Raw genomic sequence first — 72,089 nt, 5'->3', positions numbered from 1 at the left:
CCCTTAGTGGTGGAATCCGCAATGCGACTCTGGGAGGAGTTCTTCAGCCACAGGGAGGCTGCGATTCAGGAGGATTCTTGCGATGACTTTCCCGGTGGTCGACAGTAGGGAGATTCCTCTGTAGTTACCGCAGTCGGACGTCACCTTTCTTGAAGATGGTCATGATTACAGCGTCTGAGATCTCCTCCTTCCAGATAAGCGAGATGAGGTCATGGATCCACACCAGCAGTGCTTCTCTGCCATGTTTTAGTGCTTCGGCAGGGATTCCTTCTATTCCTGATGACTGAAGTACAGAGGCAGCAGCTATCGACACCCTTCCATATCCAGAGAGATGCGGTTTAGCAGTCAGTGCATGGTTGATTTTAAGTGAGGTTCTCTTGTGTGGAATGAGGATGCATTATGTTCTTTAAAAATAAATTAGTTACATGAAATTAAAACACACTCATCTCACTCCTGTAATGTTAGCACATCGATTAAAAGATATATTACTGTTCTGCCCTCTTGATGGTTCAGTTGGTGGGTGAACTGAGGCATAAACACACACAAACAGCAGGAAGGCCCCAGATTCAGTCCCTTGGTTTGTGTTGAGTTAGTTGATCTCAACTGAGCGGGTGTTAGAGATGCTGCAAAATGCATCAGTATCCTGCACTAATGAGGTTTAGTGAGCTTACGTACCCACTCTACAGCCCCAATTTTAACGTAGCCCACCTTGTGCGGACAGGTAGTTAAAATGGTGGTTGGAAGGGAGGGATTTGGGCTGTTTTTCCTGCCCAATGCCATTTTAACTCAGCATAAAACTTGCCTGGGAGGGCAGCCTGCCCCAGCAGACAGGGGCCTACTTTACATGCAAAGGTCGTGGCCCAATGATATCATCAATGCAGTGATGACGATTTCTATTTCAAATTCATGTGGCCAGCATCATGCTAAACCCACCAGTCAAACCTGGCGGGAGGCAGCAGCATTACCAGAAGAGGCCCAGAAGTCCTATGTTTAAATTGCTCAGGATTCCATGAACTGTAGGAATTGACTGAAGGCGCACGAAATGTATTTCTACTTGAGATTCAATGCAACAAAAGTGTAATACTGCAACTGTGGTTAAGAGATCAAAATTAGTTTGACAGCATAACGATTTTGATAAGTTTCAGCATGTGATCCATTTCATTCTGGGTAAAGGAGCTTTCCCTATGAGTGATCATAAATTACACATGTTTTTAATATATAAAAAATATTTTTGCATGACTTAGAAGTATATGAAAATGTATTCTTAATAAAATGCACCACTGATGAACTTTATACTTTCATTCAACCAAACACAACTTTGTCAAGCTGGTTGTGATGTTGAGTAATAATTTTCAGACTAATGCTTTTATATTGCAGATTTGCTAACTGCTTACCTAATGTTCAGAGATGTTTGCCATATTTCAACACTTGTTTCCTTTAATGCACCATTTCAGTGTAAGCAAGGTACATGAAATGCCAGGGCCACTGGAATTAAAAAGCCTTACAAAAAAAAAATCACTATAGTGCTTTGTTCTTATCTAACTATGCCTTCCTGATTTTATCTTTGCAGTTAAAATTAAATTTTGCAGGAAACTAATTCAGCGCTAGAAAACCAGAACCAATGATAAAAGTAAATAATAAATACAATCTTAACACTGTCTGGCCCCCATTGCCTTCCAACCAGCAGTCTTCTTATTGATAATGGGACAGATAGGGAATGGTCTTCCTCATCACTGCTGTTCCAGGATCAGCCAGTAGAAGGTGCACCTCAATGCAAAATGAGCCAACAATGACAGCCCACCTCAGAGTGGATTTGCATCAAATACAGACATTATTGTAATTTAAGTACCTTGTCTTTAAAAAAATCAAAGTGCCAGACCCTTAAACTGCTTAAAATATGTTGGAAAGAATTATGGTTTCATGAAAAATAAACCACTAGTAATATTAAGAAACATAATTTTGCTTAAGCCTGTCTAGCTCATCAATCCTGCCTTCTTACACTCAGCGCAAATTAAATGTAGTAATTTGCTGTGCTCCCAGCATGATTTCTAATCTCACCCACCAGCCCCGATGCAATTCCCACCCCCGGTTATGGCGAGAGCCACAAGTAGCATGTTCCTCTATGGAGGCACTGGGGCCCTGATTGTGGGGAGTCCTGGCAAGAGTGCACCTTTGCACATGCACATGATGTTTAATTACATTGGGTGCTGAACACAGAGACCACTCGGGGATTTTTAGGGGATCACGATGTATAGAGGGGAGAGTGTATCCAGAATCAGGAACCTTCAGATCTCTGGTGCTGTTTTGCAAGTGGAGGGAGTTGTTGGAGACAAGCTTAAGCATAAGTATGCGATCTTTTAGGATTTCTTTTTTGTGCACATTTGTTCTGTAATAAATGTTATTTTTAAGAGCTATATCATAAAATGGATGAAGAAAGGTTGTAGCAGCTATAGCTCACAAAATCTTTCCTGGAATGTGTTTGGGTAGAATTTATTTTAGTTGGTGTGACTGAGGGTAAACATTTAAATGGGGGGGGGTTTGCATAATACAATTGATGAACAAAGTAGAAAGTAACAAATTAGAAAAGAAAAAATGACTTAAACTCTTGGGGAGGAAGAAAACTGGTCATGAAATAGATGAAAGACTCCACATACACAACAGACAGAAGAAACTTTATAATCAACAGAAATTTAGCAGAAGTGTGAAGTGATTCATTTTGGTAGGAAGAATGAGGAGAGGCAATATGTACTAAATGGTACAATTTTGAAGGGGATGCAGGAACAGAGAGACCTGGGGGTTCACATATACAAAGGGTGACAAGACAATTTGAGAAGGCTGTTAAAATGATATAAGGGCTCCTTGGCTTCATAAATAGACACAGAGTGAAAGAGTGAAGAAGTTATACTAAACCTTTATAAAACATTGGTTAGGCTCCAGCTGGAGTACTGTATCTAATTCTGGCCACCAAAATTTAGGAAGGATGTCAAGGCCTTAGAAAGGGTGCAGAGGAGATTTACTAGCATGGTACCAGGGATGAAAGACTTTAGTTACATGGAAAGACAAGAGAAACTGAGGTTGTTCTCTTTAGCGCAGAGAAGATTAAAGGGAGATTTGATAGGTGTTCAAAATTTTGAATCATTTTGATAGCATAAATAAGGAGAAACTTTTTCCAGTGGCAGAAGGGTCATTAATCAGAGGACACAGATTTAAGGTAATTGGCAAAAGAACCAGAGGCAAGGTGAGGAAAATGTTTTTACACAGCCTTTAATCTGGAATGCACTACCTGAAAGGGTGGTGGAAGCAGATTTAATAGTAACTTTCAATGGGGAACTGGATATAAACTTGAAAAGGAGAAATCTGCAGGGCTATGGGGAAAAAGCAGGGAAGTGGGAATAATTGGACAGCTCTTTCAAAGAGCTGGCAGAGGCACAAAAGACCAAATGGCATCCTTTTGTATAATTCTATAACTAAGTGGTTAATGAAACACAGCCAAATATTCAAAAGGAAAAATGGCAGACAGGTAGACACTGAGACAGACAGTGCGAGAGCACAGTGGGCTCTCATATTGATCCTTCACACTTGGGGTCTGTATTTGAATCTAGTTCAAATGCAATAAAACTATTCTGCAGCTATAAGGAGTCACCCTCGAGTCTCAACTCATTTTCTCAAGGATCAGAATTCATAGCACAAGAACTATGAGCCCAAAATTCTAATATGGTCAACTCTTCTGCCAGTGGAAGAGTGGCAGAGAACACATCATGTGAAGGGTCCCAGACCTCATCTCAAATTATGAGGATGGGGTAATGCATCTGTGAGATCGCAGCAACAGCACCCACCCTGAACTGATTTTTGTTGCCAACCGAACACCATGCCACTCCAATAGAGCAAGATCTAAATCAAAGACAGCGTTTTTTTTAAATCCTCAGCTCTTAGTGGAGTTAGCAGAGCAGTCTCTGAAGGCAATCGATTCTTTCTAGGATCTTTGGCTGCAATACTTCTGAGGCCCATCATGAAGAGTCAGCCAGACTCACACGGCTCAGGCCCCCCCAGGAATTCCTCCAGAGAAGTCCCACTGAACTTCAGGAGGTGGGAAAAACCTCCTCTGCCCCCATCCACACCCCCCCCAAAAAAAAAAACTGGAATTGGCTCAGCTGTAGAAATGTGGCAGAGTCTGAGTGGAACCAGGATCTGCCCCATTTTCCAACCCATCTGCTGGATTTTTTTTCCCCTCCAAGGCCCTATCAGATTTTAGGGTCATATGGGTTTTCCTCAGAAAAGCTGCAAGAATGGATGTTTTAGAAAATGAAAAATCTCATGGTGGTAAAATGGAGGCTATTTTGAGGTTGAAAGCAAGAAACATTGCTGGAGCAAAGCAGAGGAAGCTTCATTCTGCATCTGGCACACAACATACCTGATCTAGACTGAGTGACCAAAGTTGAAAAAAGTATTGTATTTTCCATTCTCGACATCCTTCACTTACCGGGGTCAAAGCTCACTCCCTAAAAAGGGAGGGAGGTATGTATATGGTAGCTGAATTGAACTGAAACGTTTTTAATTAAAGAAAACACACCGGTGCCTCTACATTTTCCTTACCAGCAGTGTGTAAATTCACCAGTCTACAAACACCAGGTAATGCTCCACATCACACTTGTGTGAAAAGATAAATTGACATTTCCTCAATGTTTGGTGTATCCCATTGACTTTCAGCCAGAAAGTAATTGCCCCAGTCAGAATGGCCACAAAATGTGGGCAGTGATATATAATGCTAGACAGTCAATCAATGGAAGCTACCAAGTAATCAATTCTTGTACAATTCCAATGATAATGGGAAAAATGCATAATAAAAGATTTGCAGCACAGTACTACTAGTGCCAATATGAATCTATTGGTCACAGTTGATCTATTCTGTCATTACTAATTTATAATATTGTTCCCGTCATTACTAATTTATAATATTATTCCCATCTCTTAATAGCACATTTTAACTGAACAACATACACAGCATAGATGCAATGAACAACAATGCATGTATTGATCTATCCCCTTTATTGTTTACACTGGACTAACACAGTTTAATGGGGAATTAAAGATGTTTAGCACGAATAAAATGTAGCTTCCATTGCAAAAATAATTTAAAAAGAATTTTTTTTTTTTAAATGAGTATGTGGAAAATTTCAGAGCAATCCATCAAAGTAGGCAAGGGAATCTGAGTGAAAGCAGACTCCTACCTTTGTAGCAAGCTGTGAAACAGAACTTGTAGCCTCTTCTGGAAGCAATGGGTCCTTGCTCTGAAACAAGTCATGAAACAGACATTCCAAATATGTTACTGTTCACGGAGAAGGCAATACAATCTCAACAGCACGAAGCACGAGAACTAAAAAAACCTCTGAAGTCAGACCTTAAAAGGCAATGCAATATCGTACCAATGCATCAAACCTTTATTCTGTTTTGATGTTGGGCGACATGTTGAAGCAACGTAAAAGTCCAGATGCCATTATTAATCTGTGTGACAACTGAAAGATTAGCCGTTACGTGCCTTGTAGATATGTCCTGATCCCTCAAGAAATTTAAACGTTTAAAAACTTTTGCACCTTCTAATCTACAATGGGATTCATTTAAAAAAAAAACATTTCTTCAATTCCTCCCTGCTTCAATGTTAATCGCCACCCCTGTTACTACCGATACCATCCCAGTCTGAGAGTGGGAAAAGCTGTAACCTGCTATCACTGCCACTGGCACTCTGCTGGGTCAGCTCGCTAGGAGATGCACTTGAGCATTACAGCACAGGGATCGTTCTCCGAAAGCCCCAGCAGGCACCCCCGGCAGACGAGTGGAGCTTGAGCCCAGAGTGCGGACATCCAAGAGACCGCCGTGTTCCTGTGAGCTGCAGGCTGAGAGGGTTCATCTCTTCTTGGCTGAATTCGGCTTTAAATCAAGTTTTTTTTTTAAAAAGTAACTCCGCCTCATACTCATACACGATTTTATATACAAACACAAAATAAAAACCTATTTGAGAAGGCCAGGCTGCGTGAAGTTAACGGGCACTTGCACCGCACACACCCTTTTAACTGCACATAACGGGCTTCAGTCCTGTGCCTCGGAGAAGCTGCGGATGCAGCAAGACATTTGCAGCCTTCCAGCAGACACCAAAAGATAATCTGTTCAGAATTAACGGGGAGGCGGGCTGGGGTGGTAAAGCTCGTACCTTCGACACTTCCTGCGGCTTGTCATCCTCAGAGTCAGAATCTTTTAGTCCTTTATGCTTAATTTTCCACATTTCTCGGGTTTTTTATTTGGAGCAAACGCAGAATAATGGGTAGGTTTCTTCTATGTTTTTTTTGTATTATTCTTCTCTCTCTCTCTCTCGCTTGCTCTCCCAAACGCCGGAGGCTACATGGAGTTCAAACTCCTGAGCACTGCATGAGGGCAGCAGCAATACATCGAGGCACCAACACAAGCCGCGCACAATAAGAAGCAACCCAGCCGGGAACTGGCGCCTGTCCAGCACAACCCTTCTAATCTGTTCACATGATGAGCCGATGACAGTGCTCAGAAGGATTACTTCGACCAATCGCCGCAAGATCAAGGAATATCGTGCTTCCAGCCGACTGAGAAGTAAAGATCAAAGAGGCCAAGCTTGCAGTCGCAGAGAGCTTTCTTTACTTTCTCTCTCTTCCTCTCCCCCCCCCACCCTCACCTGTGTTACTTACTGACACACTCAACACCAGCAGAAAGAAGTCTCGGCCACTGCCACCTCAATGGGGTGCATTTATTGGCTTGCTTGTTACCATGGTATCCCAGAGCTTGTTTCTCATTGCTCGAGAGTTTGGCCAAATGCAAAAGAGGATCATTTTAAAGCAAAAGTGCTCATGCTGGTGTAAACGAGCAAATCTTTAATCTTACTTCATGAAACTCCAGCTGTGTGACAGCATTACTGTATTGGAACTGGGACATTCAGTCTCACCGTGCTAACTAAACATGTGTACTTTTTTTTCGTTGTCAAATTCTGTGTTGAAATTTGAGAATTTGCATTAACTTACCAAGCATGAAAGTCTGAACAGTTTATACTGACCTTACAGTTGAGTAGAATTTTGCAGTAAAGTGCTCAGACCAGAGTTCATCCATAAAACTTGTTTTGATAGCCTGTGTGCTAGGAAGGGGTGTGTGTGTGTGTGTGGTGGAGGGGTGGGGGGGGGGTGTTGCTATAGTAACTGACGCTTAATCTCGATCATTTCCACATCAACCATTTAGAAAATAGCTTGAGTATACAGTTAGCAGCTTCAGGATATGCGAACAGGATGAAGATAAGATCAGAGAACTATGGAGATAGGTCAGGTGATCGGAATCTACCTTTTACCCACAGACTGCGTTTAATGAGAGCTGTACTGTCATTCTTAAAAAAAATAGTGTTCGGCAACTTACCTCCCCCACACACATGCACCACACACACATTTTAGGATTCGATTTTACTTTAACGTGACGCACATACCAAAAATGCATTTTGAATTCAAAAACTGTGCTTGGAAAGAGCATATAGAGTAAATCTGCCCACATCCAAAAATCATATTGATTTGTTTTCATACAATTGAATTACAAATAGACTCAGGTTTTTTTTCTGTTGTTTGAGTGGCTTTCTAACGCAAGAATTGCACTGCCTCTGAACAAAAATCTAATAAAAAGATCCATTATGTTACCAGTGGCTCACACAGGCTGTATTTCAAAATGAATGAACCTGTCAACTGAGCAAGATAGGCATTTTAACTTAATGTAGCTTCCTATAAAAGTCCACTCTAATATTTATTTAGTTACATATAATGTTTAGCTGACCCACTGGAAAATGCTGCAGTTACTTCCCCCACAACATTGGTTAACAAGAATATTTAGAGAAAGTTTGGACATTCCAAAAAAAATAGTGCATGAACTGTTATTATCAATCATTTAAAACAGATTCCCGGTGTTCTCTGAGGAATCTGCATTGATTTTCAGAAGACAAGTCAAGATAAAAGTATCAGGTCAGTATTTCTATCCCACTTTGCTGGAATTAGCTTAGCTGACAGCTTGGAAACCCAGTCTGTTAGAATTTTTCAAAAGCCTTTCAGATAGAAATTCAGTATCGCCCCGTTTGGGGGCGATAACAGTCGGGAAGCACAAGACTTAGCGCCAGGTGCTACAGTCTCGCCCCTCTCAAAAATTTGGGTTACCGCCCCCCGGAAGGAAGTGGAGTGCTATATCAAGCTCTCCACTTCCTTCCTGGGGTGCTAACACTGGACCGTGCAGTGCTGCCATGTCCGAGGGGCCCTTTAAGAGAGGGAAGGGCCCACACTGCCGACTCTGCAAAGTAACGAGGGACTAACCTGAACCACCATGGAGTGGGGGTGCCACGCCATCAACCCGGCACTCAAGCAGAGCCATTGCAGCCAGAACCCCGCAAAGAAACTGGATCAGCAGCATCAACAAGAAGGTCCGTTTTTTTTATTTTTCACTCGGCCACCTGGCCTTTAATTTTCACCCCGGTAGCAGCTGGTCTCCTGCAGCTGCTGGTGTTTTCGCCCGGCGCTGCTGCAGGGGGCGAAAGTGAATTTTGGGGTCCGGGGCGCTAATGGGGCGATGCGAAGGGCGATGATTTCATGATCTCCGGGCGCAGGAGATCGGGACGCAAAGCCGTAGCGCCACCGCTAAACTCCCGCCCAATATGGCAGGAGTCACTTATAGCACCGCACCTGGTCGGTAACTCATTTGTGTCCCATTAGTGACCCCCGGGAGTGACAACGGGAGGTGCAAATGAGTTGAATTTCTAGCCCAGATGCAAACCATTTTTTAACTACCCCTGTTCATGCTCCCCGAACATTAATATCCATACCAATAAACCTGGTACACCACATTGAGCCACAAATACACCGTAGCATTTCCCTCTGCACATCATTAACCTTTCTTCCTCCAATCTAATATCCATTGGAAAACCTATTGCAAAATGCCCCTTGATGACACTTTCTGCTCTCTTGATGATGATATACAGTTGCTCTAGGCTTCAGTATTGCAGCAGAGTTCCCTTATTAGATGTTTCTGCCTCCCTAGTTCAGGCTTCACTCATCGGACGCTTGAATAAGTGAACATTCTGGACTCTTAGATCCAATCAACCAGCTAAAAGCTCCCAAATAGGGCACAACAAATTCCTGCAACAATAATTAAGGCGCCTGAGGGCATTATATAATTATTGGAATGAATGTTTCCCTTAATCACTAGAACTCAAATTGTTTCTCTCAGCAGACAATTCAACACCTGGACAACACATTTAGATGTTTCATAATCCAAATACTACTCTAAAACCTATTCAATTATAACGTTTCGTATGAAAGTTGAAATTGGTTCAGTTAATATCATCACCCGACAAGATATCTGCGTTCCTCAAATTCTGCCCTCTTGAATATCCCTCATTATAACCGCTCAACCATTGGTGGACATGCCTTGAGCTGTTTTGGCCCTAAACTCTGGAACTCCCTCCCTAAATCTCGCCGCTGCTCTACCTCTCTTTCCTCCTTTAAGACGCTCCTTAAAATCTACTCTTTAAACAAGCTTTTGGTCATATTCCTTCATTTCTTCTTTTGGGGCTCAGTGTCAAATTTATCTATTTTGTCTTGTAACACTGGTGTGAAGTACCTTGAGACATTTTACAATGTTAAAGATGCTACATAAATGAAGGTTATTATTATTATCACTTCACTAATATAACCTTTCAAAAGGTTTAGTTTTGGCCCAACTGTACCAGCCAAATTCAGGCAGAATGTGTTTCTAGACTGAACCTACAATGAATATCAATAGCCTCTATTAATAAATAACAACATCCAATCCAACAGTATAGACTAGTTTTTTCTATGAATATCACCTACATCTTGGGAACTGGGGCTAGGATCTGTTCTCTTGAGCTACTGCATCTGCAACTTTACCCTATGCAGGCATCTGAGGGGAGGCTGGGAGAGGAGATTCATGTTCTGCTACACTGACAGATAGTAGCATCATCTGAGTAGTCTTGCCATGCCCCGATTACCAGACACTGACCTTACATGGCTACCGATTTACGTGGAAGCAGTTTTAATAGTACCAGTATGATCAGTGAATCCCCATGAGATATTTGTCTGTATCTCAGCTGCAATCAGAAGAGACAGCTCTCTCCAACCTGGCACCAGAATTCCACAGCAGCATTCTGAGCATCCATGGCAAAAGCACAGACAGCCCTTTAAGGCATCTGTCCCAGACAGCCTGACTGCAGATGTCTCTGGAGCTGCCAATTGCTCCAGAGTAACCTGCATTACTCCAAACCAGTGCACCAGGTTACCGCAGATGCGGCTGGTGGGCTCACAATGTCAGGCACCATCCCCTGTGCCTACACATATTATCTTTCCTCCAATTAAATATTGGGAAGATCGAAGCCATTGGGACCGAAATGCAGGGTCCTGATAAGGCCCGTTGCAGTGGCCATGCAGCGGAATCGAGTGGCCGCCACGTTCCAGTCGATTGGCCCCCGCGACCCATTTTCAGAGCGGGAGTTTTCTGGGCACTGTCCACTTCTGTCCCAAACCTTCGGTTGCGGTATATTCGGTATAAAAATGCCGGCTTTTTTGTTGACAAGTGCCCATGTCAGCTTTTTGGGTCGGTGCACTTCGCTGGGCTGCTCTAAACCACCAGAGGAGGAGAACCAAGGTTATGTGCGATCGGGTATTTTTGGTTCAAACTTTTTCTGATATCGCAGTGGGGATTTTTTATACATGCAGCAGAGTTTTCAGAACTTTTTGTGAATTTAGAAAACTTTTCCACTCTCACTGATTAGTGGAGGCCTGTGAACCTCATTCTTTGCTCCACAGAGACCTGCTTGTGAGGGACCAGCATTCAAACAGTGAGAAACAAAAATCCTAAGAAAAGGATGAACCATCCCTGGCTAACAAAGGAAGTAAAGGATGGTATCAAATTGAAAACAAAGGCCTACAATATTTCAAAGAACAGTGGAACGCCAGAGGATTGGGAAATTTTTAGAAACCAGCAAAGGATGACTAAAAAAATGATAAAGGCAGAGAAGATAGCATATGAACGTAAACTAGCAAGAAACATAAAAACAGACAGTAAGAGCTCCTACAGGTATGTAAAAAGGAAACGAGTAGCTAAAGTAAACTTTGGTCCCTTAGAGGATGAGACTGGGGAATTAATAATGCATAACAGGGACATGGCAGAGACTTTGAACAAATATTTTGTATCGGTCTTCATGGTAGAAGACACCAAGAACATCCCAAAAACTGGTAATCAAGGTTCTAGTGGGGACGGGGGGGTGGGGGCCAGTGAACTTAAAACAATCACTATCACTAGAAATAAAGTACTAGGCAAACTAATGGGACTAAAGGTGGACAAGTCCCCTGGACCTGTTGGCCTGCATTGTAGGCTGTGAGCTGTGGAGATTGGGTCATTGAATATATTTAAGGCGGAGATAGACAGATTTTTGAGCAATAAGGGAGTAAAAGGTTATGGGGAGTGGGCAGGGAAGTGGAGCTGAGTCCATGATAAGATCCCCCGTGATCTTATTAAATGGTGGAGCAGGCTCGAGGGGTCCTATTTCTTATGTTCTTATGTTCTTATATCTCCTTCCCCATGACTAGGGAGAAGCAGGTGGAGCAGCAGGCTTAATTTGTAAGGATTGCATGGTTCCCCAGGGTGCAGAGGGCCATCGACTGCACACACGTTGGCCTGAGGGCGCCACTCAACCATGCTGAACTGTTCATGAACAGAAAGGGATTCCACTCTCTGCATGTGCAGCTGGTGTGCGATCACCAGCATAGGATCTTAGCAGTTGGTGCCAGGGATCCAGGCAGCAGCCACGGTTCGTTCATCCTGCACCAGAGCAGTGTGCCCAACCTCTTTGTTGTGTCCTTAGATGCTCCAGTAATGACTCCACGAGGCAATGTGTTGTACTTGAACTGTAGTGACCTTAGTCCTTTATTTGTTAACTCCAGAGTGAGGATCATACCTGGTGGCCTGCCTTATATACTAGGCTAGGCACACCTGTACAGGTAACCTACAAGTCTCCCACTGCTGTGCCCTCTGGGGCACACCTTGTGATAGTACCAACAGTAGCCATGTAGGATACATGACATCATTTTCCCCTGAGCCTTTAGTGCAAATCACCTCTGCATTGACTGTGCTCTGGGCTTTGCACTATGTGGGCTCTATCTGGTTGCCCCTTAGCAGGTCGTTTCAATCTTGGGTGAGTGGTTGGTGCAGTAGATTGCTGTTTGTGTGTGTCCCTGACCACTCCATTCTCTCTGCCCCCCCCTCCACCCCCAGATATGGATTATGCCGGAGGCTCATTGCATTCATATTCATTCAAGTTCAGGAAAACAGGTTTGCATTACATTTGTAGTTCAGTTGTGAGACAAGTACGTTAGACTGGTGCAATACCTTGTCGATGCAGTGACCGGTGCGTGAGGACAAACTAGTGCCAGAGCTGCTGGATGGTATCCCTGCAGTCTGGTGGCAGCACAGTGCCCAGTGCTGGCGGTGGGAACCCGGTTGGCTCGAGTTGTCTGCTCTTGGGGCTGTTGCCGTGGTCCCTAGCGTCGGGCCGGTTCACAGATGTCTGTGACCTCCCTGTCCTTTCTTTGCACCCTGGGTCGCTGCTGCTCCCTGAGGAGCTGTTGCCTATCGGTGCACAGGGGACTGCTGAATCGCTGGCTTGGGCGTTGTTTGGTTTGGGATCCTGAATGGTCCCAGTCCCTTTTGGGGGAACTGTGGCAGGTGACCCTTCGTTTACGGGTATGGTCTTGGTGGCGATGGGGTCTGGGGACTGCGCCTTAGCACAGTCTGCTCTTTCAGGCTCGTGGCAGTTGGTGCCATTGGGTGCCTGAGAGGTGGAGCTGATCAGGGGCAGGGTATCGATACGGGTGCCGTTGCCCTGCTGAGGTCACTTGTTCTGCAGCTCGTGTGTGTTGGCTGCTTGTGGCCACACTCCATGGTGCATGACTCTGGTCCCCGGAATGCAGGCTACAGCATTGGGTAGCTCGCTGGATCTGTGTGCTCCCGATGGATGTCTGCCCGCTGCATTGGCTGCATGCAGTTGAAATTCTGCATCGCACAACTTTTCATTATTTATGATGGACACACTGTGGGTCCAATCACGATCGCGTGACTTTTCCTCGCTGGTTGCATGTGCACACTTCAGATCATCAATTACACATTTTACATAATCGCGTGACTTCTCGCTGGTTGCATGTACACAATTCAGATTATCAATTACACATTTTACATCATCGCGCGAATTTTCCTTGCTCATTGCATATACAACTCTGATCATCACTTACACATTTTGTCTCTGACTTACAGTTGCTATTACATTGCTTGAGTGTATGGAACTGTCCCTTTAATTGTAGTGGGTTGCAGGCCTCCTTTAAGGGAGCCTTGCTTGCTTTACCCCAATCCTCCTCTCCGTTTGGTACCACGTGTTGCTCTATCAGCGCTGCACCTCGTGGTCTGGCCGCGGCCATCTTTTTCTTCAGTGCCTCACCTCGTGGTTTGGACGCCATCTTTCCTCCATCCCGATGTCGACTGCGGTGAACCTCTTCTTCCAAGGTTCTGCCACCGATGCTGGGAAGTCGCCTTTGGATACGATTTTCTTCCTCCGGAGTCCTGCCACTGGAGCCTGGAAGGTGTGTTCGGGTCGTCTCAGCTGGATCATCTCCACGCAGTCATGCTGAGCGGTCTGTGCCTCAGGTGGTGTGCTGGTCTGCTCTCGGGTGCTGGGTCCACCCTCAAGTGAGGGCTTGCTTTGCCTCTGAGTGCAGAGGACGTCGATCGCTGGAGGGGTGAAGTCTTCCCTCTTCCAATGGATCTACTCCATCCACCTTCTGCCGAGCAACGTTGGTCCATCACCTGCAACAATCCACAGAGGTAACTTGTGCACCGCGCCATCATGGAGTACCTTTACATTCGCACTACCAATGACTGGGATAATTTCATCGGTGAAGGTGCACAGCTTTGCCTGAACCAGGACCAACTTGGGTCGTTCAGCTTGATTGTCCCATAGACTCTCAAAGGCTTCTTGATTCATCACTTACTGGCTCGCCCCCTTGTCTACTTCTATGAAGACTGGAACGCCATCTATCTCAACTCCCATCTTCAGCGGGGAACACTCGGTGGTGCAGGTAACCATGCCATATACCTCATCGTGGGGCTGAGCTGCCTCTCTGCCTATTGTTTCATAATCCGCGCTGGATTCATGGCCATCTGCAGACTTTTCATCAACACAGTGAGTCATATTTCTCTTACACATTCACTGGAGGTGGTTCTTTGTGCTGCAGCCTTTGCATACGTAGTCTTTAAAGCGGCACTGGTGAGCCCTGTGATTCCCTCCACAACGCTAGCAGGGAGCTACTTGAGCAGCCCCCCTCGGCGGACTTTGAGTTCAGGGACTCATGGGCCTGTTCTTTCTTCCCTGAGAGGATTCATGTTCTACAGTCCAGCCTCTAAACAGTGCCACTCTGTGCACAGTACCTGCCGGGTTTGAGTCCTCAGGGTAAGTCATCTGCCTCGAGCCGCAGGTCAAGTTCATGAATGCCTGGCTCACAGAGATGGCCTTCTGCAGTGTGACTGTGGTATCCGCTGACAGTAGCTTGTGAAGAAGGCCCTCATGGCCAATTCCAATGACAAAAATGTCCCGCAGCGCTTCATTGAGGTGGTTGCCAAACTCGCACGGTGCCGCCAGCCTCCTGAGGTCTGCGGCGTATTTCGCGATTTCCTGGCCTTTGGGCCGTCGGTGGGTATAGAACCAGTGTCTGGCTGTGAGGATGCTTTCCTTGGGCGTGAGTTGCTCATGGATCAGTGTTACGAGCTCCTCGTACGTCTTGGTCATTGTCTTCACTGGTGTCAGCAAGTCCCTGACGAAGCCATAGACGGTGGGCCCACAACTGGTTAGCAAGATAGCTCTGCGCTTATCAGCCAGTGTGGCCGGGTCGTCTCCAGCCAGGTCATTTGCTGTGAAGAAATGTTCGAGCCTCTCCACAAAGGTGTCCCAATCATCACCATCGGCGAACTACTGCAACGTACCAAGGGTAGCCATTTTCGCATGAAAGTTCGTAATCTCGTCGCCAATTGTTGTGTCCTTAGATGCTCTAGTAATGACTCCACGAGGCAATGTGTTGTACTTGAACTGTAGTGACCTTAGTACTTTATTTGTTAATTCCAGAGTGAGGATCACACCTGGTGGCCTACCATTTATACTAGGCCAGGCACACCTGTACAGGTAACCTACAAGTCTCCCACTGCTGTGCCCTCTGGTGGCACACCTTGTGATAGTACCAACAGTAGCCATGTAGGATACATGACACTCTTCATCCACCAAATCAGGATTGTGAATGGCTGCTTGGCGACAAGGGATATCCCCATTCCACTTGGCTGCTGACTCCACTTCGGAACCGCAGGACAGCGGCCAAGCATGCCTACAACAATGCTCATTCTGGCACCAGGTGCATCATCGAGCACTTCATCGAGATCCTCAAACAAAGGTTTCGATGCCTGGACCACTCTGGTGGCACTTTGCAGTACTCTCCTGAACGGGTCTCTATATTCGTGGTGGTCTGCTGCATGCTGCACAACCTGGTTATCATGAGGGGCCAGCCACTGGAGGTTGAGCCAGCAATACCATCTGAGGAGGAGGAGGCGCAGGATGAGGAGAAGGAGGAGGAGGCACAGGAGGAGGAGGAGGAGGATCAGGATCCCCGTCGCCACCCAGCCAGGAGGCGGCGTCGCCATCGCAACCCTGCAAGGGAGGGGCAGAGACGTCTGATTGCAGCTCGATTCACATAATCTCATCCCCTTATAACCCTTCAGCTTCTATTTTCCATGGCCATCCCAATGAATGATTTCACACATTATTGCCCACTCTCAAATGATACACCTGGGCAGATATAGATGCAAAAAATAAAGATTTATGACATGATCCAAATCAGTGCAAAAAGCCAACACAACAAAAAACATTCCAAACAACTTACACAAAAACATCATTTCTCAACCTTGCGCATTTCCTTATAACACCTCTTACACATGCCTATCCTACTACTCTGCCTCAGTGTCTCTCCTGTGGCTGCATCATGGGTCTGGGAAGGCTGCTGTGTTTCTTGTGTGGAAGCTACAGGTGTACGCCCTCGACCAGTTCTGGCATCGGAAGGGCTGGCTGCAGACTGGCCAGCGCCTTCCTGGGAGGGTTCAATCTGGCTTGGCTCGTACGAGACCATGCTTGGATGCAATGGTGGAGCGACAGGTCTGTGGTCAGGAATGTTGTGATCCTGAGAGAGCACATCATCAGGATCTGGTCCGAGGAGCTTCCGTCACTCCCCGGGGGCGGCACAATACCACCACCAATCTAAGGAAGCTCAGGTCGATGCTGTGACGCAACAGCGTAAGGACCCCTGTGGCCCGTGGTGGACACAGCTGCGAAGGCAACACTGAGGTGTCGGGTGGCATCCAGCTGAGTCTGCATGAGAGCAGCCAGAGTCTCAAAACCAGCAGACATTGACACTCCATGGCCTGTTGCCCAGAGTGCATGAGCAGTCTGCGCTTCCAGGGCCGCGGCCATCCTCTCCAAACCAGCACCAATGCGCTCATTCCCTTGTGCCTGTGCTGCAATGGCAGCTGCCTCATCATCTGCAGGTTGCGGCATCACAGCTGGATCCGCACGGTCACTGTGGGAGTCCACCATCGCCTGCACACTGGCAAAGATGGGTTCCATGGTGTGCACAGAGCTGTCAACTATGCGGGAAGCAGATACTCCACACTCCTGACCACTTCCGACAGCCTCTCTGGCACCCTTGCAACTGCCCCCAACATCTGGGAATGTCTGGCCTTCACTCTTCTCTCATAAGCCCCAACATCGATGGGCTCGTCTGAGTCCTCCTCAGCAGAACTCCAGTGCGGACGCGCCCCCCCCCGGAGAGATGGCACTTGAGGTTTCCTAGCCCCATCACCATGCTGCAGCCCGCTAGGCCCCTGTGCAACACCCAGTGCAGCCCCCTCTGCTATCTGAACTAGATCAGACCGCACAATCCCATATTTGATCTGGTGCATGTGGATGGAAGCAGTGACGCGGTGCTGCCAGCAATGTCCTCCTCTTTCTCATCCTCATCACTGAGGTCCCCGAAAGTTGGAGGCTGGATCCCTCAATGTCCTCAATGTTCTCATTAGACATCTCTGTGCTGATGTTATCAAGGGTCTCATCGATGCCTGGCACTGGTGTGCCACTCTTTCCAGTGCTGCCTGTTCTGCCACTTGGTCTCTCATCCGAAAACATAAATGGGAGAAGGGCTGCCATGAGGGGATGTAGGGGATTGACGCATGGAGGTGTAATGTCTGTAAGCTTGTAATGTTTGTAGCTCCAAACTGTGGATGTGGACGTATTGTGTACTGCAAGTGCATAGTTAATCATTAAACAGAACTAGGCAGTTTCCGGAGACTTCAGAGAGAGCTGCCTCCATGTTAGGAGCTGTGTGTGCTTGTGCTCTGTGAATATATCACAGTTGGCGACTGAGATGGGATTTTTCGAATGATTTAAAGCTAAAATTTTGTTGGTGAAGGATTCAGCCCGCCGAGAGAGAGACTTTGGAAGTTTCTGTCTTTGGAAAAAAGCTACAAAATCCGAGGTAAAATACAGCACAGAGATTAAAATGGCAGGTGTATTGGGACATTTGGGTGAATATAGACACAACCGGGAACATTTTAAAGCGTATGTGGATCGGCTAGAAATGTATTTCACTGCAAATAACATAATCGAAATTCCAGACAATGCAGTCCAGAACCAGGCTGTGTTGGAACGTAAGAGAGCGATCTTCTTATCAGAGGCAGGTCTGACATTATACAAAACCCTTGTAAATCTGCTTGTGCCTGACGAGCCAAAGGACACAACGCTTAAAGAGATTTTAACGAAGCTGGAGCAGCACGATAACCCCAAACCATTAGAAATTGCTGAAAGCTATCGTTTCGGGATTCGGAATCAAAAGGCTGATGAAAGTATTGGTGATTACATCATAGCATTAAAAAAGCTATTGATGCACTGTAATTTTGGAAACTTTCAAAACCGAGCATTACGGGATCGTTTTGTTTGTGAGGTGAAAAATGATGCGATCAGAAGGAAGTTATTGATGACGGATGACTTGACTTTTGAGATTGCTTGTCAGACAGCGAGGTCGATGAGCATGGCCGAACAATATTCCCGAGAATTAAATAATGATTATGGTTGTCAGTCAACCGAGGTAAATCACCTGCAGGTTCAAAGTAAAAGACAGGCATGGCCGAAAGTCTCAGAAACTGGAAATTCTACCAGAGCGTCGAAGTCATGCCATAGGTGCCTGGGACAACACATTTCTCAAAGTTGTCCATACGTGAAGGCAGAGTGTTTCTTCTGCAGAAAGACTGGGCATCTGGCGAAGGCATGCCGACTGAAGGGTAAACCAGCTTTTAAAGCTATGAGTCCAGCATTCAAAGCTATGAGTAGAAATCCCAAGAGACTACATAGCATGGAAGAACAACAACAGGACGAGGAGATGTTAGAGTTACACATATCAGGAGCACGAGGTTAACGGATAGTGATTCAGAAAGCATCAAAATCCACATAGATGTTGCGGGATTCAAGATACCAATGGAAATTGATACGGGTGCATACGTGAGTGTAGTACCGGAGTCACTGTACTGCGACAAATTGCTTGATTTCCAACTGGAGAAATCCAAGATAGAGCTGCGAGGCTACTTGGTGAAATATAAAGATCAATTTCAGAACTTGTCTCTAATAGTAGTGAAAGGAGACCAGTCTGCCTTACTAGGAAGAAATTGGTTGAGCTCACTGAAGCTGGATTGGAGTAAGATTTTCTGTGTGGAAAACAGATGAGGTTATCAAGCAGTATCCGAAGGTGTTCTGCGAAATGGGCAGTCCGATCCAAGGCTTCAAGGCGAGTGTCAGAGTACAGAAGGACGCTAGATCGGTTTACTACAAGCCACGTTCCGTACCATATGCACTCAAGGAGAAAGTTGAGCAAGAACTCAAAAGACTAGAGACTGAGAACATTATTTGTAAGATAGATCGATGTAATTGGGCTACACCCATTGTTGTTGTACCTAAGTCTGATGGTAAGGTAAGATTGTGTGGTGATTATAAGGTAACCTTAAACCAGGTTCTAGAGGGTAATGTCCCCAATACATTGCCGAATATAGAAGATTTGTTCACAACACTGACAGGTGATCAGATCTTCTCAAAACTGGATCTTACGAATGCCTACTTACAGCTTGAACTAGATGAGGAGTCCAAGTCATGTTTGACTATAAATACTCAACTAGGCCTATATCAATTTAATAGGCTACCGTTTGGAGTGTCTTCTGCCCCTGCCATATTCCAAGGGGTGATGAAACACATTTTGCAAGGTATTGAAGGGGTAGTATGTTATTTGGATGACATACTAATTTCAGCACCAAATAGGCAAATTCATAATAACATATTGAATGAAGTCCTCAAATGGCTGGAGACGCACAGAGTATGAGTGTCTGCTCGGAAGTGTGAGTTATTTTAAAACTCAGTGGAGTACTTAGAGTACAGAATAGACAAAAATGGTTTACATTGAACTATGGAAAAATTGGAAGCAATTAGAAATGCAGCCACTCCCAGGAATGTCACTGAACTTCGTTCATTCTTGGGTCTTTTGAACTATTATGGGAAGTTCCGACCAAATTTGGCTACAGTATTACATCCACTGAATTAACTTTTGAAAAAACAGGCCCATTGGAAATGGTCAAAAGAATGCGATACAGCATTCAAGGAGTGTAAAAGCAAATTGGTAGAGAGCACCATGTTAGTTCACTATGACATATTTAAGGAGAATAAGCCAGCATGTGATGCCTCTCCGTATGGAGTTGGGGCAGTAATCTCTCACGTATTAATTAGTAGGGAGGAGAGACCAATTGCTTTTGCTTCACGCACTCTCAGTGCCAGTGGGAGTAATTATGCGCAAATTGAAAGGGAAGCTTTGGTATTAATATTTGGGGTCAAGACGTTTCATAAATACTTGTATGGTCATAAGTTTACCATCGTTACGGACCATATGCCCCTAACAGCAATCCTCCATCCAAAGTCCCCAGTTCCAACCTTAGCTGCAGCCCAAATGCAGAGATGGGCTTTGATTTTGTCAGCATATACATATGATATTGAATACAGACGATCAGCTGATCACAGTAATGCTGATGCAATTTCTAGATTGCCTTCCCTATTACAAGTTACACCCGATAGGGAAGAAGTGTTTTATTTTTCATACATTGATGAACTGCCAGTCACAGCTGAAGAGATTGGTAGAGCAACCAAACGTGACCCAGTGATGTCAAAGGTGTACGAGTATATTGCAAATGGATGGCCAAACCAGGTAACAAAGATACACATCCATTTTTCATTCGTAATTCAGTTATTTATGGTGGCCAGGTCTTGATAAAGATATAGAGTACATCGTGCGGCAGTGTACGACATGTCAATCGGTAAGCAAGCAACCACCACCAGTACCATTACAGCCATGGAAATGGCCTCCCAGGGTGTGGCAAAGGCTACATATTGATTTTGCTGAGTTAGAAGGACAACAATTGTTCATTGTGATTGATAGCCATTCGAAGTGGGTTGAGGTGTTTCCAATGTGGAAAATAACAACAAGTAAAACATTGGACATTTTGCGAAAATTGTTTTCTGCATTTGACCGCACTGAAGAAATTGTTTCGGATAATGGACCACAATTTCGTTCAGAAGAATTTGCACAATTCACGAGCAAAAATGGTGTGTCCACCATACCATCCTGCTTCGAATGGTGCAGCAGAGCGCACTGTACAAATTGTCAAACGTGCCCGCATAAAACAAATGTTAGATCCTAATCCAAGGAAACGACAGTTGTCATTGGATCACAAATTGGCTAATTTTTTGATTATATATCGATTTACTCCTCATACAACTACTGGTAGAACACCAGCAGAGTTGTTTCTCAAACGACAGCCATGAACCAGATTCTTGTTGTTAAAGCCAAATTTGACACAGTCCGTAGAAGAGACACAATTAAGACAGAAAGAGAATCATGATAAAGGTAGAGTAAAAGAGAGAAGTGTGAAATGAAACCAGAAGGTGAGAGTGAAGAACCATCACCATAAATGGTTAAAGTGGTTACCAGGAAGAGTGGTGAAGATATGTGGTCCTCGCACATATTTGGTGAAGATGTTTGATAATGGACAGGTTAGGTTTGTTCATATTGATCATATTTTACCTACAGACATGGAAGGAGTTGAAAGTGGGAATGATTCAATTATTTCTGACTCATCAGATAGTTTTGATACACCAGTAGCAAATCCTAAATTCAATGTACCGGAAACAAATCCAGGAGAGAATCAGAATGAAAGTCTGAGTCCGAGTCAGGAAAACAAAGAGCCTGAAGTTAGAGTGAGTTCAAATGAAAATCAAGGAAATTCCATGGAGGAAAACGTTCCTCAGGATGAGCCTCGAATGAGTTTAGATTCAACACCATGTTTGGAAGGTTCTGAGAGCGAAGGTATCCTCTTCGAAACAGGAAACAAGTGGTGAAGTTAAATTTGTAAATATGGAAGAAAAATAAGTTTATGTATAAACATGAAAGTTATGTATGATGGTTGTTATGATGGCTTCTTCATTAAGGAGGGAGAAGTGTAATGTCTGTAAGCCTGTAATGTTTGTAGCGCCATACTGTGGATGTGGACATATTGTGTACTGCAAGTGCATAGTTAATCATTAAACAGAATTAGGCAGTTTCCGGAGACTTCCGAGAGAGCTGCCTCCATGTTAGGAGCTGTGTGTGCTGTGCTCTGTGAATATATCACAGGAGTCTGCAACTAACAGATTTTCAGAAGGCAAGACACAGTAGGTGCTGGTGCATTAAGGGAGAGAGAGCAGTTAAGGAGCCTCATTTACCCATGCTGCCCACATCGGCATCACCAATACCGTAGCCACAGGAGGAGTCTCATCTGCAAGCATAAATGGAAGGACTGCCATAAGGGGGAGGTGGGGGATTGACGCATGGAGGCTGCAACTAGCAGACTTCCAAAAGGAAAGGCACAGTAGGCGCTGGCGCATTCAGGGAGAGATAGCATTAAAGGAGGGCCCTCGCTTACCTACATCGACATCGCCAGTACTGCAGGCCATAGGGAAGGTACCATGTCTGCCCACGAGAGCCTCGACCCTCTCCTCCAAGAGTGTGAGGACTTGGATGCCTGTCTTGCCACCACCAATCCTCCTTTGCTCCATTCTATTGTGAGCCAGTTTGGCCTGCAAAAGAAAGAATGGTTGGTGAGTACCACTGCGATGACACATCAGAAATGAGAGCACAAGTGTATGTCCCTGACATGCAGCTGTAAGTGTGAGATGAAAGGGAGCCTCCGTTGCGAGAACACACACACATATATATATATATATATATATATATATAGAGGCATCAACAATGAAATGCTGCTTCAGTGACTAAACAGTGAAGATGGGAAATAATAGAAGGATGAAGGAGAGGCTCGCAGATGCAAGGTCAGCAGTTGGTGGAACAGGTACTCACTTTCATCAGACGGATGATGTCATTCAAACGTTTTCTGCACTGCGTGGCGGTGCGGTTATGAATGGAGGTTCCTGAGACCTCCACACCAATCTCCCTCCATGCATTTGTGAATAACTCACGAATGGGTCTCCACACATCTGGGTACAGGACTCGCCGCCTGCCCTCTGCATCGGAAAATCGGCTTGCCCTTCCTGGTTCACCAGCACCAGCCATCCTTGAACACAACTCCTCAGGGCCTAGCTGCAAACCCTGGCCTTTAGGAAGGCCAAGGAGCAGATGGCATGTTATCTGTACATGACCACAATGCTGAATTTCTCCGTGGTTATAACGCATCAATCAACCACCCACACCACTGTAAACTCCCGCTCATTACCGCAGGAACTCATTTTTTTCAAAAATCTACTGAATATGGATCGAGTGGCCGGCGCAAATATAGCGGCGTTAATGGCACGAAAAAGGCAGTAGATGTGCCAGGTTTCTGGTGGTCTGAATTTCAGCCCATTGTCTTCAGACCCTGCCATGAATTTATTCACTCACCACTAATTCTATCCCCCTCACTGGCAACTGTCTCAGGCTGAACCAGTCTGTTTGCAGCCTCCGCATCCTATTTGACCCTATACTGCATTTCATACCACATATCCTCTCCATCACAATGGTGTTCTACGTCCACCTCCATAACATTGCCTGTCTCCTCCCCTGCCTCAGTTTATCTGCTGCTCATATCCTCATTCATGCCTTTGTTACTCAACTATTCCAATGATCTCCTGGCTGGCCTCCCTCCTTCCACCCTCCATAAACTTGAGCTCATCCCAAACTTTGCTGCCTGTAACCTATCCTGCACCAAGACACGCTCAGATGTAACCCATGTGCTCGCTGATCTACATTAGCCCTGGGTCTGGGATCCTCATGTCCAAATCCTTCCCTGGCCTTGCCCCTCCCTTTCTCTGTAACCTTCTTCAACCCTATAACCCTCCAAAAGCTCTGTGCTCCTTCAAATCTGGCCTCTTGTTCATCCCTCATCCTTCACTTCCCTCACCTTACCATTGGTGGCCGTGCCTTCAACCGTACAAGCCCTAAGTTCTGGAATTCCCTCCTTGAGCCTCTTTGCCTCTCCACCTCTGCCTCCAGTTTTAAAACTCTCCTTACAACCTACCTTTTTAGCCAAGATTTTAGTCACCCGTCCAAATATCTAATTTTTGGTTTGGTATCAATTTATATCTGAGTATACTCTTACTATAATGCTTCTGTGATGCACCTTGGGACATTTTACTAGGTTAAATGTGTCATAAAAATGCAAGCTGTTGCTGTTGATGCTCTGGAGCTTTCTTGTTTTTCAAAGCAGGACCCACGAGATCTGTGCCCTTGGCACTTTAAAGGAAACATGTCCTCACTTTCCAGGTATTAACCTCCTCGTGCTCCATCCCAGTTCCTCCTACCCACTGATGCTCTATGCATTACCCTGTGCATTCCTCTTTGCACACCTAAATCCCACTTCCTTAAATCGCCCAGCACATCGTGACGGGAACAGTTGGTAAGTAGCTTTCAGAAGTGGGATTTGAAGGGATCCTCACCTCCATTAAGGTAAGTCTTTGGTTAGTCACTTTAGGCTACTTTGGTACTTTTGGATCAAATCTTTGGCTGTTTTGGCCATTGTGGTTGTTAAAATAGTTTCGCAAAGTCCATTTGTGGTGGTCTGCAATCGTTGTCCTGAATTTTCTTGTTCAGAATTGCTGACCATTCGCATTCTGCTGGGCTTACCTTTGATGCTATCAAATGAGGAGAAGGAACAGCAGAAAGGAAAGCAGCAAATACCTCCACAAAAAGAGAGCGAAGGAAGCATTACGCACTGCAGGTTTTCAGGAACTGATCATCATATCTGGACCTCACAGTATGTATTGCCCAACAGTAGGGATGAGGTATGAGGTGTGAATTGGCTAGGATAGATTGGCGAATGATACTTAAGGGGTTGACAGTGGATGGGCAATGGCAGACGTTTAGAGACCGCATGGATGAACTACAACAATTGTACATCCCTGTCTGGCGTAAAAATAAAAAAGGGAAGGTGGCTCAACCGTGGCTATCAAGGGAAATCAGAGATAGTATTAAAGCCAAGGAAGTGGCATATAAATTGGCCAGAAATAGCAGCGAAACCCGGGGACTGGGAGAAATTTAGAACTCAGCAGAGGAGGACAAAGGGCTTGATTCGGGCAGGGAAAATAGAGTACGAGAGGAAGCTTGCAGGGAACATTAAAGTGGACTGCAAAAGCTTCTATAGATATGCAAAGAGAAAAAGATTAGTAAAGACAAATGTAGGTCCCCTGCAGTCAGAATCAGGGGAAATCATAACGGGAACAAAGAAATGGCAGACCAATTGAACAAGTACTTTGGTTCGGTATTCACTAAGGAGGACACAAATAACCTTCCGGATATAAAAGGGATCAGAGGGTCTAGTAAGAAGGAGGAACTGAGGGAAATCCTTATTAGTTGGGAAATTGTGTTGGACTGAAGGCCGATAAATCCCCAGGGCCTGATGGTCTGCATCCCAGAGTACTTAAGGAGGTGGCCTTGGAAATAGCGGATGCATTGACAGTCATTTTCCAACATTCAATAGAGTTTGGATCAGTTCCTATGGAGTGGAGGGTAGTCAATGTAACCCCACTTTTTAAAAAAGGAGGGAGAGAGAAAACAGGGAGTTATAGACCGTTCAGCCTGACATCGGTAGTGGGTAAAATGATGGAATCAATTATTCAGGATGTCACAGTAAAATGAAGGAAAGGGCTGATAATAGGGAAGAGCAGTGAGTGTGCAGGTAACTCAAGGCTAATCAGAGAGTAATGATAAATATGATTTAGGTAGCTTAGCTGTCCTCATGAGGTCATTGTACATCTTCCTGCATGGCAGCCATGTCCTGGGGCGATATTTCTGGTACTGACACACTCTGCCCACTCATGTCAGGCAGCATGCCTGGAAATCTTCCTGCTTCCTTGTGCTTAGAAAGTGCCCCTCCTCCTGCCACCTTCCTTCACCAAAATCTCCAAAGCAGTGCCGGAAAACTGGGGTGCCCTTGAAGCTTCTCCTGTACGTGCCATTGTCCACAGATAGTTGTCTGCAGCTAAATTGCTAGTACTTGATGGGGCATGCGTGAAGTGCTAACAGGGCTGGAAACAGAAATTTGGACCTAGAGAAAGAAGGAAAAATGAGAGTAGGTTGTTGAGGCACAGAGTCTGCATGCCACTCTCAGTAAAACAAATGACATGAGAGTTTTATGATATATTTTGCTTACAGGTAATTTGGGATACAGAATGTTAGCAAGAAGAGAAGCACAGTAGTGTTTTTAAAAGAAAAGAAGGTGGTTCATCACAAATCTGCAGCTGGCACCCACCCTCCCACTTCTCCGTTCATCCCTATATTGTCTTTCTCTCCTCCAGGAGCACCAATTCTTCCTTCTCGTAAGGGGTGAGAGGGTGAAGGTTCTGGATCCATTGAATGTTCCTTATCTCTCTCAACTGTTATGTTATGTTTTGCTCCAGAAAGAGAAAGGCACAGGCACAAATTAGCTTCAGTAACCATGGAATGCAGTAAAACCTATGGGGGAGAAATTGGCCACATTTGCGCCTCCTGTTGGCGCCTCCGGAGGGCGATAACAGGGCACAAATGGGTTTGCGACTGAGCGCAGCAAATTGAGCGGCGCCCACAAAATTTCCTGCCGTTTTTGCACTGGTGTTGAGACTTAGCGCTTCGGTCCCTAGTGCTCCGGTGATCATGTCGTCATGCTGTGAGCAGCGCTCTGTTAGTGTCCCGGATCAGTAATTCCCCATTAGCAACGGCAGGTAGTGGAGGTGGTATGCAGCCGGATGGCCGCTGGAGCGGATTTTAAAGGCATCAACATCCGATTTATTTTTAGTTGGCAAAGAATGCTGCCTATTCGGTTTGACTTCGACAGGTGTTTTGAGCGATTTCAGCATTTTTCACTTTAAAGAGTCTTCTGCCTCAGAAAAATAATTCACTTTCATTTAGGTAAGATTTCAAAGTGTAATATTTCCATACTTTAATAGGGGCTGTACTGGCACTGGACGTTGCCCTCCAGAATCAACATCGGAGCTGGCGGAGGCAGAGAAAAAGATTGCAAAATGGGGCTAGAGGGAGGAGGGCCAACAGAGCTCTCAACAGAAGGACTTACCCACGCAGGTTATTCCGAAAGCAGTTCTCCTGCATCAATTTTACTGAGGAACAGTATCTTAGTAGGTTCCGTTTCAGCAAGGACGTGGTCACAGAGCTCTGCCACTTCCTGCAACCACATCTCGAGCGTCAGACCAGGGTCACCACGACTCTGTCAGTGGCAGTCAAAGTCACCATCGCGTGCTCAATTTCTATGCCAGCAGATCCTTCCAGTGTGCAACTGGAGACATAGCTAACCTAACATATCGCAGTTGGTCGTCCATTGCTGCATCCACGAAGTCACAAATGCTCTCTACAGAAGGAAAAAGGAATACATTTCCTTCCCCATGACCAGAGAGAAACAGCAGGAGCGTGCATGTGGCTTTGTCAGGATAGCGGGTTTCCCCATAGTACAGGGCGCCATTGACTGCACTCACGTCACTTTGCGGGCACTGCATCAGAATCCTGAGGTATTCACTAACCCCAAAGGCTACCACTCATTTAATGTGCAGTTGGTGTGTGACCACACACGGCGAATCCTCACCATCAATGCCCGCTATCCTGGCAGCAGCCTCAATGCCTTCATCTTGCGCCAGACCGGTGTACCAGCTCCGTTTCAGCCACCACATCAAGCTTGCGGCTGGCTGCTCGGAGACAAGGGCTATCCACTCTCCACCTGGCTCATGACTCCCTTCTGCAACCCAAACACTCATGCCCAGTACAAGGCCTTGCCACCACTAGGAACATCATTGAGCAGATCATCAGAGTGCTCAAGCAATTGTTCCGTTGCCTTGATCGCTCCAGTCGTCTTTTCGTCGTCGTCTGCTGCATGCTGCACAACTTAGCCACCGTGAGGGTGCAGCCATTTCCAGCAGACATAGCCGCACCATCTCAGGAGGAGGACGAGAGAGAGGACGAGGAAGAGGACGAGGATGAAGAGAAGGAGGAGGATGAGAAGGAACATGAGCACGAACAGCAGCGATAGAGGAGGCAGCCACTCAGTCGACCTTGTGGAAGGTCGGTCCGTGACCACCTCATCAGACTTCGGTTCCAATGAATTCCAGGCCACTTCCGGTTGCTCAGCACATCCCCATCATTCCATCAAATTCTTATTCCATATCACATCCCCAAACTGAAATAAGACACAATGCCAAAGCTGCAACATTCCAATGATAAATTTATCCAAATTCAGTAACCACATATGTACAACAACAATATTATCCCTTGTGCAAACCCTTACTTCTCCTCTTTGCACTGCCTTTTCTTAATCTACTGCTCTTACACAATGTCTCCCCAGTGGCTGCAGCACAGCTGGTGGAAGGCTGCTGAGTGTCAGGGCCAGAGACTGCAGATGGCCTTGCAGGATGCCCTCGACCAGCTCTGGGCCTGGAAGGCCTGGCTATAAACTGCACAACCTCTGGATGGACGGCGGCAGTCTGGGCTGGCTGGATGACAGGCAGTGAGAAGTGCAATGGCGGAGTGGCAGTGGTGGGATCAGGAATGCTGTCATCGTGAGAGAGGACAGCAGGTCCACTGCCATTCCCCCGGGGCAGCACCTCAGCATCCCCACCAATCCTTTGGAGCACAGATTGGTGGTCTGCGGTGACACCGTGAGATCCCTGGTGTACTGTAGTGGACCCAGCGACGATGGCAGCAGTCAGAGCATGTGTGACATCCAGCTGAGACTGCATGAGAGCAGTCTGAGATTCGATGCCACCAACCATTGTCTACATTACAGCAATAAGATGTTGCATCGCTTCTGCCTGTGCTGCAATGGAAGCTGCTGCCACATCGTCCATGACATACGTCATGAGGTCTAGATCTGCACGGTCTCTCTGGGAGTCCACCATCCTCTGCAGAGTGGAAATGATAAGCTCTATGATGTGCGCAGAGCTCTGTGGAATGTTGGAGACAGACTCCTCCATGCTCCTTACCATTGCCGAGAAGCTCTCGAGCACCCTTGCCATTGCACATATCATTTTGGAGTGCATGCCCATCACCCTTCTAGTGAACGCCTCCCCATCGAGGCCTTCTTCTGAGTCCTGTGCAGCAGAACTTGCTCGCGAATTCGCCCTCCAGGGAGCTGGCTCCCGAGCTACCCTTTCCCATTGGCCTTGTTGCGGCCTGCTTGTCCCCAGTGCATCACTCAATGCAGACCCCTCTACTAAACTTGCCTCTAAAGATTGCGTCGTGCCAGTCTCTGAGGTTGTGCCTGGGGGTGAGAGATGCAGTGAGTTGGTGCTTTGCTGCTCCTTCTCTTCTCCTTCCTCACTATCAGTGCAGGTCTCAGGGAAAGGCTGCTCATCTGGTTGATGATTATTTGAAAGCATAAAGGCACAAGACTTGCATTAAGGTGAGGGTAGGGGGGTTGGAATGGAGAAGGAATGCAGACATTATCAGGAGCTGGAAAGTGAGAAAGGATTGTGATGTGAGGGGGAAGTGGGACTAGAGAAGGAGAGGGGATGAAGAGACCGTTGTTGTCCCCAATGGTGTTGATGTCGCCGATGGCCATGGCTTCTACCACTTGCTGCCCAATGAGTCGCAGCACTCACTCCTCTAGGTCTGTAAGCTGCTGGAGCTGAGCATCACCCCCGCCTGTTCTCTGCTGCTCTCTCCTATTGTGGGCCATCTTGGCCTGCAAGAGAAATGAATGTGTGTGAGTCAGAGTCTAGCTAGTGTTTGGGAGATATGTGTGCAATAGTTGAATAGCTGTAATTGTAAGCAAGGTATGAGATGTGGATGTGTGTTTGAGTAGGTGCAGATGCTTGGTGGGTGAGTGGTTGGGATGTGGTGTTTGGTGCAGTGTACACAGACTGAGGTTCAGATGCTGGTATGTAGAACCTCTTGAATAATGTACTCACCTTGATCACCCAACTGAAGTCTTTGAATTTCTTCCGGCACTGTGTCAGGCTACAGATGAACAGACTACGGGCCGAGACCTCCTGGGCCACATCCCTCCACAATATCTTGAAGACCTGGGGCTATGACCTCCTTCCAGTGGCTGGGAACAGCATTGCCCTCCTTCGCGCTACTCCCGCGACCAATGCCACCAATGCCTCATCCATGAATTGACGAGCTCTCCCCCTGGGAATGGGATCAGCCATTAAAATCAGGGGATTGAGTTGGTTGCAGATCGCCTTCACAGACAGCAATGCTGATAATAAGGATCTGCACAATGATGCAACCTCTCCTTTAAGAGCTGGAAGGAGTGAGTGTGAAGAATCATTGCCGATTGCATTGCACCTGAAATTCAGTATCGCTCTGCAGGCAGCGCCCCTGTAGCACCCTACTGAGGTCATTAGTGCGTGATTTAGCACTTCAGTTCTTTCCTGGAGCGCTAAAAGCCAATTTACTGGAAGCCGAGAATCATTAGGGCCTGGTGCTAATTTTTCAAAGTTTCAAATGTTAACACCCCAAACAGGGTGCTATCAAATTTCTAGCCCTAGGTGTCTGCATTCAGCCTATAAAGATTACTGGCAGCTGAGTGTAACCAGCAGTAATATTCCTTGTGAAGCTTTTATTAGGGTAATTGCATGTAAGGGTCTAAGTGAAGGAACACTTGCATGTGAAGGCTGTAAATGTAAAGGGCACAATTCTACCACATGGACATTGATGGCAAGCTCTTTCAACAATTTAAAACAGCGATGGGAACGTATGTTTAGTATACTGAATTCTTGGAACATGTGATTGGCTTCTCTTATCTTGCCTGATCTAGTACCGTCATTCATTTTTTTATGGTTTTCAGTTGTGCTGAATACTAGAATTGACATTCATTACGCTGGCAATATATTCATTTCTCTGCTATTTCGTCCCTGGGGCCCTCTGCTGGCCTTCTTTCTGTCGCTGACCACCTGCAGGAGTAGATCTGTCGGACATTTTCCAAATCAAAGTCCGAAGGAAGGATTTTCCTTCCACTTCACACCTGATTAGAGGCAGATGGGGGTGGGGGGGGCGGGTGGGGGTTGGACAGGGGGCTGATCCACCCACATACTGATGACCACCATCACATTTCTGGGATTTGATACTGATGAATAGAAAGAGGTCATATGTCAGGGTAGATAAAGGGGAACCAGTGAATATGGTGTATTTGGACTTCCAGAAGCCATTTGACAAGGTGCCACATAAAAGGTCACTGCATAAGATAAAAGTTCACGGGGTTGGGGGTAATATATTAGCATGGATAGAGGATTGGCTAACTAATAGAGAACAGAGAGTCAGGATAAATGGTTCATTCTCTGGTTGGCAATCAGTAACTAGTGGGGTGCCGCAGGGATCAGTGCTGGGATCCCAACTATTTACAATCTATATTAATTACTTGGAAGAAGGGACTGAGTGTAATGTAGCCAAGTTTGCAATGTGTGAGGAGGACACAAATAATCTGCAAAATGACATAGACAGGCTAAGTGAGTGGGCAAATATTTGGCAGTTGGAGTATAATGTTGGAAAGTGTGAGGTCATGCACTTTGGCAGAAAAAAAATCAAAGAGCAAGTTATTATTTAAATGGAGAAAGATTGCAAAGTGCCACAGTACAGCGGGACCTGAGGGTACTTGTGCATGAAACTCAACTCAAAAGGATAGTATGCAGGTACAGCAAGTGATCAGGAAGGCCAATAGTAACTTGCCTTTATTGCAAAGGGGATTGAGTATAAAAGCAGGGAAGTCTTGTTACAGCTATACAAGGTATTGGTCAGGCCACACCTGGAATACTGCATACAGTTTTGGTTTCCTTATTTACGAAAGGATATACTTGCTTTGGAGGCAGTTCAGAGAAGGTTCACTAGGTTGATTCTGGGGATTAGGGGGTTGAGGAAAGATTGAGTAGGTTGGGCCTCTAATAATCAAGGGAATAATTGAAGCATGTGAAAAAGGAACGGCAGTAATCATGGGGGATTTTAACCTACATATCGATTGGTCAAATCACACTGCTCAGGGTAGCCTTGAGGAGGAATTCATAGAATGCATACAGGATTGTTTCTTAGAACAGTATGTTACAGAACCTACAAGGGAGCAAGCTCTCTTAGATCTGGTACTGTGTAATGAGACAGGAATAATAAACGATCTCCGAGTAAAAGATCCTCTCGGAATGAGTGATCACAGTATGGTTGAATTTGTAATACAGATTGAGGGTGAGGAAGTAATGTCTCAAACGAGCGTACTATGCATAAACAAAGGGGACTACAGTGGGATGAGGGCAGAGTTGGCTAAAGTAATAAAGTAGACTGGGAACACAGACTAAACAGTGGCACAATTGAGGAACAGTGGAGGACTTTTAAGGAGCTCTTTCATAGTGCTCAACAAAAATATATTCCAGTGAAAAAGAAGGGTGGTAAGAGAAGGGATAACCAGCCATGGATAACCAAGGAAATAAAGGAGAGTATCAAATTAAAAACCAATGCATATAAGGTGGCCAAGGTTAATGGGAAACTAGAAGATTGGGAAAATTTTAAACAACAGCAAAGAATGACTAAGAAAGCAATAAAGAAAGGAAAGATAGATTACGAAAGTAAACTTGCGCAAAACATAAAAACAGATAGTAAAAGCTTTTACCAATATATAATACGGAAAAGAGTGACTAAAGTAAATGTTGGTCCCTTAGAAGATGAGAAAGGGGATTTAATAATGGGAAATGTGGAAATGGCTGAGACCATAAACAATTATTTTGCTTTGGTCTTCACAGTGGAAGACACAAAAACCATGCCAAAAATTGCTGGTCACGGGAATGTGGGAAGGGAGGACCTTGAGACAATCACTATCACTAGGGAGGTAGTGCTGGACAGGCTAATAGGACTCAAGGCAGACAAGTCCCCTGGTCCTGATGAAATGCATCCCAGGGTATTAAAAGAGATGGCGGAAGTTATAGCAGATGCATTGGTTAAAATCTACCAAAATTCTCTGGACTCTGGGGAGGTACCAGCGGATTGGAAAGCAGCTAATGTAACGCCTCTGTTTAAAAAAGGGGGCAGACAAAAGGCAGGTAACTATAGGCCGGTTAGTTTAACATCTGTAGTGGGGAAAATGCTTGAAACTATCATTCAGGAAGAAATAGCGGGACATCTAGACAGGAATAGTGCAATCAAGCAGACGCAACATGGATTCATGAAGGGGAAATCATGTTTAACTAATTTACTGGAATTCTTTGAGGATATAACGAGCATGGTGGATAGAGGTGTACTGATGGATGTGGTGTATTTAGATTTACAAAAGGCATTCGATAAGGTGCCACACAAAAGGTTACTGCAGAAGATAAAGGTACGCAGTCAGAGGAAATGTATTAGCCTGGATAGAGAATTGGCTAACTAACAGAAAGCAGAGAGTCGGGATAAATGGGTCCTTTTCAGGTTGGAAATCGGTGGTCAGTGGTGTGCCACAGGGATCGGTGCTGAGATCACAACTGTTTATACATAGATGACCTGGAAGAGGGGACAGAGTGTAGTGTAACAAAGTTTGCAGATGACACAAAGATTAGTGGAAAAGCGGGTTGTGTTGAGGACACAGAGATGCTGCAAAGAGATTTAGATAGGTTAAGCGAATGGGCTAAGTTTGGCCAATGGAATACAATGTCGGAAAATGTGAGGTCATCCACCTTGGCAAAAAAAACAGTAAAAGGGAATATTATTTGAATGAGGAGAAATTACAACACGCTGCAGTGCAGAGTGACCTGGGGGTCCTTGTGCATGAATCCCAAAAAGTTAGTTTGCAGCTGCAGCAGGTAATCAGGAAGGCAAATGGAATGTTGGCCTTCATTGCGAGAGGGATGGAGTACAAAAGCAGGGAGGTCCTGCTGCAACTGTACAGGGTATTGGTGAGGCCGCACCTGGAGTACTGTGTGCAGTTTTGGTCACCTTACTTAAGGAACGATATACTAGCTTTGGAGGGGGTACAGAGACGATTCACTAGGCTGATTCTGGAGATGAGGGGGTTACCTTATGATGATAGGTTGAGTAGACTGGGTCTTTATTCGTTGGAGTTCAGAAGGATGAGGGGTGATCTTATAGAAACATTTAAAATAATGAAAGGGATAGACAAGATAGAGGCAGAGAGGTTGTTTCCACTGGTCGGGGAGACTAGAACTAGGGGGCACAGCCTCAAAACACGAGGGAGCCAATTTAAAACCGAGTTGAGCAGGAATTTCTTCTCCCAGAGGGTTGTAAATCTGTGGAATTCTCTGCCCAAGGAAGCAGTTGAGGCTAGCTCATTGAATGTATTCAAATCACAAATAGATAGATTTTTAACCAATAAGGGAATTAAGGGTTATGGGAGCGGGCGGGTAAGTGGAGCTGAGTCCATGGCCAGATCAGCCATGGTCTTATTGAATGGCGGAACAGGCTCGAGGGGCTAGATGGCCTATTCCTGTTCCTAATTCTTATGGTCTTATGTTCTTATGTTCGACTCATTGGAATTCAGAAGAATGAGAGGTGATCTTATTGAAACGTATAAGATTATGAGGGGGCTTGTCAAGGCGGATGCAGATAGGATGTTTCCACTGATGGGGGAGACTAGAATTAGAGGGCATGATATTAGAAAAAGGGGCCGCCCATTTGAAACAGAGATGAGGAAAAATTTCTTCTCTCCGAGGGTTGTAAATCTGTGGAATTTGCTGTCTCAGAGAGCTGTGGAAGCTAGGACATTGAATAAATTTAAGACAGAAATAGACAGTTTCTTAAACGATAAGGGGATAAGGGGTTATGAGGAGCGGGCGGGGAAATGGAGCTGAGTCCATGATCAGATCAGCCATGATTTTATTGAATGGCGGAGCAGGCTCGAGGGGCCATGTGGTCTACTCCTGTTCCTATTTCTTATGTTCTTATGTCACATTATTGTCATCATAGAAATGCTGCATACAAGGACCACAAGCATATCACTAACAACCAGCAATGTGATGTCTTGCAGAAGATTAATACGTAAAAAACAATCTCATTGAGGACTGCAATCAGTTGCAGGGTGAGCAACTGCATTCCCTATGTCTAAATATTTTATTGTTTTTAAAAAGCTGGCACTCCTTTGCAGCTTTCCCTTTGGCAGCTGGCCTTGCTCTGCTGTTGCAGATGTCAAAGGGCTGCAGTAGCCATTTCTCCCCCCCCCCCGCCGCCCCTCCTCCCCCCCACCCCCACTATCGTTCAGGTGGGCTCCCCAGCACAGGTTGGAACCCCATCAGCTCACCAAAGTATTTGGAAATGTGACTGGCCCAGTGGGGAAGATGGGCAGTCACAAAGCCTGCTGTGATGGGTTCACACTGGGTTTCCACCAAAGCAGAAACTCCCACCTCTGATTTGCAGCAAAATCTCTTCTGTCCCACCCAAATGGGCAAGCTTCCAATGAAAGGCATATCTAATGCCTGGAGCCTGCCCAGGATAGTCAAGTCAAACTGACCTTGAAAAATATGTTGGCATAAACACTCACGCAGTTGATGAATACCCAAGTTTGTAAGTTTGGTCTGGCTGGTAGTTTTAAAAACTAACAGAGCCAATTTAATTATCAAGCTTTGGTTCTACTAACACTTGATTGACCTGCTGCACTGACAGAGCAATCAACGTTGGATAAATCGTGGTTTGATAATATCTTGAAGAAAAGATACCAGGGTTAACTTTCACAATTGATTTGTTCCACTTCCTCTGTTGCAGCAAGTTATTTTCTGGTGGGGAGATTAATGTTTGTCCCCTATGGTGCGCTGCTGGCTACTGATTCAACATCTTTATGTCACTGGTGCTTTGGAAATGATGATATATTGAGATCTATTCTGACAATGATAAAGATGTCATAATGTTCACTTCATACAGCAGCAGGGCATACCATAGAGCTCATCATTTCACTCTGCAGAGGATGGTGGACTCCCAGAGAGACTGTGCAGATCCAGACCTCATGACGTATGTCATGGACGATTTGGCAGCAGCTTCCAGTGCAGCACAAGTAGAAGTGATGCAGCATCTTATTGCTGTAATGTAGACAATGGTTGGTGGCATTGAGTCTCAGACTGCTCTCATGCAGTCTCAGCTGGATGCCACGCAATCTTTGATTGCTGCCATTGTCGCTGGGTCCACCACAGTCCACCGGGGATCTCACGGTGTCACAGCAGGCCACCAATCTGTGCTCCAAAGGATTGGTAGGGATGTTGAGGTGATGCCGCGGGGGAATGGTGGTGGGTCAGTGGAGCAGGAACATGCTGTCCTCTTTCACAATGACAGCATTCCTGATCCCATCACTGCCAGTCTGCCATTGCACTTGTCGCTGCCTGTCATCCAGCCAGCCCAGACTGCTGTCGTCCAGCCAGAGGTGGTGCAGTGTACTGCCGGGCCTTCCAGGCCCAGAGCTGGTCGAGGGCATCCTACAAGGCCATCTGTAATCTCTGGCCCTGACACTCAGCAGTCTTCCACCATCCATGCTGTAGCCACAGGGGACACATTACGTAGGAGCAGTAGATTAAGAAAAGGCAGTACAAAGAGGGGAAGTAAGGTTTGCACAAGGGTTAATATTGTTGTTGTACATATGTAGTTATTGAATTCGGATAAATTTATTATTGGAATGCTGCAGCTTTGGCTTTGTCTCTCATTTCAGTTTGGGGGTATGGTATGGAATAAGAATTTGATGGAATGATGGGGACGTGCTGAGCACCCGGAAGTGGCCTGGAATTCAGGAACTGAAGTCTGATGAGGCGATCACGGACTGACCTTCCACAAGGTCGATTGAGTGGCTGCCTCCTCTATCGCTGCTGTTCATGCTCATGTTCCTTCTCGTCCTTCTCCTCCTCTTCATCCTCGTCCTGCAGCTCTGGTAGTGTTACAATTGCTCACATGTCCCAAATCAACCATCAAATGAATGTTTTACATGGCCATTAGTTGGGCCTTTTACTGGGCTCCAGCCAGGACTTTCAAAAGAGCTGAAGCTGGATAGAGACAAGATGTTGCTTTCTGACTTCCCACGCATATTACTCCATCTTCATTATAGAAAGTCACTGTTACAGTGTTGAATGAAAATGAATAAGTCGTGTCAGTGATACCTATCTCCCACATCAAACTGACACCAGTATAGTCCCAGCCACTAGTGAAAGCTGAGTTACAATGGCACTGAATTAGAAAATCCGGACCATTGAATCTTTCCATTAAAACGTTACATCTGGGAACTCCCCGTTGGCCTGTGCTAAATTCTTTAATCTCAGCCATGGTCTCGGTGGGGAACAGCAACTGTCCTCAGCATATTTACGCTAAGGAAGAGAAAAAAATCAGCCCGGGCACTTGCTTCTGATTGATGACAACTGATCCCAGTTGGAAAATGCACATCTATGTATTATATATATATATATGCTTGGGTTTATTGACCAGCAGGTGGCGCCACTGTTGGAGGGCATTGGGCTGTGCGCACGTGTGCGTAGTCCAGGTATAAAAGGCCAGCCATCTTGTAATATAATCACTTTGGGCCCTAATAAAGTGGAGCCAGGTTTGTACCTGTTGGAGTTTACAGTATTCAGTCTATTGAGTTATTGCATACATAACATTTGGCGACGAGGTAACAAGAACCTTCGCATGCAAAAATGAGCACAATTGGAATTCTGGAGTGATTCGTGGAGGGAGAAGATTGGGCAGACTTTGTAGCCCACTTGAACCAATACTTTGTGGCCAACAAAATGGAGGAAGAGGCAGACGCAGTTCGGCGCCGAGCGGTCCTCTTCACGGTTTGCGGTCCGAAAATCTATGGATTCATAAAGAATCCAACGGACAAGGACTATGAAACATTGTGTGCTCTGGTATGTGACCATCTCAAACCAGATGAAGACATCATCATCTCAAGATATCGATTCTATACACACGTTCGTTCTGAGGGCCAGGATGTATCGGAATTCATTGCCAACCTAAGACAGCTAACTGGACCATGTAAGTTCAAAACTGCATTGGCAGACATGCTGCGGGACTTCTTTGTAATCAGCATCCACCACGAGGTGATCCTACGTAAGCTACTGGTGGCGGAGAGGCTAGATTTGAGTAAGCCCATTACGATTGCCCAATCATGCATGATGACAGACAGAAGCTTAAAGCAGATATCATTGAAAAATCGGAACTTGGCAGGTACTGTAAACAAGATATTATTGTCGTTTGGCAGAGCTGCATAAGGCAGGGCCTACCTGACAGCGTACGTGAAACCTGTGGCTGCTCAAAGTCCGCCAACAGGAATGAATCTGATATCACCATGTTGGCATTATAAGAGAAATCATCGGCATCATCCTTGCCGGTTTAAATAGTATATTTGCAAAGGCTGTTCGAGAGTGGGGCATCTCCAGCGCATGTGTCCACAACTAAACAAGCATGCTGCGACACACCACGTGGCGGATGATGACCAGTCTAGCGTGGATCTGGATATGCAATCCGAGATACCAGAGGAGGAAGTGTATGGACTGTATTCGTTCCTAACAAAGAGCCAACCGATAATGATTAATGTAAAACTTAATGGTGTACTGGTATCGATGGAATTGGACACGGGTGCGAGTCAATCAATAATGAGCCAGAGGACATTCGACAGGCTGTGGGATACTAAGGCTGTGAGGCCTAAGCTGAATCCCGTCAATGACAAGTATAATAAAGAACTCATAACGGTGATTAGCAGTGCAGTAGTCAAGGTGTTGTAGAATGGTGCAGTTCACGATTTACCGTAATCGATTGTTCCAGGCAATGGTCCAACGCTGTTTGGCAGGAATTGGTTCAAAAAAATCAAATGGAACTGGAACGAGATCAAAGCGTTGTCGTCAGAGGAGGATACTGCATGTGCTCAAGTGCTGAGCAATGTCCCCTTGCTTTTTAAACCAGGCATCGGCAACTTCACGGGAGTCAAAGTGCAGATCCACATGGACTCGGATGCAAGACCCGTCCATCATAAAGCTCGGGAAGTTTCGTACATGATGAGGGAGAAGGTCGAAATCGAATTGGACAGACTTCAGCGTGAAGGGATCATATCACCATTCGAAATTAACGAAGGGCCAGCCCCATTGTTCCCGTGTTGGAAAGTGATGGCACTGTCAGGATTTCTGGAGACTACAAGGTTACGATCAACCGAGTTTTGAAACAAGATCAATACTCATTACCGAAGACTGATGACCAGTTTGCAATGCTAGCCGGGGGGAAGTCGTTCACAAAACTGAATCTGACTTCGGCCTACATGACACAGGAGCAGGTCAACACGTCGAAGAAACTTGCATGCATCAACACTCATAAAGGACTGTTTATCTACAACAGGTGCCCTTTTGGAATTCGCTCGGCTGCAGCCATATTTCAGAGGAACATGGAGAGTCTACTGAAGTCCGTCCCCAGAACCATCGTGTTCCAAGATGACATACTGGTCACAGGTCGTGATTCCGCCGAACATCTGAACAACCTCGAAGAGGTTCTACCTCATCTGGACAAAGTGGGACTCAGCGTGAAATGCTCGAAGTGCGTCTTCATGGCATCGGAAGTCGAATTCCTGCGAACGGTATCAGGCCTACGAATTCAAAAACCAAGACCATCAAAAATGCACCCAAGCCTCAGAATGTATCGGTGCTGTGTTCGTTCCTTGGTCTACTCAACTACTTTGGTCATTTCTTACCTAGATTGAGCACCTTATTAGAGCCACTGCACATGCTGCAAAGAAAAGGCGACAACTAGGTTTGGGGTACGTCTCAAGATAGAGCTTTTGAGAAAGCTACTAATCTGCTTTGCTCTAACAAGCTGCTGGTACATTATGATCCGTGTAAGCATCTAATATTGGCCTGTGATGCTTCGTCATATGGAGTTGGTTGCGTGCTCCAACAAGCTAATGAGTCGGGCAAATTACAACCTGTTGCATATGCTTCAAAAAGTTTGTCAAAGGTGGAAAGAGCCTACAGTATGGTAGAGAAAGAAGCACTAACCTGTGTGTCTGGGGTTAAAAAGATGCCTCAGTACCTGTTTGGTCTTCGGTTTGAACTGGAAACAGATCACAAGCCACTCATTTCATTGTTTTCGGAAAACAAAGGTATCAATACCAATGCATTGTCCCGCATCCAGAGGTGGGCGCTGACATTATCTGCCTATGATTATGTCATTCGCCATAGACCTGGTGCTGAGAATTGTGCCGATGCATTGAGTCGTCTGTCGTTGCCCACACCGGAGGTGGAAACGTCACAACCGACAGACCTACTGTTAGTCATGGATGCTTTTGAAAGTGAAGGAACCCCTGTCACGGTCCAGCAAGTTAAGACCTGGATCAACCAGGACCCGATATTGTCGGTTGTGAAACATTGTATCCTTAGTGGTTATTGGTCTGCCATACTCAAGCAAATGTGTGAGGAGACCAAACCTTACATCCGTCGCAAAGACGAATTATCCATTCAATCAGATTGTATACTGTGGAATAATCGTGTTGTTATGCCCAAGAAAGGCTGAGAGAAATTTGTGCATGATCTACATAGCACGCATCCCGGTATCGTCATGATGAAAGCCATTGCCAGGTCTCATGTATGGTGGCCTGGAATTGACTCTGATCTAGAATCATGTGTGCATCAGTGCAACATTTGCATGCAGCTTAGTAAAGCACTAGCAGAATCGCCACTGAATCTGTGGTCGTGGCCATCTAAACCATGGTCCAGGATCCACATCGACTTTGCAGGTCCCTTCCTGGGAAAGATGTTCTTAGTTGTGGTGGATGCTTATTCCAAGTGGATAGAGTGTACAATCATGTCATCCAGCCCATCCACAGCTGCCATTGAGAGCCTTCGTGTCACGTTTGCTACGCTTGATCTGCCTGACATCGTTGTAAGCGACAACGGATCTTGCTTCACCAGTAGGGAGTTTAAAAAGTTCATGAAACTCAATGGTATCCAACATGTGAGGTCAGCACCATTCAAGTCCACATCCAATGGACAAGCAGAGCGTGCGGTCCAAACCAAAAGCAGAGTATGAAACGTGTAACTCAAGGTTCACTGCAAATTCTAGAGGTCACGCATATTGCTTAGTTACAGGACAAGACCCCATACGCTTATCAGGGTCTCCCCTGCAGAACTATTGATGAAGAGAGGTCTCAAGACTAGGTGCTCTCTTGTCCACCCTGACTTGAGTAATCGTGTCGAATACAGACATCAAAGTCAGCAAGGGTATCATGATCACGCTACTGTGTCACGCGACATTTCTATCAATGAGCCGATGTATGTACTGAATTATGGTCAAGGTCCCAAATGGATCGCTGGTACTGTTATGGACAAGGAAGGTAACAGAGTGTTTATCGTTAAGCTCAAGAATGGGCAGACATGCAGGAAACATGTCGATCAGATAAAGCTGCGGCACACGGATGAACCGGAACAGTCTGAGGAAGACTCAATTAGTGACCAACCAATTTACCCTCAGTCATCAGAGGACTCCGCTGTCATCAATGAATCTGGACTTTCAATCACTGACATGGTCAATGAATCTGGACTTTCAATCCCTGACATGGTCATTGCCACTCCCATCAGATCGGTTACCCAGCCCCCAGTCATAACAGACTCAGAACGCTTGCCCAAGGCTGGAGTTGAACTGTGACGTTCAACTCGGGAGCGGAAAACCCCGGACCATCTCAATTTGTAAAAAGACCATTACTCATGTTATGTATGTAAACCTGTAATTACCATGTCTAACCACCAGAAGGCTTATCCCCTGGAGTCCCAAGGGATCCCACAATCTCTTGGGAGCACCTGTACATAAGAAGGCCTCACAGGCTGGAGAGAAACTCTGAGATCTGTAATAAAGGACTACGGTCACACCTACTTGAGCTTGCAGTATCTTGTCTGACTCTTTATCCAAGACATAACAATTGGCGACGAGATACAGATAACGAACCCCAACGCAACAATGCAGAGAACTGTGGGCATCCTGGAGAAATTTTCGGAGGGAAAAGATTGGGAAACCTTTGTGGAGCGACTTGACCAATACTTCGTGGCCAACGAGCTGGAAGGAGAAGCGAACGCTGCCAAACGAAGGGTGATCCTCCTCACCGTTTGCGGGGCATCAACATATGGCCGCATGAAAAACCTGCTGGCTCCAACAAAACTCACAGACAAATCGTATGATGAGTTGTGCACACTAATCCGGGAGCATCTAAACCCGAAGGAAAGCATTCTGATGGCGTGGTATCGGTTCTACACGTACAAGAGGTCTGAAGGCCAGGAAGTGGCGAGCTACGTCGCCGAGCTAAGGCACCTTGCAGGACATTGCGAATTTGCAGGACACTTGGAGCACATGCTCAGGGACTTCTTTGTACTTGGCATTGGCCATGAAGTAATAGTTCACAAACTTTTGACTGTCGAGACCCCAACCTTGAGTAAAGCCATAGCGATAGCTCAGGCGTTTATCTCCACCAAACAATACCAAACAACTTTCCCAGCACACGAGTGCTGCTGAAAGTACTGTGAACAAAGTAACGTTGCTTTCGAATCGAAATGTACATGGCAGGACTTACACGCCTGTAGCTGCACATCCGCAGATGACTCAGAGTCCACCATCAAGGGTGGTGAATACAAGACAATTAACACCTTGTTAGCATTGCGGGGGTGATCATCGATTCCATTCATGCCGCTTCAAAGGTTGTGGAACAATGGGACACCTTCAACGTATGTGCAGGTGAGCTGCAAATCCTGCTAATCCTGCAAACCACCATGTTGCAGAGGAGGACAGATCCACGGTGGATCTTGACGAACCAGAGCCTCAGACCGAGGAGGCAGAGGTATATGGGGTGCACACATTTACCACAAAGTGTCCCCTGATAAGGCTGAAGGTTGAATTAAATGGACTCCCGATATCCATGGAGCTGGACACGAGCGCGAGCCAGTCCATAATGAGTAAAAAGACTTTTGATAAGTTGTGGTGCAACAAGGCTTCAAGGCCAGTCCTGACCCCCATTCGTGCCAAACTTAGAACATACACAAAGGAACTGATTCCCGTAATTGGCAATGCTACCGTAAAGGTCTCCTACGATGGAGCTGTGCACGATTTACCACTCTGGGTGGTACCGGGCCCCATGCTGTTCGGCAGGAGCTTGCTGGGAAAGGTACGTTGGAACTGGGATGACGTCCGAGCACTTTCGTCCGTCGACGACACCTCATGTGCCCAGGCCCTAAGCAAGTTCCCCTCGCTGTTCGAACCAGGCATCGGGAAGTTCCAAGGAGCAAAAGTGCAGACCCATTTGATTCCGGGGGCGCGACCCATCCATCACAAGGTGAGAGCGATACCTTACACGATGAGAGAGAGGGTAGAGATCGAGCTGGACAGGCTGCACCATCATTTTGCCGATCTAATTCAATGAGTGGACCAGTCCGATTGTTCCAGTCCTGAAGGGAGACGGCACCGTCAGAGTCTGTGGTGATTACAAAGTAACTATCAATCATTTCTCGCTGCAGGATCAATACCCACTACCATAGGCAGATGACCTATTTGAGAGAGGGAAAACGTTCACGAAGTTGGACTTGACCTCAACCTACATGATGCAGGAGCTGGAGGAATCTTCGAAAGGCCTCACCTGCATCAACACGCACAAAGGTCTTTTCGTTTACAACAGATGCCCGTTTGGGATTCGATCAGTCGCGGTGATATTCCAGAGAAACATGGAAAGCTTGCTGAAGTCGGTCCCACGCACCGTGGTCTTCCAGGACGACATCTTGGTTACAGGTCGGGACACCCAAGCACCTGCAGAACCTAGAGGAGGTTCTTAGTCGGCTTAATCATGTGTGGCTCAGGCTAAAATGCTCGAAGTGCGTTTTCCTGGCACCTAAAGTGGAGTTCCTAGGGAGAAGAATCACGGTTGACAGCATCAGGCCCACCGTCTCGAAGACAGAAGCAATCAAGAACGCACCGAGACCACAGAACATGACGGAGCTGCGGTTGTTTCTAGGACTCCTGAACTACTTTGGTAACTTCTTACCAGGTCATAACACATTGTTAGAACCCCTGTACTCTTTACTGCATAAGGGAGATGAATGGGTATGGGGTAAAAGCCAAGAAAATGCCTTTGAGAAAGCTAGGAATCTGTTATGTTCAAACAAATTGCTTGTGTTGTACGATCCATGTAAACGTTTGGTACTAGTGATGCGTCATCGTACAGGGTCGGATGTGTGTTGCAACAAGCTAATGAATTTGGGAAATTGCAACTGGTTGCTTATGCATCTAGAAGTCTGTCTAAGGCCAAGAGGGCCTACAGTATGATCGAAAAAGAAGCGTTAGCGTGTGTTTATGGGGTAAAGAAAGTGCATCAATATCTGTTCGGGCTCAAATAAATTTGAATTGGAAACTGACCATAAACCGCTTATATCCCTCTTTTCTAAAAATAAGGGGATAAATACAAATGCATTGGTCTGCATCCAGAGATGGGCACTCACATTTTTTTTTTTTTAATTCGTTGCCAGATCACAAACGCCAGAGGTCACCTTGCACACATCAAGGATCACCCTGCGCCAATGCTCTTAGCCAAAAGGCCTAGAGCCCAAGCACCGTTCCTGGAAGTACTGTAATACCAGGTTCGTGCCATGGAGGTGGATGGGTCAGGCCCCCCACACACCTCCGTGGAGGTGGATGGGTCAAGCCACCCCACCCACCTCCTATTTCCAAAAAGCATAGGAGAATCACCTTCCTGATCCAGGGAGAACCACGTTGGGGTCATGGTTACTCCCCTATCAGGTCAGTTACGCATGATCTTAGCCAAAAGGCCGAGAAGATGGGCACTCACATTTTTTTTTTTTTTTTAATTTTTCGTAGCCAATCTTTCCAATTCTTTGTCAAATCACAAACGCCAGAGGTCACCTTGCACACATCAAAGATCACTCTGCGCCAATGCTCTTAGCCAAAAGGCCGAGAGCCACTGCACTGTTCCTGGAAGTACTGCAATACCAGGTTCGTGCCATGGAGGTGGATGGGTCAGGCCCCCCACACACCTCCGTGGAGGTGGTTGGGTCAAGCCACCCCACCCACCTCCTATTTCCAAAAAGCATAGGAGAACCACCTTCCTGATTCAGGGAGAACCACTTTGGGGTCATGGTTACTCCCCTGTCAGGTCAGTTACGCATGATCTTAGCCAAAAGGCCGAGAAATACAACTATGCCATCTGCCATAGGCCAGGCACAGAAAACTGCGCCGATGCTCTCACTAGGCTACCATTACCCACCACCGGGGTGGAGATGGCATAGCCTGCAGATTTAGTTATGGTAATGGAAGCATTCGAGAGTGAGCAATCACCTGTTACCGCCCAACTGATTAGAACCTGGACGAGCCAGGACCCCTTACTGTCCTTAGTAAAAAACTGTGTGCTCCACGTGAGTTGGTCTAGTGTCCCGTTAGAGATGCAGGAAGAAATAAAGCCGTACCAGCGGCGCAAAGATGAAATGTCTGTACAGGCAGACTGCCTCCTATGGGGTAATCGGGTAGTTGTGCCAAGAAAGGGCAGGGACACTTTCATTAGTGATCTCCACAGTATCCAGGCATTATAATGATGAAAGCGATAGCCAGATCCCACGTGTGGTGGCCCGGTATCGATGCAGACTTAGGGTCCTGTGTGCACAAATGTAATACATGTTTCCAGTTAAGCAATGCACCCAGGGAGGCGCCACTAAGTTTATGGTCTTGGCCCTCCAGAGAATCTAGGGTTCATGTCGACTATGCAGGTCCATTCTTGGGAAAAATATTTTTAGTAGTCGTAGATGCGTACTCCAAATGGATTGAATGTGTGATAATATCTGCAAGCACTTCTGCCGTCACCATTGAAAACCTATGGGCCATGTTTGCCATGCACAGCCTGCATGACCTTGTAAGTGACAATGGGCCGTGCTTTACCAGTGCCGAATTCAAGGAATTCATGACCCGCAATGGGGTCAAACATGTTACGTCTGCCCCGTTTAAACGAGCGTCCAACGATCAGGTAGAACGAGCAGTTCAAACAATCAAGCAGAGCTTGAAAAGGTAACTGAAGGCTCGCTGCAGATTTGCTTATCCCGAGTCTTGCTTAGTTACCGCACAAGACCCCACTCGCTCACCGGGTGAACTGCTCATGAAAAGGGCACTTAAAACAAGGCTCTTGTTAGTACACCCTGATCTACACGAACAGGTAGGTGGCTTCAACAGAATACATATCATGATCGCACAAATGTGTCACGCGAAATTGAAGTAAATGATCCTGCATTTGTGTTTAACTATGGACAAGGTCCCAAGTGGATTGCTGGCACTGTTTTGGCCAAAGAGGGGAGCAGGGTGTTTGTGGTCAAACTCGCAAATGGACTCACCTGCAAAAACATTTGGACCAAGCCCAACTCAGATTTACGGACTATCCAGAACAACCCACAATAGACTCTACCTTTTTCGACCCTCCAACACACACACAAGTGGCAACCGACCCAGCGATTGACCACGAAGCAGAACCCATCACCCGCAGCAAGACTCACCACCCCCAGCAGTCCAGCAAGGCCGGCTGCACAACAGCCCAGCAAAGGCCCAACAAACAACTCACCAACACCAGCATTTGCACCGAGACGATCAACCAGGGAAAGGAAGGCTCCAGATCAATTCACATTGTAAATAGTCACACTATTGACTTTGGGGGCCAGGTGGGAATGTTGTTATGCAGGTAAACCTGTAATTAACATGTCTAACCACCAGAGGGCTTATCCCCTGGAGTCCCAAGGGATCCCACAATCCCTTGGGAGCACCTGTATATAAGGAGGTCTCACAGACTGGAGAGGCACTCGGAGATCTGTAATAAAGGACTACGGTCACAACTACTTGAGCTTGCAGTATCTAGTCTGACTCTTTATCCAAGACATAACAACTAATATCTTAAAGGGGAATATTGTCATGTATGTATGCTTGGCTTTACTAGCCACCAGGTGGCGCCACTGTTGGAGGTCATTGGGCTGTGTGCACGTGTGTGCGGCCCAGGTATAAAAGGCCAGCCATCTTGTAATGTAATCACTTTGGACCCTAATAAAGTAGAGCCAGGTTTGTACCTGTTCGGAGTTTACAGTATTCAGTCTATTGAGTTATTGCATACACAACTCTATGGATATCAAATGAAAACATGGCCGTGATGCCATCCACAGCCAAATAGCCTGGCATGGTGCCGGAGGACGACTGGTGCTGGTGGAGCTGTGCCCCAGCCTGAATACCAGCCTTTAAGAAAGAAGAGGAAGAAAGGGAAAGTCACAATGCAAGAAAGAAAAAAAATCTTCAATGATTGCAATATGTTTAATTCATTCATTTTCTTAGTTATGTGATTACACTGAAACTTAGTTCGCACTTCAACAATGCTTGATGTCATGAGAGTGGCTTAGTTTCGAGAGAATGTAACTTCCCTTACATTCTAATGGAATGATAATCCATCTGTTCAATAATGCTGACCAAGCCAAACTATAACGTCATATTTCCCCCAATTTTAATTATACTAAGGATCACTTTGCTATGATGACATCTTAGATCCAACTTATTAAAACCATGTAAGTTACATGCTTTGTCATTTATGCATTTTCTTTCATCATGCGCTGAAATATGCTGTTATACTGGGGGAGAGAACACAATGAACCATTTGATCCCATTTTTTTCCCTTACAGATTACCTTTCAGCCTCAATGCAGCATACAAGGTACAAAGAACTTAGAATTACAATTTTTCAGTTTATACAGACAAGTTTTGTAATAATGGTTTAGTAAAAGGGCAAATTGCATATGACGTACTATATAATAATAAAATCACAATGTGTAAGTGATTCTTTTGGCATGGGACCCAGCGCCTGCATGGCCAGCTTTGATATGAATGCAAATGCAATCAGCAAACCAACAAAAGGTTCTTCTGATTCACCACTATTTTCTGCAAGATACTTTCATCTTGTTTCTATTTGTAGATAAAGGCTGGTGCTGAGTCAACATGAGCTAACCGTGTAGGTGAAGAGCCTGTCAGTGATGAATAACAATGGGGAAGTGACATCACCTTATATATAAAATTAGATCTCTGTAGACTTCACACGTCTAAGTCCCAGAACTTGCAAACAAAATATCCAGCCAGGGTTCCTACTCCTGACCACAATCCAATGGAAAGGGATTACGGCCGAGATGATCTGTTCTCATCCAACACCTGCACAACTCTTTTAGAGGAGACAAAATAAAACATTTAAATCAAGTGCCCCCCAATCTGGGGGCCACTCCAAACATTTTCCAAGGCCCTTTTTTTTTTTGTTTTTTTGTATTTTTGTAATTTTCTTTTGCACTAAAACCATAATTTACAAGTGCCCCCTGTAAAAGGGGAGGGGGACACTAAAAATTTGGCAATTAAAACAAATTTAAAACATATAAAATCAAATTAAAATTTGGTTGCCGGGGGTGACGATGCACTCCAGTCCCTCCGGCGCCCACCTCTCGTGGAAGGCCGCGAGCGTACCGGTGGACACCGCGTGCTCCATCTCTAAGGACACCATGGCCCGGATGTGAGCACGGAAGAGAGGCAGGCAGTCGGGCTGAACGACCCCCTCGACCGCCCGCTGCCTGGACCGGCTGATGGCCCCCTTGGCCGTGCTCAGGAGCAGTCCTACAAGGAGGCCCCAACACCTGCACATGTATCTTGCAGTAGCAGTGACTGATGGTAATTAGGAACAGGGACAATTGGTTGATTTTAACCCTCCCTAACCCAAGGGTGCTGAGGCCACTTGTGACATACCTCCAACCCAGCTGAGACCAGTTAACTCAGTATGGACCATCATTCAAGCCAAAAGCTTCTTAACTATCTTATTTTCTGGAAAGGTGACATAAAGTAATGAATGGTAAAGACAAAGTTGAAGCAAGCAAGCTGTTTAAAATGAGGACACACGGACAAATTTCACAAGTCTCGGCAAGGTTAAGGATTAGCAAAAGCTTTTTCCCCTCATACAATAGTGGACATGTGGAGCAGACTCCTGAAGAAGGTACCAGGGAAATTGATTGAGAGTTGTAAAAGATAATTGGATCAACATCTGTTGCGAAGGGTTAGATATAAGACGAGGGTTAGGTATTAATAGCACTGCTTGATTTCTTTTCAGGGACGGTACGAGAAGAAACTAAAGCCCCAATTTTCGAAGGCTCCATCCATGGTATAGAGCCTTGCTTGAGGCAGGCCTTGTTCAGTAATTCCAAACAAGCAATTAGCTCTTGTTACATTTTGTTCCATGGATTAATCGGCTTTGCTCAGTGGTCCGCTATTTTTGTATTTTTGTATTTTACTAATACAATAGTTTGCTTCATTATTATTATTTTCTGTTGGCTTTGCAATCTCATTACATAAAGAATAGGGTATTCCTTTAGGGGTCTTGAGTGCGCTGAATAATTGAAGCAAGGAAAAGTATTTTATGAGGGGCCAACAGATGCAGGTGCAGCAATGCCAGAACCACAACCAATACTACCCTGCGTTTATATACCCCTTCATTCACACTGCATTACATCAGAGGAGATCTGTCTTCACCAACTCGTCTTTGCAAGACAGGCTACGGCAGAGTTGTATTATCTACTACAAGATAACAGCGTGGCGGCCCCGACCTGTGAGAAACCATCAGCAGCAGGTCGGAGCCATAAAAGGAGCAGCCAGCGGCGACCCCTAGACAGCGTGACAGCATGCCACTACAAGGTACAGCACAAGCTAGTGCAGGAGGGCATTGGCAGCAAACAGTGATGTCAGCAAGGTGATTGGAGCGTGGGCAGTTGCAACTGGAGCGGCAAGATCGGGGCGAAGAATCTGTGAGAGACTGTGGAGGGATGTGATTGGGGCCCAGGGGAGGTGTGAGTTCGGGGCCAGGGGCCCGGGGCAGCACGGGCCAGACCACACGGCGATATGCGTGAGCACTAGGTCCGTGCAGCAGAGCAGGTCTCCAGTTGTCTTGGGTAATCCTTGCCACTGGACCAAGACCTAGCTCTGTCAAGCCCATGTGATGGCTGGTGTGCAACGGCCACCACACGGTAAAAAAATCCACGCACAGGCATCTTCCGCCCTTGAGGATGTAGATCGGGTTCTTTCGAAACACCTGTGAACTTTTTTGGCATGGAAGCTGTCATGTATCTCACACTACTCTATATAACTGTATCTTACCATGCTATACATGACTGTAACTAGATATGACCTGTAACCACAAGCATGCTTTACCACCAGGGGTGCACTTGCAGGAGACACTGCATACCTGTTCCACACAGGTATATAAAGGCAGGTCTCAGGCAAGTGTGGGACTCGAGAGCTGTGAAATAAAGGTGCAGGTCGAGAGTGCCTCATGTAAGCTTGTACTTCAAGGTCAGGACTTTACAGTGGCAACGAGTTACGGGATCACAGAATCCACAGAATGGCTACCAACACCACAGATGAGAAATACAATGCTGGAGACAATTGGGAGGACTTTATAGAATGGCTCCAGCAAAGCTTTGTAACCAAAGACTGGTTGGACGATGATAAGGCAGACAAGAGAAGAGCCCATCTCTTGATCAGCTGTGGCTCGAAAACATACGCCTTAATGAAGGACCAGCTGGCACCCGAGAAACCAGCAAACAAGTCGTTTGAGGAGTTGAGCACACTGATGAGAGACCACCTGAAGCCAGCAAGCAGCCTACACATGGCCAGACACAGGTTCTACAACTACAGACGCTGTGTGGGCCAGAGCATACCCAACTTTGTGGCGGAACTTCGGAGGCTGGCTAGTTTATGTGAGTTCTCCGATGAACTAAGGAAAGAAGTATGAGAGACTTTTTTATTGAAGGAATAGGCCACGCAGGCATATTCCGATAGCTTATAGAGACCAAGAACTTGACCCTAGAGGCAGCAGCACTGGTTGCACAGACATTCTTGGCAGGAGAAGAAGAAACTAGATTGATCTATACTGCGGGTACGACAACTAACGAAACATCGGAACAAGGGGTTGACAGCGTGAAACAAGCTGCTACCCCCACACACAGACAAAGGCAGGAGAGCAGGCCTTCAACAGCAGACAGTGGCACCAGAAGCCATCAAGGGCCACATGAACGGCCGTTCACACCTCATCAACCCACAGTACGAGCAATCAACTACAGACTGACAGAAGCTCAACAGGGATCAGCCAGACGCAGCTCAGCCTTCAGAAACAATGGAAGCGGTCTGTGCTGGAGATGTGAGGGAAGGCACTCAACAAGGGGGTGTCGATTTCAGCATGCTGTTTGCAGAAACTGCAACTATACAGGGCATCTGGCTCGCATGTGCAGAAAAACAATAGCTCGGCTGGTATATGAATTGGAAGGGTCGGAAAGCGGACCAGAAGACGGTGGGGACAGTGCCCGGGACGCCAAGGTACAGTGGGTCAACATGATCAATGTCCACTGTTCTTACAACAAGATGCCTCCAATAGTGATGAGGGTCCTACTCAACGGGATACCAGTCAACATGGAACGGGACACGGGAGCTAGTCAATCTCTCATGAGCGTCCAACAATTTGAATAACTGTGGCCACACAAAAGCAACAGACCAAAACTCACAAGGATCGACATCAAATTAAGGATCTAAACCAAAGAAATCGTCCCAGTCCTTGGCAGCGCCATGCTCTCAGTCACACACAAAGGGACAGTGAACCGACTTCCCCTGTGGATTGTCCCCGGAGATCTCCCAACACTGTTGGGGAGAAGCTGGCTGGCAAAATCAAATTGGAAATGGGATGATGATCATGCCATGTCGTCAGAGGAACGGATCTCTTGCTCGATAGTTCTAAGTCATTTTGAACATCTCTTTCAGCCAGGTGTGGGCGCCTTCAAAGGGGCTAAAGTTAAAATCTACATCACACAGGATGCCAGACCGGTCCATCACAAGGCTAGAGCTGTGCCTTATGTGATGCGGGAAAAGATTGACTACGAACTGGACTGGCTTCTGCGGGAAGGCATTATCTCACCCATGGAATTTAGCGACTGGGCAAGCCCCATCATCCCTGTCATGAAGCCTGATGGATCCGTACGAATCTGTGGGGATTACAAGTCTACCATAAACAGAGTCTCCCTACAGGACCAATACCCGCTGCCCAAAGCAGAGGACCTATTTGCCACGTTGACTGCAGGAAAACTTTTCTCGAAACTAGATGTCACATCTGCATATATGGAGTAAGAACTGACCGAAGAGTCTAAGCTACTCACCACCATCAACACACATCGAGGCCTTTTTATGTACAATCGATGCCCATTCGGCATCAGGTCGGCAGCTGCTATATTCCAGTGCAACATGGAGAGTCTGCTCAAGTCCATCCCGGGGACGGTGGTGTTTCAAGGTGACACACTCATCACGGGCAGGGACACCGACTCCCATCTCCGCAATTTGGAGGAAGTACTAAGTCGATTGGATCGGGTAGGCCTAAGAGTTAAGAAATCCAAGTATCTGTTTCTCGCGCCCGAGGTTGAATTTTTGGGCAGAAGGATTGCCGCTGATGGAATCCGCCCAACAGAATCCAAAACCGAAGCAATTCGTCTGGCACCCAGGTCCCGGAATGTCTCGGAACTGCGCGCCTTTCTCGGGCTTCTCAATTACTTTGGGAACTTCATGCAGAACTTGAGCACGCTGCTGGAGTCTCTCCACGTGCTAGTCAAAGGGGTGCGATTGGTTTTGGGGGGACGCCCAAGAACATGCCTTCAATAAGGCACGCAACCGTCTATGTTCCAACAGTGTTTTAGCCTTTTTTGACCCAGGTAAAAAGGTAGTTCTTATATGTGATGCGTCAGCGTACGGGGTCAGGTGCGTTTTGTAGCATGTCAATGATTCGGGTAAATTACAACCCATTGCTTATGCCTCCAGGTCACTTTCGCGGGCGGAGCGCGGGTACGGTATGGTTGAGAAGGAGGCGCTCGCGTGCATGTACGGTGTCAAAAAGATGCACCAATATCTTTTCGGGGCCAAGTTCGCATTAGAATCTGACCACAAACCCCTCACGTCCCTGCTATCCGAGTGCAAAGCAATAAACGCCAACGCCTCGGCACGCATTCAGCGGTGGGCACTCATGCTGGCGTCTTCCGGCACAGACCAGGCACAGACAACTGTGCCGACGCGCTTAGCAGGTTACCCCTGGCAACCACGGAAGGGTCCAACGAACAGGACTGTGAGATGGTCATGGCAATCAATGCCTTTGAATCCACAGGTTCACCCATGACGGCTCGCCAAATCAGAGCCTGGACGACCAGCGACCCCATGTTATTCTTAGTCAAAAGATGTGTTTTAGCTGGTGATTGGGCAGAGGCTGGTGATGCCTGCCCCGAGGAGATCTAACCTTTCCATAGTCGCATGCATGAACTATCACTACAGGCAGACTGCCTGATGTGGGACAGTCAAGTAGTTATGCCCTTGCGAAGCAGAGAGGTGTTTGTCCGGGAGCTCCACTGCGAGCACCCGGGGATCGTCCTTATGAAGGCCATAGCCAGATCCCACGTCTGGTGGCCTGGCATTGACGCGGACTTGTAAGCTCTGCATCCGGTGGTGCACCATTTGTGCCCAACTCAGTAATGCCCCCTGGGAGGCCCCCCTAAGCCCCTGGCCCTGGCCCACCAAACCGTGGTCACGAGTGCATGTAGACTATGCGGGACCATTCATGGTCAAAATGTTCCTCGTAGTCGTTGATGCATTTTCAAAGTGGACCGAGTGCACCATTTTAAACTCGAGCACCACCTCCACCACTGTGGAACGCCTTAGAACCATGTTTGCAACGCACGGAATTCCTGACATATTGGTCAGTGATAATGGTCCGTGCTTCACCAGCGCAGAATTCCAAGATTTTATAGTTGACCACGGCATAAATCACGTTAAGACGGCACCGTTCAAGCCGGCCTCCAATGGCCAGGCGGAGCGAGCAGTGCAAATCGTTAAACAAGGCATGCTAAAAATCCAAGGTCCCACGCTGTAGAGCCGCCTGTCGTGACTGCTGCTGGCATACAGATCTCGTCCACATTCGTTGACTGGGGTTTCCCCCCGTGCAACTATAGATGAAACGGACCTTAAAGACTAGGCTCTCTTTAATCCACCCAGACATGCATGAAATTGTTGAGGCAAAGCGCCAGAAGCTAACTGAGTACCATGACCGAAATTCGAGGGGGAGGTGGAATGAGATAGGGGACTAAGCGTTTGTGCTAATCTATGGCAGGGGTCCCAAATGGCTCGCGGGGACAATAACAGGCAAGGAAGGAAACAGGCTACTGGTTGTACAAATGGACAATGGCCAAACCTGCCGGAGGCATGTAGACCAAGTAAAAAGTAGATTCACCAACAACACTGCAGAACCAGAGGCAGACTACAATGTGGAACTCACACCACACCTGGTGGACAGACCGAGGGAACAACCTGAGGAAAGGGCAGTCTCAACAGACAGCCCAGGCGAGATACCAGTAATCATACTGAATGAAACAGACAGCCCAGGCGAGATACCAGCAATCACACCGAAAAAAAAACAGGCACCAAGGTAAACAACTGAACCACAACTAAGACGCTCCACGCGAGAGCGTAGACCACCTGAGAGACTGAATCTATAAAGACAATAAGATCTTGGGGGAGGGTGATGTCATGCATCTCACACTACTGTATATAACTGTATCTTACCATGCTATACATGACTGTAATTAGATATGACCTGTAACCACAAGTATGCTTTACCACCAGGGGTGCACTTGCAGGAGACACTGCATACCTGTTCCACACAGGTATATAAAGGCAGGTCTCAGGCAAGTGTGGCACTCGAGAGCTGTGAGATAAAGGTGCAGGTCGAGAGTGACCTTGACTTCAGAGTGTGCCTCGTGTAAGTCTGTACTGCAGTGTCAGGACTTTACAGAAGCAAGTCATCCTCATTTCGAGGGACTGCCTATGATGATGATGACTGCAAGATGACCTGCAAAAGACATCTGGAACACGGATAGCTCATACCTTAGAAGTGAAGGTTACCAATAAAAAGGAAGCCTTAATGCTATTGAATCCTTCCAAGCTATTCGAGGGACATCAGTCTGCCATCATCATCATAAGCAGTCCCTCGGAATTGAGGAAGACTTGCTTCCACTCTTAATATGTCTTATGTGGCTGTACAGTCCACTATGAGCACCTCAGTCTCTGTCACAGGTGGAACAGATAGTCATTGAGGGAAGGGATGGGTGGAACTGGTTTGCTGCACGCTCTTTCCGCAGGCCGCGCTTGATTCCTGCATGTTCTCGGCGACGAGATTCAAGGTGCTCAGCGCCCTTCCGGATGCACTTCATCTACCTAGGACGGTCTTTGGCCAGGGACTCCCAGGTGTCAGTGGAGATGTTGCACTTTATCAGGAAGGGTGTCTTTGTAATGTTTCCGCTGCCCATCTTTGGCTCGTTTGCCGTGAAGGAGTTCCGAGTAGAGTGCTTGATTTGGGAGTCTCATGTCTGGCATGCAAACTTTGTGGCCTGCCCAGCGGAGCTGATCAAGTGTGGTCAGTCCTTCAACGCTGGTGTGTCTGTCCTCCCAGGGGATTCGTAGGATCTTGCGGAGACATTGTTGGTGGTATTTCTCCAGCAACTTGAGGTGTCTACTCTACATGGTCCATGTTTCTGAGCCATACAGGAGGGCGGGTATTACTACAGCCCTGTAGACCATGAGCTTGGTGGCAGTTTTGAGGGCCTGGTCTTCAAACACTCTTTTCCTCGGGCGACCGAAGGCTGCGCTGGCGCACTGGAGGCGGTGTTGGATCTCGTCATCAATGCCTGCTCTTGTTGCTAGGAGGCTCCCGAGATAAGGGAAGTGGTCCACATTGTCCAGGGACGCACCATGGATCTTGATGCCTGGGGGGAATGCTGTGCGGCGAGGACAGGCTGGTGGAGGACCTTTGTCTTACAGATGTATAGCATAAGGCCCATGCTTTCGTACGCCTCAGTAAATACGTCGACTATGTCCTGGAGTTCAGCCTCTGTATGTGCGCAGACGCAGATATCGGCCGCGTACTGTAGCTCAATGACAGAGGTTGGGGTGATCTTGGACCTGGCCTGGAGACGGCGAAGGTTGAACAGGTTCCCACTGGTTCTGTGGTTTTGTTCCACTCCAGCGGGGAGCTTGTCAACTGTAAGGTGGAGCATGGCAACGAGGAAGATTGAGAAGAGGGTTGGAGCGATGACACAGCCCTGCTTGACCCTGGTCCAGACTTGGATTGGGTCTGTGATGTTGGTAAGGATCACAGCCTGCATGTCGTCGTGGAGCAGGCAGAGGATGGTTAAGTACTTTTGGGGGCATCCGAAACGGAGGAGGTCGCTCCATAGACCCTCGTGGTTGACAGTGTCAAAGGCCTTTGTAAGGTCGAAGAAGGCCATGTATAAGGGCTGGCGCTGTTCCCTGCATTTTTCCTGTAGCTGTCGCGCTGCAAAGGTCATGTCCGTTGTACCCCGGAGGGGATGAAATCCGCACTGCAACTCCTTACTGAAAGGATCAGTCTGCAGTGTATCTAGCAAGTAACAAACACTGTGTAAGGGGGCAACATCGTCATCACTTTCGCTGTGGAAAGGAGGCATCTGCTGAACAGGGCACAGAGCTTTCCCCAAGTGATAGTGTTCCATCGGATACAAAGTGTCGAAGATGTGAGCGTTAGGGCTCCTCACATCAAACCCATGGCCTACATGAACAAAAAGGCTCTGTAATTAATTATTGTAACCGTGTTATCTGGCCACAGAAACATCATCATGTGTGCTAATACTCATAGTCCAGGAAGCAGCCATGATGCCTTCATTATGCAGCAGGTAATAATATCCACATTATTTGAAGGGGCAGAAACACGGCAAGCACCAATCTTTCTCAATTTTCCTCTCCTCAACCAAGTGCATTATAGGCTAAAGTCTCTCGGTAAGCTCTTCATGCACCAGTCGCCTCTTCAAAATGGAGGAAGGGAGTCCTTTTGGAACGTTAGGCATGTCCTGCTCCCTGAGCGACTGACACGAGCGAGCCTGCATCGTGAGCCTGCTCAAGTCCACGTTGCCTGATTTTAAGAAAAATCAGGGGAAGTTTTCCTTACTGAAAGGATCAATAGTTTGTGGTAATGTTGGAGGGAAGGAGGGGAAATCCATGATAGAATACGTGGGTTTCATACGGAAACAGCTTAATCGGCCAGATTGCTTTTTCTTGCTCTGGACTTTTAAATATTTTTATGTATAGCTCAATACATTACAGATTTCATGGGGCTATTTAACGACCACATTATGACCATAACCAAGACCAAATATTAACCAATTAAATGGTCATTCATCTAATTGCTGCTTCTGGCACATTAGTGCCTTTACAGCCATGATTGTTACCTCTGGGCTAGTGCTGTAAATAGGAAAATTCAGAGAACCGTAACTGCTTATAAACTCCTACGGTCAATTAAAGTGCAATTAAAACTACATAAAATTTCTAGTTCCAAGTCAGGAGAATGTATAATTACTGATACTGAGAATTGTACATTCTACCCATTTGCTGCCTACTTTCCATATGAAAATTGATGAAGGTAATGTCCATTGCAAATATAATAGTTATTACTTGCACACATGTGCACTGCAGACATCCTAAAATAGAAAATGTCTCCGTGGGGTGATTTGGAGCTATCCTGTAGCATGAAACCTTCTAGGGAAAGAGCTACCCTCATTCTGTGCACCAGATAGCATAATTCTGAGGCAGATTATCTTGTGAAGCACAAGTGACAAAGACAGATTTTCTCTGACATGTCCAGATACAAGTCGTGGGGTTGTGATGAGTGTTGCCAAAACACCTCAGGGCATCATTGTACCTCTCGCAAATTCCTCTTCCTTGTCTCAATTAGACAACATGTTTGGATCCCCTAAAGGAATACCAATCCTTACCTCTTTGAATGGTGCAATTTGATCACCTGCAGCAACCAAAAATAATTAAGAAAAATATAAGCGGGGAGAAAGAAACATCAAGAATCCATTAATGGAGGACTAACCAGTAAAGCCAAGTAATGCAGGGAGCAACATGCAACAAGAAAGAACATAAGAACATAAGAACATAAGAACATAAGAAATAGAAACAAGAGTAGGCCATTTGCTCCTCGAGCCTGCTCTGCCATTTAATCAGATCATGGCTGATCTGATCATGGACTCAATTCCACTTCCCTGCCCGCTCCCCATAACCCTTTATTCCCTTATCTCTCAAAAATCTGTCTATCTCCGCCTTAAATATATTGAATGACCCAGCCTCCACAGCTCTCTGGGGCAGAGAATTCCATGGATTTACAACCCTCTGAGAGAAGAAATTCCTTCTCATCTCAGTTTTAAATGGGCGGCCCTTTATTCTAAGACTATGTTCCCTAGTTTTAGTTTCCCCTATAGGTGGAAATATCCTCTCTGCATCTACCTTGCCGAGCCCCCTCATTATCTTATATGTTTCAATAAGGTCACCTCTCATTCATCTGAACTCCAATATAGGCCCAACCTACTCAACCTATCTTCATAAGTCAACTCCCTCATCTCTGGAATCAACCGAGTGAACCTTCTCTGAACAGCCTCCAATGCAAGTATATCCTTCCTTAAATACGAAGACCAAAACTGTACGCAGTACACTTGGTGTGGCCTCACCAATAAACTGAACAGTTGTAGCAGGACTTCTCTGCTTTTATACTCTATCCCCCTTTCAATAAGGGCCAACATTTCATTTGCCTTTCTGATTACTTGCTGCATATTAACTTATTGTGTTTCATGCACAAGGACCCCCAGGTACCTCTGTACTGCAGCACTTTGTACTTTTTCTCGATTTAAATTATAATTTGTCCTTCTATTTTTTCTGCCCAAGTGGATAACCTCACATTTTCCCACGTTATACTCCATCTGCCAAATTTTTGCCCACTTACTTAGCCTGTCTATATCCCTTTGCAGATTTTTTGTGTCCTCCTCACAATTTACTTTCCCACCCATCTTTGTATCATCAGCAAACTTGGTTACATTACACTCAACCCCTTCATCCAGGTCATTAACATAGATTGTAAATAGTTGAGGCCCGAGCACCCATCCCACTATTGCCAACTGGAAAATGACCCATTTATCCAGACTCTCTGTTTTGTGTTAGTTAGCCAATCCTCTATCCATGCTAATATATTACCCCTAACCCCGTGAGCTTTTATCTTGTGCAGCAATCTTTTATGTGGCACCTTAACGAATGCCTTCTGGCAATCCAAATACACCACATCCACTGGTTCTCCCTTATCACCCTACTAGTTACATCCTCAAAGAATCCAGCAAAGTTGTGAAAATATGATTTCCCTTTCATAAAACCATGCTGACTCTGCTTGATTGAATTATGCTTTTCCAAATGTCCTGCTATGGCTTTCTTAATAATAGATTCCAGTATTTTCCCAACGACAGATGTGAGGTTAACTGGTCTATAGTTTCCTGCTTTCTGTCTACCTCCTTTTTTAACTAGGGGCATTACATTTGTGGTTTTCCAATCTGATGGGGACATTCCCAGAATCCAGGAAATTTTGGTAGATTACAACCAATGCATTCACTATCTCTGCAGCCACTTCTTTTCAGACCCTAGAATGCAAGCCATCAGGTCCAGGGGACTTCTCTGCCTTTAGTCCCATTATTTTACCGAGTACTACTTCTTCAGTGATAGTGATTGTATTAAGTTCCTCCCTCCCTATAGCCCCTTGATTATCCACTATTGGGATGTTTTTAATGTCTTCTACTGTGAAGAAATAGAATGTGGTAAGTTTTTCTTTAACCAGAATCAAAAACATATCTTCTGATTTCATGAAAGCTACTTGCACTGACCAGGACCTAGGTGTTCCATAGGCCTAATTTTTAAATGGTTTGGCATGAGGGCTTAATTCGCTCATTTACATGCATCCACCTGCCAGTCCCACGGCATCTATAAACTGCCCCAAAATGTTGGACAATTGGGCTTGCAGTGAATTGATACACAACGTTATGCTTTGTGCTTAGAAGATACAATTTTACAACCCACATTCACTGCATGCAACATCCTGGTAATTCACAGATCCTCTTAAAATCAGGGCTTATAAGTGACAATTAAAAAAAAACAGCATTGTAGATAACAAGTGATGAAGACAGTAAAAATCTGATCTTGACAGCTTAAAGCTTAAATTATCAGAAAGGATGGAGTGTAACAAACAACTTATTGTATAAAGAAACATTTTAGAACAATAATATATAGCTCATCACCACTAATCACATCAATAAATGTTTATCTGAACAGCTTACCATTTCTTGTAATGGCTGTTATACTACTTAGTAATGTGTCATTTTGCAATAAATAGAATTTAATGTTCCATGATTATTTGTGAACAGTGCTACCATTTACATCACTATATAAATAACACTGTCTGTAGCATTGAAAGACAGTGTGTTCCTTTGTGTGTAACTTTGCAAAAAAAGCTTTTTAAAAGACATGGCAAGAAGCAACATCAAAAAAATGAATTATGCACGTTCTTTCATGGTGGCATTCCACCCCTTCCCCTTCCCCTTCCCCTTCCCAGTGGGGCTGTGTTTGCACCTAGCAAATGGAATGAGGTTCCATACTGGAATGTGTTTCTAATACTCTTTACATTAATGTTCCAGCAGTATGTGCCATCTTCTTTTTGCTGTGTTGAATCTGCCCATTTTATGTTGTGGGGCAAATTTGGCAGCACAACATAAACAGGAAACTGATAGTAGGAAAGGTCCATAAAGACCAGCACCGGCAAAAACCAATAATAGCCAAACCCCAAAACTGGTAACAGAATCCCAAAATACTGGTGGCGTGGGCTGTTCATATTTGTATTGGAGGCAGTTTAGATTCTAGGAGAGATGTGTTTATATTGCAGGGTTTCTTCCGATGATGCCCTTAACATCTAAGGTGTTGGATTCTAGAAGCAATTACTTCTTCTGCAGTTTTCACCTTTACCTCGAAGTTGTTGACACTTGATCAGAAATACTTCAATGAGTGCAGCCAGCCCTTCTGTACCTTGTCCAAACAAACATTGTTCATGCCATTGGCCACTATTGCTGAAGTCATTTTTAGAACCTGAACTGTTGCCCTGGCTGTGATCAGCTAACTCAGTACAGATCAATGTGGAACCTGGGATCTTCCTGATCTGTATGGCTTAAAACCATACTGGATAGTGTGATTATAGTCTCCTTATCTGTGAAAGGACATACATGCCTTAGAGGCGGTGCAATGAAGATTCACTAGATTGACCCTGGGATGAGAGGATTGTTCTATGAGGAGAGATTGAGTAGACTGGGACTATACTCTTTGGAGTTTAGAAGAATGAGAGATGATCTCATTGAAACGTATAAGATTCTGAGGGGGATTGACTGGGTAGATGCTAAGAGGTTATTTCCCCTGGCCAGAAAGTCTAGAACTAGGAAGTTTAGTCCCAGGATAAGAGATCGGCCATTTAAAACTGAGATAATAGGAATTTCTTCACTCAGAGGGTTGTGAATCTTTGGAATTCTCTACCCGAAAGGGCTGTGGATGCTGAGCTGTGAGTATATTCAAGACTGAGATAGATAGATTTTTGGACTCTAGGGGAATCAAGGGATAAGGGAATAGTGCGGAAAAGTCGAGTCGAGGTTGAAAATCAGCCATAATCTTATTGAATGGCAGAGCAGGCTCGAAGGGCCGTATGGTCTACTCTGGCTCCTAATTCTTATATTCTTATGTTATTATTTATCCATTAAACCATTGCAGATATACATTCCAATGAAATTATGTCCATAAACTAATTCCAAACATGAAACAACTGGGATGATTCCACGATCCCACTCTCCCAGAGAGGAAGACGTTCTTGCAGGAAGTGAAGACCACTTGAAAATCCCAATTCCCCAACTCACACTTACGAGTGTATCTGCCCTCTGGGAGTGCAGAGCTGTGGAATCCCTTCTAATAGTAAAATAATTTTTCACAGCCTTATCACTGTTTCTAGAGAAACCCCCCATGAAGAAAATAAATCTCATCTAGCAAATCTTTTTGCATATCTCATATTTCTCTCATTGCATCTTGAGAATGTACCACAGGATAGTAAACTCCTAACTATTTGTTTTCTAGATATGGGTGACTATGGGAAGCTGCACTTTGTAGTACCCACCAAGAGCATCACACATCAGAAGTGCTTATTAGAATATTGGGTGCAGAGGATCCCATGCCTGTTATACAGTCCACTGGATTTGCCATCCATTAAGATAAATTAATGGAAATGGTCCTGCCACTTCTGGAGACTCTGAAAGTCGCCTAAAGCATTTCACTGACATCTCTGAATGAAAAGGTGTCCCTTGCAGCAATATAAACATTGCCATCAGAAGCAGAGGCAGCCACCATTTTAGACTTTCAGTGAACTGACCGGCTTAACTTACCCATACTAGTAAGTACGTAACTTTCCCCAATTTCCCAATTTCTCTCTTTGTACAATAAGAAGAACCAACTGATCTTCAAAGCAAATGCAACAGGAACAACCAGCGAGTGTCAACAACCACATTTAAATATCAGCATGGATATATAGACTCCACGACAATTAAACAGTCTTGTGGCTGAGGAGGCTCAGGGCATTGGTGATGAAGGGTCAATGAGGGCCCCACAGTTACAGTGTGGAGGTCCCTATACTTACTGTCTCTCTTGAGTTGGCTGGGCATAATTAATGTGCACTATTTCCAACAAAGACTATTAGAATATATGATCCATTGTGAGCAGTCACTTGGCACTTGGAAGGTGATATGATAGGATTTCAAGAATAATTGGCTGAACCGTGGTCTTCCATTGAGAAGGTAGCAACATTGCAGTAATGAGTAGCAACCTCAGTAAAATAGACTGGACAAAGTAACAGAATCATTTCTAATGAATTGACCCACTGCTGTTATGGATGTTTTAGGATCAGGTCAGGTCAGGCCACATCTTGACTCCTGTATTTAGTTCTGGTCACTGAGATACAAGAGAAATGTCTGAGTACTGACAGCAATGCAGAGAAAGGCTGCAAGGTTGATTCGTTGTGTTAGACAACTCAAGATACTGCTTCCAAGATTAGTGGAATAAGAAAAAAAAATCACCTAGAGAACAATTTCAAGATAAATCACAAACTGCCAGACAAGGGGATCTAGGTGCAAACATGGGATTTGTCTCAATAGTAGTACTTTTCCCTCGGTGAGTGAGAGGGTTGTAGGTTCAAGCCCAGCTCTGAGACTTAAGCATATGGTCACAGTTGACGCTTCAGTGCAGTAGGAATAACATGCTGCACTGATGGAGGTGTCAATGAGCCAAGGTTCCATCAACTTGTTCATGTGGATGGAATAGATCCCATGGCACTATTCAAAGAAGAGCAGGGAGTTCTTCCAGTACCCTGGCCAATATTCACTCCTCAACCAACACAACCAAAAACAGATCATCTGATAATTTATATAATTTGCTGTTTGTCGAACTTTGCTGTCCACAAATCGTATCCTACATTACAACTACTGACTACACTTCAATAAGAATTAATTGACTATGAAGTGCTTTGGGATGCCTCGAGGATGTGAAAGGTTCAATATAAATGAAAGTTTACTCTTTTTAAAAGATTAATTCAGATCTGATGTCAAGAAACACTTTGTAAAGTAAAGAATGATTGATACCGAAAATGGACTTTTGGGTATGCTATAATGGGGAAACCATACATTCCTATAGGAGGATGAGCTAGATGAGTTGAATGGTTTCCCTCATCTTTAATTCTCTTTGTGAATGTGTGTGCTGTGCTTAGATAGAGCAGTGGACAGTGTGAGGATACAATCTTCACCAGTGGCATGTATGGAGAAGCACAGGAGCAACTGGCTGATGCTCATATCATATTTTGGCCAGTTCTATGCCATTATACAGCCTTGCACCAACAACTCCAGGTGTTCCCTCTGCCAGCAATGGCCCCATTGTCTCCAAGAAAGGAGGCTCTTGGTATGGATGCAGGTACACCAGGGTTAGTTACAGAGAAAGGTAATATCCCACACAGTTAGCTATCCACATTTATTCCCTCAGGTTGGGGACCAGTTAGGTGTATGGTACAATATACAAGACATACAGAGACATTCATGACTCACAAGGGTAACCACACCAGAAAAATACATTGTAGATATACACTACATTGTAGATATACAGTAAATAAATTTACTTTTAATATATCCCATAGTCTATCATTCATTTATTGTGCAGAAAAGAAAGTATCCCTTTTCCAAAGGTAAAGCTAAGAGGACACAATCAGTTCTTAGTAAAAACTAAACAGATTGGTAATTAATAAGTTCTGAGAACTGCTCTATTCCATTCATGCCTGGTGGCAGATCTGCACAATCCAAATAGTCTGGCAGAGAACCATTAAACTATGTCCTCAGTGACCAGACTAAAGCAATGCTTCAGATTTTTGAACTAGTTAGAAGGCCTTGTGATCTACTTAGAAAAGGCCTGCTAAATTATAGGAGTTAAGCTGAACAATATTGCCGTGGGCAGATGCATTACCTTGGATTTGAATGAGGAGCAGTTGTAAGCCATGGTAGATCAGGCGAAGGTCTCATTGCTCTGTTCTTTCAGTGAAAGAACTTATTAACAATTATCTCAATAATTAAATGTTTCTTAAACTATTCTGCTATCATGTTACATCATTTGAAGAATTAGTCACTGTTATCTAAACTAGCAGACTTTGTTTTACTTTTCCCATTTGATTTCCCATTCTCCATCACTGAAGGTGTAGTCTCATTGTTTATATGGGTAGTCTAATAACACCAGATGACTGAAGTAGCAAAGAAATAACAAAGATGGCAATTTGAAAAGAATTGTTAATAAAATGAAGGAGCTTCTGTGCAACTGTCATCATCATCACAGGCAGTCCCTCGAAATCGAGGAAGACTTTCTTCCACTCTAAATGTGAGTTCTCAGGTGACTGTACAGTCCAATACAGGAATTATAGTCTTTGTCACAGGTGGGACAGACAGTCGTTGAAGGAAAGTGTGGGTGGGGAGCTTGGTTTGTCACACGCTCCTTCCGCTGCCTGCGCTTGTTTTCTGCATGCTCTTGGCGGCGAGACTCGAGGTGCTCAGTGCCCTCCACTTAGGGAGGTCTTTAGCCAGGGACTCCCAGGTGTCGGTGGAGATGTTGTACTTTATCAAGGAGGCTTTGAGGATGTCCTTGAAATGTTTCCTCTGCCCACCTGGGGATGGCCTGCCGTGTAGGAGTTCCAAGTAGAGCGCTTTGCTTTGGGAGTTTTGTGTCGTGCATGCGGACAATGTGGCCCGCCCAACGGAGCTGGTCAAGTGTGCTCAGTGTTTCAATGCTGGGGATGTTGGCCTCATTGAGAACACTGACATTGGTGCGTCTATCCTTCCAGGGGATTTGCAGGATCTTGCGGAGACATCGTTGGTGGAATATGGTCCACGTATATGGTCCACGTCTCTGAGCCATACAGGACGGGGGGTTTTCCAATCGGATCCAAGATGGCAGATGGGATAGCAGCTCCCTAGGGAGCTCTTCCCGAACAAACCTTCCTCTGGCCATCTCCTGCCAACATTCACCTCTCTCTCCTTCAACTTCCCCCCTGCCCACCGCCCCCCCCCCCCTCCACACACACACACACTATTTAAGCCCCCCTGGCCCTAACAGTGCGTGCACTTTCAACCCCCCAAAGTATTTTCCTACCCCCCAAAACCATGCTGCAAGGTCCCACTGCCCATCCCCCAATCACGACTTACCTTCCAGATGCTGTGCAACTGTAAGCTGAAACTGGCAACAAAGAAGTAGAATGTGTAAGTTTTATGTGAGGTTATCATAACTATACAGATCTGAAAAATGGAACTTGAATGACAAAGTAGGAAGAATACTGGAGTGTTTGATTCATAGTGCTATGGACATGTACTGAATACGAGTTGAATGAGAATGACCAATGACAGCATTTTTGTGCCCGTGTAAGAAATGGTTATGAAAAATGGCTTTCATTGAGTACATTATTCTGGAGTCACAAAGAAATTTGTTGAAGTTCTTTCTATCTGGATAAATTGAAGGGAATAGATCAAAAGGCAGGTGAAGAAGAATCTAGCCAGATGATGTGATGGAATATGCAGATGTAACATCAGATGCTGATACAATTCAGTATGTATAGACAGCAAGTGTGAAGAGCATTGGTTTCCAGCTTCCAAAGTGGAGAAGGTACAGAGAGGGAGGGAGGAGATGAGTGAAAAAGAGAGAGAGAGATGGAGAACACAAGAAAACTATTCAACTGGAAATTTTTTGTTATAAAATGTAACTTTTAACTCACTCATGGCCAGTGTGTAGTGCAATATCCAATATGTGGGTTACAAGTTAGGATGCAAATCAAGTGACTCCAATGGAATTGAGTGCTGTGGAGCATAGTTGTAATAGTCTGCAGCTTCACCTAAATGCTAAGTTTTTTTTACATCTAATTGGAATATAATCATTGTCCACAGCTAGTTTAAATAGCATATAATTCACTGGAACCAGTGTCAAAAATTATAGAAATTTATTTCTATTACTTGAATGACTGCAGCTCCCTGCATGTAATCCAGTGTTGCTGTGTAACATTAATTAATAAAGGTTATCTGTCATGGGACATTACACTACAAATCAATGAAAAAAAATGATTGACTACACGAGTGGTCTTACAAATCATTAAGTCACATTATATCGCATAATGCAGTGTAGGACCATTACCAATGTCATCACCCGAGTGTTACATAGCTCAAAGTCTTCTCTCCAAACACAGGCCATGGTTAGAGGGACAAAGGCCTGGAATTTTTGCTTTCTGTACATCATTTAAATCTAATTTATATTTTCTGCTTTAAACTTTCTGGTTTCTATGTTTCTATATTTGGACTCTGCGTGGCTCAGTGAGAATTTTTCAATCTGATTGGTTGAAGAGCCTCGCTGGTGCCTGTGCTGCTCACACACGCCACAGATCCCCTGTAGAGGGCGTCACACTGGAAACGATGATGGATTGGAGGGAATCTCCATTGATGACCCTGTGAAAGGTCTGTGAGCAACTGTCAGTGAGGTGAACAGCGAGTGCCATTCCTTCGCCAGTGAGAGTAAAGTCCGGGCCATCATGCTTCCTTGCAGCACCACCTGTTTTTCACAATTCAAGTGCACTTAATATAAAAAAATTGTTTGACTCTTTGCATTACTTTGTGTTGGCTGTGTAATGAAACGATAAAAATAACAACATTCCAAAAAAATTAATAAAGCTCTCTTATATCTTCCATCTCACCGCTACCATCTCAAGGGCAATTAGGGATGGGCAAATTAAAAAGCTAGTATCAGTAATGGTGACCATGAAAGTTGGAAATGACCAGATTGTTGTAAAAACACATCTGGTTCACTAATGTCCTTTAGGGAAGGAAATCTGCTGTCCTTACCCGGTCTGGTCTATATGTCACTCCAGACCCACAGCAATGTGGTTGACTCTTAATTGCCCTCTGAAATGACATAGCAAGCCACTCAGTTGTACCAAACCACTACGACAAAGTCAGGACTGTGGGAGTACCTTCACCACAACCTGCAGCGGCTCAAGAAGGCGGCTCACCGCCACCATCTCAAAGGCAATTAGGGCAATAAGTGCCAGCTTGGCCAGTGATGCCCACATCCCGTGAACGAATGAATGGAAAAAAAATTGCAATGAGTCCCTTATTTATTGGACAGATTAAAGGTTGGTTAGAATCACACAGGCAGCTATTTTGTTTATGGATTAATTTACCGTGCCTGTCCTGTGGTTTACTTGTGCCTCAATTGATTGTGTCCACCCTTGCATCCCGGCCTGGGTAAATGCAAGAAAACCTGACATTATAACAGATATTATAAATCTGATTGAAGAGACAATGGGGCCAAAATTGCCCCTTTCTTTAAAAGCCACGACTGCCTCAAAGAAGGCAGCCACAAGTCGGTAATGACTCTCCGCCTAGTCAGTGCAGAGTAAGGACCATTTCAAAAATTTCCTCACCTGGGTTTTTCAGCGGTAATCGCTACCGTGCCGCCCGTGCTCCCATCCCGTCGAGCACGAGTGGACCCCCCCACCGACCGGCGGAGACATCCTTTCCACCCTGCACGGGAAATTGTCCCGCAGGAGCGGGTCGGCCACCGATCGGTGTCCCAGACAGCATTCCCCTCTTCGGTGCCAGACCCCTGGCTCAGCCGAAACCCTCTCTGGTGGCCTAGTGGACCTAACTAAACCCGATGCAGAGGTCGCAGTGGCCCTCCCCTTTAACTGAAGGGGAGGGACATTGTGACATCATCAGCGTGACGCTGATGACTGGGAGGGGCGGCTGAGCCGACCGAAGGACACTTCCGCCCCACTGGTAAAAAAAATTCTAAGACCAGAATTTTTGGCGGTTAATCATAATTTCCACACTTTTGTATGCTATACCTCTATTTATGAAGCCTGGGATCCTGTAAGCCTTTTACACTGCTTTCTCAACTTGTTCTGGCCCCTTCAACGATTTATGCACACTTGCCCCCAAATCTCTCTGTCCGTGCACCCCTTTAGGATTGTACCATTTAGTTTATATGTCCTCTCCTCATTCTTTCTACCAAAATGCATCACTTCACACTTTTCTGCATTAAATTTCATCTGCCACGTGTCTGCCCATTTCATCAGCCTGTCTATGTCCTCTTGAAGTCTATCACTCTCCTCCTCGCTGTTCACTATACTTCCAAGTTTCGTGTCATCTGCAAATTTTGAAATTGTGCCCTGTACACCCCGTCCAAGTCATGAATATAGATCTAGAGAAACAGTGGTCCTTGAATCGACTCCTGAGGAACATTACTATATACCTTCCTCCAGTCTGATAAACAACCGTTCCCCATTACTCTCTGTTTCCTGTTACATAGGCAATTTCCTATCCAGCTGCCACTGTCCCTTTTATTCCATGGGCTTTAATTCTGCTGGCAAGTCTATTATGTGGCACTTTGTCGAACGCCTTTTGGAAATCCATGTACACTACATCAACTGCATTACCCTCATCAACCCTCTCCTTTACCTCATCAAAAAACTCTATCAAGTTGGTTAAACATGGTTTGCCTTTAACAAATCTGTGCTGGCTTTCTTTAATTGATCCACCCCTACCCAAGTAACTGTTAATTTTGTCCCTGATTACTGTTTCTAAAAGCTTCCCCACTACTGAGGTTAAACTGGCCTGTAGTTGCTGGGTTTATCTTTACACCATTTCTTGAACAGTGGTGTAACATTTGCAATTCTCCAGTCCTCTGGCACCACCCCCATATCTATGGAGGATTGGAATATTATGGCCAGTACCTCCGCGATTTCCGCCCTCAATTCCGTCAGCATCCTAGGATGCATCCCATCCGATCCTGGTGATTTAAGTACAGCCAGCCTTTCTAATACCTCTTCTTTATCAATTTTTATCCTATCAAGTGTCTCCACTACCTCCTCCTTCACTATGCCTATGGCAGCATCCTCTTCCTTGGTGAAGACAGATGCGGTACTCTCAGAGTACACCGTCATACCGCCTTTGATATTGACTGCATGTTCAGGATTTCCGCTTGCACTAGCTGTGGTAAATGGCGAAGTACCAAGCAGATGCCAACCATCAGGCTATTGCCATATACTTCCTGATAGCAAGCCTAGAACAGCATTGGAAGTAGCCTGAGTGCAAATTCCCTATCCTGAGCTCACAGCAGCAAACCTGCTATGGCTTGGGTAACAATAGGAGAAGAAAATTAAGATATGCATCCTTTGAAACATAGAAACATAGAAACATAGAAAATAGGTGCAGGAGCAGGCCTATTCAATATGATCATGGCTGATCATGCAACCTCAGTACCCCATCCCTGCCTTCTCTCCATACCCCCTTATCCCTTGAGCCGTAAGGGCCACATCTAACTCCCTTTTGAATATGTCCAACGAACTGGACTCAACAACTTTCTGTGGCAGAGAATTCCACAGGTTCACAACTCTGGGTGAAAAAGTTTCTCCTCATCTCGGTCCTATATGGCTTACCCCTTATCCTTAGACTGTGACCCCTGGTTCTGGACTTCCCCAACATCGGGAACATTCTTCCTGCATCTAACCTGTCCAGTCTCGTCGTAATCTTATAAGTTTCTATGAGATCCCCTCTCATTCTTCTAAATTCCAGTGAGTATAAGCCTAGACGATCCAATCTTTCCTCATATGTCAATCCTGCCATCCCAGGAATCAGTCCGGTGAACCTTTGCTGCACTCCCTCAATAGCAAGCACGTCCTTCCTCAGATTATGGAGTAGCACTCCCCAGATTGAACTTTTTCTTATGTTCAGCACCGAAGGAGGCCATTCAACCCGTGTCTGTGCCGGCTCTTTGACAAAACAATTAGTCCCACTTTCCTGCTCTTTCCCCATAGCCCTGTAAATGTTTCCTTTTCATCCAATTTCCTTTTGAAAGTTACGATTTAATCTCCTTCCACCACCCTTTCAGGCAATGCATTCCAGATCGTAAAAACTCGATTTGTTTAAAAAATGTTTTCTCATTTCCTCACTAGATCTTTTGCCAATTATCTTAAATTTGCAAGCTTTGGTTACCAACCCTCCTCTCAGTGGAAATAGTTTCTCTGTATTTACTCTATCAAAACACTTCATAATTTTAAACACCTGTATTAAATCTCCCCTTAACCTTCTCTGCTCTAAGGAGAACAATCGCAGTTTCTCTGGACTCTCCACATAATTGAAGTCCCGTATCCCTGGTACCATTCAGGTAAATCTCCTCTACCCTGCTCCAAGGTGTTGACATCCATTCTAAAGTGTGGCACCCAGAATTGGCCAGAATACTTCAGCTGAGGCCTAACCAGTGATTTCTAAAGGTTTAGCATAACTTCTTTGTTTTTTTACTCTATGACACTATTTATAAAGCCAAGGGTGCTTTTTTAACAACCTTATCAACAGTTTTAAATCCTGCTATACAATATTAGTAACAAATGTGCTAATGTGTTCATATGAAATTCCGTTGTCTACTATTTTAACAAAAGCATGAACGAACCGGTCTTACTATCATATGCAAAAGTCATGTGCATGACACCATTTATAATTTTTTAGCAGGCTGAATCTCACTTGGTAAAATCGACGTTAGCAAGGCTCTACGGTCTGAAAAATGGCCGGTAGCTTTATCATAGAATCATAAAACAGGACAGCACAGAAGGAGGCCATTCAGCCCATCAAATCTCCTCATCTCAGTTTTAAATGGGTGGCCCCTTATTCTAACACTAGTTTTAGTTTCCCCTCTGTGTGGGAATATCCTCTCTGCATCCACCTTGTCGAGCCCCCTCATTATCTTATAAGCCTCAATAAGATCATCTCTCAATCTTCTGAATCCAATGTGTATAGGCCCACCTTACTCAACCTATCCTCATAAGTCAACCCCCTCACCTCCAGAATCAACCTAGTGAACCTTCTCTGAACAACCTCCAATGCAAGTATATCCTTCCTTAAATACGGAGACCAAAACTGTACACAGTACTCCAGGTGTGGCCTCACCAATACCTTGTACAGTTGTAGCAGGGCTTCTCTGCTTTTATACAATATCCCCCTTCCATTTGCCTTCCTGATTACTTGCTTTACCTGCATACTAACTTTTTGTGTTTCATGCACAAGGACCCGCAGGTCTCTCCGTACTGCAGCACTTTGCAATTTTTCTCCATTTAAATTATAATTTGCTTTCCTATTATTTCTGCCAACATGGATAACCTCACATTTTCCCACATTATACTCCATCTGCCAAATTGTTGCCCACTCACTTAGCCTGTCTATATTCCTTTGCAGATTTTTTGTGTCCTCCTCACAATTTGCTTTCCCACCCATCTTTGTATCATCAGCAAACTTGGCTACATTACACTCAGTCCCTTCATCCAAGTCATTAATATAGATTGTAAATAGTTGAGGCCCCAGCACCAATCCCTGAAGCACACCACTAGTCACTGTTTGCCAACTGGAAATGGCCCATTTATCCCAACTCTCTGTTTTCTGTACGTTGGCCAATCCTCTATCCATACTAATATATTACCCCCAATCCCGTGAGCTTTTATCTTGTGCAGTAACCTCTTGTGTGGCACCTTATCGAATGTGATGAGGGAAAACCCCGAGGTAGAAATAAATCTACTACGAGACTACATTAGAGAGTTGAAAACACACACAGTTTATTAATACAAGGTACCAGGGAGTTGTATGTAGGTCCCTCAACCAAGCAACAACTCAATTTGGTGTTACACATACAGCAATTTTATAGTCGTTTTTGTCCAGCTCACTTCCTTATCTTTGGTCAGCATCTGGTGTGCAGTTGACCTCTTTCCTCTAGCTGGCAGTTGGTTTCCATGTTGCTCAGCATCATAAACATAGAAACATAGAAAAATAGATGCAGCAGTATGCCATTCGGCCCTTCGAGC

General features: G+C 45.5%; 1 protein-coding gene, 1 non-coding gene and 1 pseudogene across 3 annotated transcripts in view; all 3 read right to left on the bottom strand.

Annotated features, from left to right (window-relative positions):
• The window catches only part of LOC139267113 (testis development-related protein), a 66,998-nt gene extending 60,431 nt beyond the window's left edge, over positions 1-6,567 (bottom strand). The window contains exons 1-2 of one of the 2 annotated variants that reach the window (XM_070884926.1): positions 6,206-6,567; positions 5,229-5,288 (exon numbers count right to left, since the gene is read on the bottom strand). In XM_070884926.1, the coding sequence (XP_070741027.1) occupies positions 5,229-5,288; positions 6,206-6,277 (132 nt within the window). In that variant the 5' untranslated portion in view covers positions 6,278-6,567. The remainder of the gene's footprint in view (positions 1-5,228; positions 5,289-6,205) is intronic. The other variant, XM_070884927.1, reaches the window with a different exon arrangement.
• A 37,691-nt stretch (positions 6,568-44,258) lies between these two features.
• Positions 44,259-44,455, bottom strand: LOC139267631 (U2 spliceosomal RNA). Its single transcript, XR_011593929.1, has one exon. It is a non-coding gene; the product is annotated as a U2 spliceosomal RNA (small nuclear RNA).
• A 135-nt stretch (positions 44,456-44,590) lies between these two features.
• LOC139267587 (U2 spliceosomal RNA) lies at positions 44,591-44,825 on the bottom strand (annotated as a pseudogene).
• Positions 44,826-72,089: the final 27,264 nt, after the last annotated feature.

The sequence above is a fragment of the Pristiophorus japonicus genome, chromosome 7, assembly GCF_044704955.1.
Source record: "Pristiophorus japonicus isolate sPriJap1 chromosome 7, sPriJap1.hap1, whole genome shotgun sequence".
NCBI classification, from domain to species: Eukaryota; Metazoa; Chordata; class Chondrichthyes; family Pristiophoridae; genus Pristiophorus; species Pristiophorus japonicus.
This window is presented reverse-complemented; position numbering and strand designations above follow the sequence as displayed.